General features: G+C 39.2%; 3 protein-coding genes across 23 annotated transcripts; 1 reads left to right on the top strand and 2 right to left on the bottom strand.

Moving 5' to 3' along the window:
• The first annotated feature begins 232 nt into the window (after window positions 1–232).
• phka1a (phosphorylase kinase, alpha 1a (muscle)) lies at window positions 233–32,475 on the top strand. 21 transcript variants are annotated; one of them, XM_013265703.3, is made up of 36 exons: window positions 233–544; window positions 5,063–5,221; window positions 5,365–5,412; window positions 5,902–6,070; window positions 7,872–7,954; window positions 8,041–8,121; window positions 9,586–9,684; window positions 9,765–9,911; window positions 10,514–10,567; window positions 11,530–11,652; window positions 11,751–11,846; window positions 12,655–12,762; window positions 12,946–13,024; window positions 13,265–13,399; window positions 14,088–14,197; window positions 15,205–15,349; window positions 15,506–15,584; window positions 15,861–15,928; window positions 19,667–19,828; window positions 19,917–20,011; window positions 20,120–20,265; window positions 21,223–21,376; window positions 21,874–22,032; window positions 22,113–22,242; window positions 23,096–23,197; window positions 24,331–24,446; window positions 24,669–24,704; window positions 24,925–24,960; window positions 26,219–26,254; window positions 26,385–26,420; window positions 26,960–26,989; window positions 27,619–27,657; window positions 27,888–28,049; window positions 28,281–28,334; window positions 30,208–30,408; window positions 30,490–32,475. In XM_013265703.3, exons 1-36 carry the CDS (start codon window positions 467–469, stop codon window positions 30,661–30,663), a joined length of 3,729 nt encoding a protein of 1,242 aa, XP_013121157.1. In that variant the 5' UTR covers window positions 233–466; the 3' UTR covers window positions 30,664–32,475. The 21 variants fall into 21 exon arrangements, with proteins under 21 accessions (XP_013121157.1, XP_013121146.1, XP_013121148.1 ...); XM_013265692.3 differs by having other exon boundaries at window positions 15,861–16,030; XM_013265694.3 differs by lacking the exon at window positions 24,669–24,704 and having other exon boundaries at window positions 15,861–16,030.
• A 4,584-nt stretch (window positions 32,476–37,059) lies between these two features.
• Window positions 37,060–40,207, bottom strand: leap2 (liver-expressed antimicrobial peptide 2). Its single transcript, XM_003457723.5, has 3 exons — window positions 39,791–40,207; window positions 38,838–39,025; window positions 37,060–38,507 (listed from the first exon to the last, which is right to left on the bottom strand). The coding sequence occupies exons 1-3, from the start codon at window positions 39,866–39,868 to the stop codon at window positions 38,453–38,455; spliced, it is 321 nt and encodes a 106-aa protein (XP_003457771.1). The 5' UTR covers window positions 39,869–40,207; the 3' UTR covers window positions 37,060–38,452.
• Window positions 40,208–53,596: 13,389 nt separating this feature from the next.
• On the bottom strand, window positions 53,597–57,784 carry bmp15 (bone morphogenetic protein 15). The gene is made up of 2 exons (XM_003457724.5): window positions 57,290–57,784; window positions 53,597–55,345 (listed from the first exon to the last, which is right to left on the bottom strand). Exons 1-2 carry the CDS (start codon window positions 57,645–57,647, stop codon window positions 54,354–54,356), a joined length of 1,350 nt encoding a protein of 449 aa, XP_003457772.1. The 5' UTR covers window positions 57,648–57,784; the 3' UTR covers window positions 53,597–54,353.
• Between the last annotated feature and the right edge of the window lie 3,164 nt (window positions 57,785–60,948).

Raw genomic sequence — 60,948 nt, 5'->3', positions numbered from 1 at the left:
CAGATTTCTTTAATTTACTACAGCAGCATTTATTTATCATGTAACGACTGATTTCGAAATTGCACTTCTTTTTTTTCTAATATTAAGATATCTCAAGAACTAAAAGTGTAGTTAAACTTTTTTACACTGACAGAGTTTGACATCTCTGCGCTATAGGATAACAGTGCAGAGCCCTTTCCCCCTTTCCACGCTTTTATTTTGAAGTCTCCACATTTCCGGTGTTTTCCTGGTACTGGTACTTCCGGGAACCAGCTTATCGCGGCCAGCTTTGGGTTCAAGTTACAGCTCCAGGCTGCCGCCGAGCTGTTTTTATGACAGCCGGGCAGAAGCTCCTCCGGTCACCGTGATAGCAGGCCTCTATTCCGGCTTGTTGGACCCCAGAGAGGGGCAGAGGAAATGACTTTTCTGCGGAGCTTTTAGAGAGTTTTCCTTCTGCCCTCCTGAAGTGAACCGTTGACTTGTCACCATGAGAAGTCGGAGCAACTCGGGCGTTAAATTGGACAACTATGCCCGGATAGTGCAGCAGACTATCCTGCGGCACCAAGTGAGTGTGAAGCGTTGTTGTTTCACAGCATTTTAGCGAACTTTAGCTTTAAAATACACACTTAGGCGGTGTCATGTGTGCAGGCAGTGTTAGCTGCTCCGCTGCGAGATAAACTCGGATGTTTTCATGCATGCAGGAGGTGAGGCAGGGCGATATTTCGCAAGGCTGCAGACCTCTTTGAATCACACACACACTTTCCCTGAAGTGTGTGTGTGGCAGTGAGTGTGCAGCTGTGAGTGCAATGGAGGTCTTTGATGCACTGGGGAAGTTTTTGCCATTTTATTTCAACGTCTTCTGAAGAGGCCAAAAGTATGCGGACATGTTAAGTTTTACATCCTCTTGCAGGTGCGGTTTCAGAGTGTTTTAAATGGGGTGGCCCACGGGACATTACAGTGTTTGATTAGAAATAAAGACAAACGTTTAAATTTGAATCAATATTACATAAAAACTCTGGGGGCGATAGTCTGGTCTTAAATGCAAAAGAAGCTTGAAGTATTTAATGTAAAAGTACCCATGTAAGTGCTTCATTCAGGCAAATGGGGGTAGAGGGGGTCGATTTCATAACTCCTCCAGTATGCATGTCCAAGTATCCTCCTGCAAGGTATTGAACCCCTAATCAGAGTGAGCGTGTGTATGAATATTAGACAAGGCCCTTTATTCAATGGGGGTTGTTAGAGTAACATTTCACATATGGTGGGTGGCCAGTCATATTTTACAGGGGGTAGTGGCACCCCAGGCATTCTGTGTGAACATCCCTGTAATATGGCTGTTTGAATAACTGCTGCAGTCTCTGATGTAATATTTTATAATTGGGCTGCAGGTGTCGCCCATACTTAGAACGAGTCCTGATTACTGACATTAAGAGACCCCTCTATCATCCTGCATAGAGCAAACTAGTATTGTTGGTATTGTTTTGTTGTTTTATTTATTTTTTTAAGGTTTTTGTAATCATAACTGCTTGAGTTTATTTTCTTGTCCCCTCTCTTCAGTCATTCATTTTTATTGACTTTACTTAATTTGATCAACTTATAAGCAGTACATTAAAAATGGGGGGGGGTCAGTGTGTTTTCCCTGTGTCGCATACACTGGGAGAGAGTCGACCTTCAACAGGAGTGTCATATTCACTTTCACTAAAGGCCACACCAGGCAAGTTCAGACTCGTTGTTTATTAACATGCTTTTAATTAAATTAATGAAGCATGTCTCATTAAGCTGTTTCATGTTCGGTTTGGTCAGTTTATTAGTTTCCTTCACTCATTCAAGCAGAACGATGTTCTCATCATATTTCTATTCAGAGGCTTTAAAACAAACAGCCACCTCAAATTGGCCTGTCTCACAAACCTGAATGTGAGAGCCGCTGGTAGTTTGGGCCATTTAAGGCAACCAAATTAATCTTGATGTTAACGGAAAGTAACAAGCCTTTAATTTTATTTGTGCACATATTTCTACAAGTCTTACCTCGACTGTTTCACATGCTTGAACATGACAAATTGGTCGCTGTGCACAGGAGTCATACAGCCCGATCTGCTCCCGTGAATCTGGCTGCACATAAACATGAAATGTGCCTTTGACTTTTGGCTCAGAGAGACATTTTCCTGTGGCCGGAGCCTGCATTCAGTTCAGAGACGCTCTGAAGCCCAAATATCTCTGCTGGTGTGTGGTGTTCATCAGCGTTCCTCTAAAACAGAAATTTGTGGCAAGTGAGTACATGGGCCTCATTTTAGACTCTAAAATATTAGACTCTGGGGTGATCAGACATCTCCCACACTTTGTTTCTTTGAGTTATCCAGCTTATTAATTGGCAACTACAGTGCTAGTTACCTGTCTATGTGCTTTGTGCTATGTGCTCAGATTTGTGTGTGCCATCCCTCCACTACAATGATAACTTAAAATCTATGGCCTGGCCACCTCTGATGTTGTACGATACCTCCCAGCCCACAGAAAGTGTTGAATTTAGTTCTTTGCACAGCCAAAAACAGCACAAATAATCTCGATACCCCTGACTTTGTGCACTGCAGTGTTGCTACGTCAGTACAGGCAACATGAGCTGCAGCAACAAAGCTCAAATCATATTATTGCTTAAAATATCCCAGCATGCTTCAGGATTAACATTTTCCTTCATCTGGGTAAAGAGTAAAGCAAAGAGCAGGAAGAATAACAGCAGATAAACCCTCACACCCACACACCCACACATCTACACTTGTATTGGCTGGTGTGTCTTCGTCCTGTCACAGTTTACATAGAAGCTACAGAGATTAGGGAGTCCTGTTTACTGCTGAAGAGCACGTTGATAAGATCGGTGACGCTTTAGAGACAAAAACAGAGCAAAGGAATTAAAAGATAGTAAAATAGAGGCTGAGTGTCAGGAGAAGGTTAAAGTAGTAAAGCAAACATAACCACTCCACCCAGAAAGGACAGAGGACAGTTCACCTTCTTAACGAGGAAAACACCTGGAAAAGCTTCTGGTAATAGCGCTGTTTTGGATTTTGGAGTTTATAGAGTTTATAAGTTGGAGGAAGAGGGTAAGAAGCCTGGGGAGGGGTGATCCTGGACTGTCTCACTGCTGAGTTTGAAGTCCTGTAGACAAATTCAGTGTGAGGTCACTTTTTGAACAAGTCCCAAGTGGCTGCTTAGCCAGCCCGCAGTTGTATACAGTTCACTGCTCAGATGGATCAGTGCACTAAGGACCACAGTTACTCAGTGAGAGCTGAGGCCCTTGCTGCAGCTGCAAGCTGAGAGACTCTGATATGCGAGTGAAAAAGATCTGCACCAGTTTGTCCTGTTATAAAAGCAACTAAACACAAGCTGTTCCACACACGAATCACTCGGAACCATTCTCACTTTTAGAGCTTGACAACACCTCGCTGTATTTCTGCAACACATTCACGAAACACTTTGAGTGTCATTTCTGTTGGTGATGAAACCTGTGTTGATGTTGAAATCTCTGACAGCCGTACTATGTCTTGTGCATGTGATAAAATGACATTCAGACATTCTTTAGGCAGCAGGTAGCAAGACAGACAGCAGCGATTCACATTTGCTGATCTGAAAAGTGCATTTTGCTGTCAAATAACCTCGCTATAACAGGAAGAAAAGGGGGTTTATGGGCTCTCTACTCGTAGAAAAGGACTTTGCAATGATCCGGTTTTATTAGCAAACACCGACCTTAGGGGAAATGAAGAGAAGCATGCACAGTTACAGCTGTGCTGCTCGTGCAGTAAGGGGAAATGCAGGCTCAGTCTTCAAGATGCTTCAAATACAAAATGCTTCAAATTCCCCTCGTGGGAATAAGAAGAGTTTACATTGACAAAAATGCCTCAACATTTTCTATAATGGTCTTTTTTTTTTCAGAATGGAGGGAGTGTGTAATTGGTTCAGTTTGTTTGTCTGTCAGTCTGTTTGTTATCAGTTTAGCATCCAGTTTTCAATCCATCTTTTACATTTTGTGTGACGGCAGATGTCGATAACAACTCGAGCTGCTTTAATTTTAGTCAAAATCAGATCAAGGCCACACCAAATGGCCTTGATCAAAAACTTTGTTACCCACAAGTTTTTATAGATGGTCTTCAGACTTCACAACAATATACTAGGCTCTGGGGGACATGAGTACCAAGGTTGGCTAAGCATTTGGACTTGACCTTCACTGTTAGTCCCTAAGGTCAAAGTTGACAGTGAGAAAGAAATGTGAAGAAACCATATCCAGTAATATGGATATGAAAGGGTATCGTGAGAGCTGTAGCACACACTTTTTATTTTTTCAGTACATTACCCTACGACAGGGGTCTCCAACTCCAGGCCTCGAGGGCCGGTGTCCTGCAGGTTTTAGATATAACCGTGGGTCAACACACCTGAGTCACATGAGTAGTTCATTACCAGGCCTCTGGAGAACTTCAAGACATGTTGAGGAGGTCATTTAGCCATTTGAATCAGCTGTGTTGGATCAAGGACACATCTAAAACCTGCAGGACACCGGCCCTCGAGGCCTGGAGTTGGAGACCCCTGCCCTACGACATCACAATGACACCATTAACCTCCTATAAGTTCTTCCTCTGTTCCTCAACAAGCTCCATCGTCAACATCCTTTGTCCAATATATCCTCCATCTCTCATCATGTCCAAACCATCTCAGCCTCACCTCTCCAACCTTGTCTCCAGACTGCTCAACCTGAGCTGTCCCTCTGATGTAACCCTGTCTATTTTTAGTCATTCCCAATGAAACGTACAATAAGTTGGTTGCATAAGTGTACACACTGGGGTAAAAGTTTATCAGCATAGCAATCTTGACTTTGCAATATTTGCCCCGTCTTTCTTGCCAAAGTGCTCCGAATCTGTCCGATTGTGTTGGCCTCTCTTCTGTGCAGCCCTTTGTAACCTGCAAAGGGCTGCACAGAAAACACGTTTTATCCACTGCATGTCCAATAATCCAATCTTGACTTCTCTCGCAAAATTTACCTCTACATTACAGTGCCTATCAAAGGTTACAGTGCCTGTGACCTTTGACCTCTGCCTGTGTCCCGCAGGATCCGGTCACAGGCCTTCTCCCGGGAAGCCCAGATCATCCTGACGCCTGGGTCCGTGACAATGTTTACAGCATCGTGTCCGTGTGGGCGCTCAGTCTGGCCTACAGGAAGAACGCCGACCGGGACGAAGACAAAGCGAAGGCCTACGAGCTGGAGCAGGTAGGTGTGCGCCTGTGGGTGGAGAGCGTTGAGGTCAAGAGGTCATGTTTTTATTCTCTGACTTGGCTTGTTGGGTTGTTTATTTAAAGATGTGCAGGCTGAGGTGTAAATGTTGACATTTAAACGTCTCTCTGTGTTTCTAGAGTGTGGTGAAGCTAATGAGAGGCGTCCTGCAGTGCATAATGAGGCAGGTAGGATATCTCCATTCTGTTTGTCTTTTAACTTCTCTGTTAGATACACGTCACTTCCCCTCTCTCTTTAAAAAAAAGACTTTCACCAACCCTGTCAGCTGTTTCCCTACCAGCTTCTCGTTGCTCTCATTGTGATGTTTATTACTTTTATTAAACTTGAACGTGCTGTCGCCAGATTGGATTATTATTATTTTACTTTAACTGCGCTCGCTGTGAGTCTGAGAGCGGGGACGGCTGACTCTAAGTGTGACTGTGAACAACAGCATTGTTTCATCTTCTCAGTCATTTCCACAGTTTATATATAAATGTGAACATTATTGTTTTAATTTTAAATAACATTGATTCCATATTTATAACCTGTGCAGTTCTGTGATTACATTTGTTGGATATTTTAATCAATATTAACATTTAGGAATCATTGCACATTTTTTGGACCTGCTCTTTTCACACACTTTAAAAGAAAAATCTCTCCACCCTTCTTGTTCTCAGCTGGATAAGGTGGAGAAGTTTAAATACAGCCGGAGTACCTCAGACTCGCTCCACGCAAAGTACAACACCAAGACCTGCGCGACGGTGGTCGGGGACGATCAGTGGGGTCACCTGCAGGTCGACGCCACCTCGCTCTTCCTGCTGTTCCTCGCTCAGATGACTGCGTCCGGTAGGAGGGAACCTTTAAAATCCCCTTTAAAACAGATGAAACTAGACTAAAAAGCATTATAGGAAAACCAGAACCAGTGTTAATAGATGTTGTTGTTACCTTGAGTCTGCCTGCATCAGACTCTCTGTTGCTGAAGAATCATTAATATTTTTTTTACCATTTTGTGTTGATTTAGCTGAAGGAGTTGTTAAGTGAATTTTAAACCATGTTGGTCAGACTAAGGCCTCAGTTGCACAGATCTAGAGAGACATTAGTGCCGTACAGGGAAAAATCCCTGACCGGCTGAGGGTTTCTGCCGGTCACTGGGTGAAATTGGTCACAGAGAGAGCCCTGCACCAAAAACTTTGTCAGGATTGCTTTGATCAAGTCGGGTAGCGTTTTATTGTCACCCCAACAATATGCACTCAAGTATACAGTGGGACGAGATATCAGATCAAAGGTGCAAACTGTAAAAATAAAAACGAAAAAATTCAAATATACATATATACAACTATACAGAAATAAGATAAAGTAGCAGATTGTCCTGGTTGCCAGCAGTTTGCACGGAAAGGCCTCTTGACAACCTGTACAAATTTTCTTAGCAACCAGTGGTTGCTGGGGCTGACTGAGGCTACGTCTACGCTAGCCCAGATAGATTTGAAAATGGCGTTTTCGTCTGAAAACGCTCCGCATCCACACTAGCGTTTTCAGTCGTTTTCACAGAGTTGTGCGTCCACATTGAAACGGCCGAAAATGCTTACGTTCCAGTCCTGCGCATCCGTGAAACGCAAGATGATTCGACCTGCCTCATTTCTGTCTGCCGTTTATTTACTTTCCAGCTGTTTGAAACATTGCCGCGAGTTTTTTAAATGGACTAACAATGAGGTGGAGTTGTTGCTGCGAGTAACACAAAAGTACAAAGTTGCAAAAGCGAGTGAGAGTTAAAGAATTTAAAGAAAAGCTATCTGGAGCATGTACAGACTGATGTTAATCTTTAATAGGGCTGTCGAAATTGAGAGCAAACAAAACAACTGCTCCGCTATCTTAGTTTAATTGGTCACATGACTGGATCACATGACTAAAATGTGTCATTGTTTTCAAAAAGTCTGTTTTCGCTGTCCACACTGCGACGCGAAAGCACCTTTTTCAAATGTATGCGTTTTTGAGAGTGTATTCAAAACACTGTGTTTTCCTTGAGCCAAAATGTGTGGACGTAGCCTGAGACCTTCAGAAGTTGGCCGAACATCAGACCTGGAGGAACTCTTATCACATCTAGATGTGAACTTGGGCAGATGTAGATTTGAGACGCGTTCTTTCTTTTGGGGGGGGGAGTGAAATCCAGGGGAGTTAAATTTAAAATGTCTTAAATCAACAGGGGGATGGATTCAGTGCGTTTGTTTCCTTTCTTTTTGGGTTGTATTTCTTTGAAAACATCAAAATGGGGGAAGAAAGGAAAGCACAACAGGTAACAAGTAACTAAACTCAGTGAAAATATTGACATTATACAATTTAAAGGGAAAAAGCAACTTTTTCATGCTCCCCTTTTCACAAGGGAAAGCCAAAACTAGAACAAAATCAATGCAGAAAATTCAACGTATATGCTGTCAGTGTTATTTTCTGTGTGGTATCATTTTGCCTGCCAGAATCTAGAAAAATAATTTCCCACAGACCAAAGAGACATCTTCAGCTGTGATGTTTTGTCAGAGAACCTCTGAAACTCCGAGTCTACAGTTGTGTGTGTGTGATTTGCATCCAAACAAAATGATTGTGATAATGTTTTAAATTAAGGTTCCTGTCTTCATTGTTTACGTCTGTGTCCCAGGTCTTCATATCATCTACACCCAGGACGAAGTGGACGTAGTTCAGAATCTCATGTTCTACATTGAGGCGGCTTACAAAGTGGCCGTAAGTCAACTTTATTCTTTTCCAGCTAAACAGAAAATGACTGCTTCTTGTTGTATTCATTCTGTCTTGTTTCTATTTTCCCTCAGGATTATGGGATGTGGGAAAGAGGAGACAAAACCAACCAGGGCATCACCGAGCTGAACGCCAGCTCTATCGGCATGGCCAAGGTTGGCACAGACACACAAACATGCAGTAAACGCAGACATCTACGACACTTTAACAAGCTCGGGGGGACAAAATAAGTGAGAGCAGAGCTTCCCAACGCACAGGAGGAACAGGTGCTCCAGTAAAAATGTCTGGCACTGTCAAAGGTGCACAGCGGCCTTTACGCTGACCTTTAGAAGACCCTGACTCCACAGAGCTAAGTGTGGATCACATTCAGTACTGAAAGTATCTTAGCAGCAGCAGCATGTCAGTAAATGTTCAGATAAACTCTATAAAGTCAAATTTGTTCCAGAACAAATTTGCTTTTTTTCTTCTTTAAAAAAAAAAATTCCAACATGTTTTAATTTCATTGAATTCTCTGCAGCACATTTGATCTCAGTCGGTAAAAATCTGCAGTGAGAGTGAAACTTTAAGGTCACTGGTAAACATTACTGTGTTGAGCTTTTTCATGCAGCAGCAGCAGCAGCCGGGCCTGTTCTCTGTGCGTCCGGCTCTGTCCTCATTTGGCATTAAAAGAGGGGTATCATGTTCTCTGTGGTCTTCCAAGAATGGCTTCTCACTCAGAAATAACATAATACTCAGCACACACACACACACACACACACACACACACACACACAGAGTTTAATTTAAGACTTTGAAAACAGGCACCACCGCAGGACCTCTGCTCTGTTAATTATGTAAAGTTAATCTTATTTATAACAGCAGACCCGAGCTGAGCAGCTTTAACATGATTTGCTCCTCAATGCATTGAACCACAAGGTTTAAATTGACCCATCATTTTAAAAATGTAAATAAGCGCCTCTTATTTCCGATGTCCATAAGCTGCTGTTTACCAAACCAGAGTGTATTTATCCACCAACTGTGTTTTAATTCTCTATTTTTCCCAGTGAATCTGCAGTAGCAAAGCCTCTGTAGCTTTTTATTTGCACTGTTCTCATGTCTTTGAGCTAAAATGTAATATTTGATGGCTTCACACAGCAGCACATCACAGACTAACCTCGTGTTGTGGGTCCCAAATGCTCTTTTGTCTGATGTTTAACCCTCATCCTCCATCATCCCTGTGCTAATTAGTTTATATTACCCTAACAGTAGCTCTGTAGCTACAGTCACCTGGTAGCAGATGGAGCCCGACTCCACTGAGCCTCCAGACGTTGCTGGTATTTAGTATTTAGTCTTTTTTTACAACCAAAGTTTTAGATCTTTTAGAAATACTCAAGTCACATCATGGTATAACTTATTTACATGTTATCTGGATTGATAACCAAACTCCATATCTGGTTTGTAGCGCCTGATAAACAGCAGAAATAACTGTAAGCCTCTAAACTGTCAGCGGTGCCTTGTTGTTTGTTTTTGGGAACTAAAAGAGTGTTTGAAATGGTGAATGAAGTCAGACTTGAGTAGTGGACAGTTGTCCTCTTTTCAGTGACTGTTATTAATGAGCGTGTTTGCTTTGTGTCCTTCAGGCAGCTCTGGAGGCGCTGGATGAACTCAACCTGTTTGGAGCAAAGGGAGGACCGGGCTCTTTGGTCCACGCTCTGGCTGATGACATACAGCACTGCCAGGTATGTGCACACAGTTAAATATCAGGATGGGAAGCTCATCGGCTTCCTTTGATTTTAATATATGTCTGTATTCCCATCAGTCCATCCTGACATCCATGTTACCCAGAGCGTCCATCTCTAAAGAAGTGGATGCCGGAGTGCTGGCCATCATCTCGTACCCCGCCTTTGCCGTTGAGGACATAAGTATAGTCAACGCGACCAAGGAGGAGATCATCTCCAAACTGCAGGTGCAGACAAGTTCACAGAGGCAGGGTCAACGTGGCAGACATTTAAGGCTCAAGTTATAGTTTTCATTATTTCTAGGACTACTTATTTTCTAAACTTTGGCTGATTTGTGCGCGAACATTGATTTAATGCAAGTTTCCCAACAGAGAAAACAGCAACTAAAAAGCAGGAAAACATTCATATGGCTGGACGTGTTGTTTGATTTTCTGTAAACTGATTCATTCAAACAATCTGCCACATATAAAGAAGACACTTTACAAAAAAATGTATCTATTGGACTTTCTTTGATTATGCGTGATTTCTCACAGCCGACCAACCATCTCAAAGACAGATCGAGACAGTCACTGAATCAGCTGGTTGTTGTAGCAGTAAACGTGCTCATGAAACGATGTTAAATGAAAGTTTGGATCATCAGCCAGGGCACAGAGGAAGGTTAGACAGGGCAAAAGGTAGTTTTTCCTGTGACAAATCAAATCCAACCAGCTTAAAAGAAACAACTTGTAGCTGAAATGTAGCTTGTTTTATGAGAATATGCCTCGTGCATTTATGCTCCTGAATGTTTGAGGTCACCTTTTTCTTGCTGATTTCCTCTGTCTCTGTTCAGGGTCGATACGGCTGCTGCAGGTTTCTCAGAGATGGACACAGAACCCCCAAAGAGGTAAACAACCTGTAAAGGTCAATGCTCCCTCTGTCTAATTTGTCCTGTCGGATAATCTATTTCTACCTATTTGTTTGGATTAGAAAAAGAAAAAACATTCCACTGCGTTTTGTCTCCTGAAGTCAGTAAATGCACAGCTGTCTGATCTGTTTGTTGCTTTTTATGTGGTAAAACTTTGTGGCTTAAACTCTGTTCACTGTTATGAAGCTCAGTGGCTCTCAGTAGCCCGAGGCCGCTGGGTGAATGCAAACACGTCTGAGGCGAACGTCAGGCTTGTGCTGCTTTGTTGTTACATATGGGATTGTGAAAACAGCATGTTTGGTTAAAGGAGTGTGTCAAATGTCTGCAGCTTTACAGTTTATCTTGTAGTACTGAATCATCTGTAAATGTTACTCATTAATATCTGTCAGGCTCATTTTTCCTCAGATTTGGTTGGGAATCTGAGGAAAAAATTCCAAACCAAAGATGTAAGTTATGGAAAAACTCAAACATTGTGACAGGACAAAGTGAAATTCCTTGCATGGGTGTAGATTTCAGGGGGATACAGGGGAACAGACATGGATTTGTCAGGGAAGTAGAGACAGGGAAGCATTTGAGATAAGAAAATAAAAAACCAGGAAATTGGCATCATACTTTTTTGGGGGGGGGGGCAAAAGTACAAAAGACCCAAGACACTCTTACTTTATACAATTTTCCATATTAATCTTCTTAATCTTACTTATATGTGTGTTTGTTGTGCATGATCATAAAAGTACACACACATGTTTACAGCCTGCAAACAGTTCCTGAGAGAAGTGGACATATTTAGGATCTCTGTTTAAGTATCTGGTTCATGTTGAGAGACGTTGATTTTTGAGACCGTTTGACTCTGACAGAGGAAAGAAGTCAGATCTGGATCTGATTTTTCAAGCACTGCAGTAATCTGAGTCCGGCAGCTGATGGTTTGTACTGTCTCCGTAAAGGATCCAAACAGACTGTATTACGAGTCCGCAGAGCTGAAGCTGTTTGAGAACATCGAGTGCGAGTGGCCTCTGTTCTGGACCTACCTCATACTGGATGGCATCTTTATCAACAGCCCTGAACAGGTAATTTAAATCTCCGAGACTCTGTCTGCGTGTGTGCATCAGTGTTTGACAGTATTTACCTCCTTTATTAACAAAGGAAGTGTTTTGATGTGATCCAGGTGCAGGAGTACCAGGAGGCTCTGGAGGGAATCCTGATCAAACAGAAGGACGGGATACGACTGCTGCCGGAGCTCTACAGCGTCCCCGCAGACAAGGTCAGACATCTTGATGATTTAGAGGCTGATTTTAACTCATTTTTAATGTGTGAGCTACAAGATTCTTAGTTTTTGCCAGTTTATTATTTCTGCAGGCTTAAAACAGTTTGCATTAAATGAAGTTTTCATCACTGACAACCTGAAGTCTGTTCATCTTTAAACGCTGGTTGTTATTTAAGCTAACAATAAACTGTGTCTAACTTTGTCAGCTCTTAGTAGCTTTGGAATTATGTGGTCGCACATACTTACTTATACCTGATGGGCTTGTAAATTATGTTGACAGGTAAATGTACTGGTTATACTGGCATCAGGCCCTTGGGAAGTCCTTCCAGTGTTTGCTCGTATATGTACCTTTTATTGTTACAGACCCTTTGTGATATTGATCATATGCTCATTACATGTACACAGCTGTCAGCACCGAGGCCATTGTGTCACACATCATTTTGCCACAATCACACATTTGACTCGGGGTCTTTAACACAAAAACAAAAAGTGGAAAATCCCAGTTTAAAAATGTAAGTGTGGAGGGTAGCATCAGTTTCAAGTCCACTTGTTTCAACCTGTTCTCTGTTCTCATCTTTAGGTGTTTTAGTTCCTCTGTAGAAAAAAACAGAAACAGTAATCTGCTTCTCTTTTACTCACAGCAGAAGTGATTGAAGTGTTTTCTTAAATGCAATACGCCCGTGCCCATTAAAACGACAGACGAGGAGAAACGACCTCATGACCTCTGGCTTTTAATGCCCCATATTTAAACTTGTTCAGTCTTTCAAACGTCTTTATCCTGTCTCGTGTTTGCTTATTCAAACAGGTGGAGGAGGAGTACATGAACCCTCACACCGTGGAGAGGATCCCGATGGGAAAATTACCCCTGAGGTGGGGACAGAGTCTGTACATCCTGGGAAACCTGTTAGCTGAGGTGAGCTGCTACATAAACGAATGATCAGCTGTGGCTCTGCAGCTCAGATAAGTGTTAATAACAAAGTTACACCGTAAGAGTCGAAGAAAACAAACACACACTTAAGATTTACTGCTAAACGTTAATTTACAAGCTGCAAGTTATTTTGAGATCATTTAGTTTGTCTTGGTGGGTTTTTTTCAGGGTTTTCTGGCGCCTGGAGAAATTGACCCTCTTAACCGGCGTTTCTCCACCATCCCCAAGCCTGACGTGGTCGTACAGGGTGAGTTAACCGCCCAGGTCCCAGTACGACGTTCCGAGCTCCAGATTAGTGTTAATTATTTTAAATGGAGTACTTCAGCTCTTTTAACCACCTCATCACGCACTCACATGCTGATGGTTGCATCAGGGTTAACTCAGGGCTCTGTATTTTGCCCAAGGATAATTCACTATGCAGGTTGGGCAGTAGATGTGAGTAATGTCAGTGATCTGTATGGTTTCATGTGCGTCTCTCCCCCTTCAGTGTCGATTCTGGCCGAGACGGAGGAGATCAAAGAGCTGCTGTTTAAGCAAGGGATAGAGGTGGAGACCGTGGCGGACATCCACCCCATCCATGTGCAGCCCTCCAGAGTCCTCAGCCATATCTACGCCAGACTCGGTACAAACTCCCTGCTGTGGCCTAATCTGTCCCGTCAAGATTTTATACATCAGGCACAAATGTTATGGACTGGAGCCTGCTACAGATTCATGACCCCAGTAAACAGTTTCCTGATGATGTTATGGTCCTAGTCACATGATTTTTTTTTTTTTTTTTTTTTTTTTTTAACAACATGTTAGTTGTGTACATAATGGTACTATTTACAGTCAAATAAACCATTTAAAAAAAAAAAAAGAGAGGGATACTTGAGGACAAGCATACCTTATGATTAAGCCATCGTTACCATGTGAATGTGAGGAATTGTCTGCTTATTGCTTATGATTTAAAAAAACAACAACAACAAACGATGATGGCGGCCAAAACGATGAGCTCAAGGCTTCAAAGTTAATCACAAACTATATAGACTGTCTGTGATCTGAACGCGGGATTTTCTTGACTATTTGACTCTTTTAAATCAAATTCATTATTTTATCTGGCATGGAAGTGTTTGCTGTTCAGGGTTGATGCTGTTTAGTCCATCAGCATTTGCAGTCAAAGTTATGACAGTACATCCTAAATTAGATGAGACTGACTAACTTCAGAAAACATCAGATCTGAAGGACACAAAAAAAGTCAAAGAGTAGAGTGTAGATTTTTATCAGGGGGGATTCATGAAATCAAGTTTAACTGCTTATTTTTTTTGTTTCAGGTCGTAACCCGAGGCTGGGTCTGACAGGACGCCCCTACAGGAGGATAGGAGTGCTGGGAACCTCCAAGTTCTACATCATCAGGAACACCATGTTCACATTCACACCTCAGGTTAGAAAAAAACTACAGAAAACATCAGAATAACACGCAGCTCACTTTTTATTTTAATGGTGGCACGCATGAAGGTCCTGGGTTTGAATCCACCATCTGGTCGGAGCCTTTCTCTGTGGTGCTTACATGTTCTTCCCGTGTCCCCCGTTCTCTCTCCAGGTACTCCGACTTCCTCCCACAGTCCGCAGACATGCAGTTAGTGGGGTTAGATTTATTAACAATGTCCACAGGTGTGAATGTCCTAAGACAGTCTGGCAGCCTGTCCTGGGTGCACCCGGCCGCCATAGGACACCATATTGGATAAGACTGTTTTTACTGTTTCATGAAAAATATTGGCTCATTCTGAATTGCAACATAGTGCAAAAAAGCTGTAATAGGAGCAACACAAGGCGGGAAAAGTGAAAAGAACCAGCTGGAGGAACATTTTGCAACTAATGAGGTTCAATGGCCACAAGTTAGTAACATGAGTGGGTTTAAAAAGAGCGTCTTAGAGAGGCAGTTTCTCTGAGGTAAAGATGTGCAGAAGTTCATCACTGTCTACTGAAGCTGTTCCACATTTGTAATGTTTCCCGACATAAAATTATGAAGGCTTTGAATGTCTCATCATCTTCAGTACTGAATATCCTAAAAGAATTCAGGTAATCTGGAGGAATCTCTGCGCAGCAGACAAGACCAACAGTCAATACTGGGGGTCTTTCATCTTCTGTTCACTGTTTCATCCACATGTGCAGGTTAAAGCTCCATCATGGAAAGACGAAACCATCTGCGCACATGTTCCAGAAACAGTGTCAAAATATGGGAACAGTATTCCTCTCCCAAAAGTCCAGCAGTTCCCAGACATTTACACACCATTGTTGTTCTTTGTGATCATATACTGTGAATAAAATCCAGGTTAAAATGAGAAATGAGATTAATGATAAAATGAGATTTTCAGATCACCCAAATTCCCTTCTGGTGAAGGGAATGACTTAAATAAACTTAAATAAACATAATTTCCTCTGTTTCAGTTCATTGACCATCAGCAGTTCTATTTGGCTCTGGATAATAAAATGATCGTGGAGATGCTGAGGACAGAAATCGCCTACCTCTCATGCAGATGGAGGATGACAGGAAGACCGACGGTCACTTTTCCCGTTTCACAGACGATGCTGAGTGAGTGAGAAGACCTTTTCTGCTAAATGTCCAAATGTACCTGCATTACTAATGGTAGAGAGTTTGAAATGAAATCTTCTTTAAATATTGAAAAAAAAAATGTATTTTTTTACATTTTCTGTGTTTGCATGTTTTCATCTTATGTTTGTGCTTCAGCTGAAGATCATTCAAACCTGGACCCTGCAGTTCTGGCAACACTCAAGAAATTACAGGATGGGTATTACGGAGGAGCAAGGTGAATTTCTTTTCCTTGTTTGCATTAAATTTGAATTATTACATCTTGCAACTTGTAATAAGTTCTGTTTTGTTTTATTTTGTCTTTCTTTGTGCTTCCAATTAAAGACTTTTAGTTTTTCCTGCACAGTAGAGACAATTTAAAATCCTCTTTTATTGATTAATTGCCAAGATTTGCTCTTTTGCTACAACATGAGTGTATAAAATACATCAAACTGCTTATTAATGTTTCCCAGTTCTCATAATCATCGCCTCCTCTTCTGTTCTTCGTCTTTAGGATCCAGACGGGGAAGCTGTCGGAGTTCCTGACCACTTCTTGCTGTGCTCACCTCAGCTTCCTGGACGGTAAGGCTTCTGGCAGCATGGGTCGCCACGACGAAGAGTATGATGGTGATGATGATGAGCGTTACGGCGATGGATACGTGCATGAGTTGCATTATGATGCTGGTAAGAAAAACACTGCGTGGATGGAGGGTGGAGAAGGAATGGTGACACCAGCTGTTTGGAGGGGGGAGGATTCACGTTTTTAAAGCCGGAGTTCACACTGACAGCTCATTTGATTTCCAGGCTTGGTTTGACCATTCCTGAAAATACTCACACAGTCACAGACCCCAGCAGATATTAGCAGACTGACAGTTTTTCTTTTAACATTTGCTGATTTTTGAGTTGCATCTGTGCATCTACATTTTATTTCTTTTTTACCTCATGCCATCTCATTGTCAAATCTAAAATCAAATACCCATGACTTCATTAATCAACACTTCCTCCTTCATCCTATCATCATCACCCATCATCCCTGTGTATCACACTTCTTCCACTCGGGGCTTTGGAGCGCCTTGTTGGGCAACTTGGAATATTTTTCTTCTTTTGCTCTAAATTATTACATAAAACAACTCAAAACTTGAATTGTAATGGACCTTAAAGTGGACCTCTTATGCTTTTCCTTATTTTTCTGTCATATACTTGATGTACATTCAGTTTGTTGATGCTCATATTTAACACAGGAAAGGTTGGTAATGAGGTTGGCGAATATACAAGTAATTATAATGGGGTTTTTTTTGTTTTTCTTTTACAGCACTTTTTAAACATTGCTGCGAAGTTCTTTAATGATCGTCTGACCAATCACAGACATGGATAAATGTACTGGTAGAAGAGCAGCTGGTGTTACAAAGGAAGGGCAAATATGAAAGTAGTGCTGAACAGTAGTCGAGTAGTAAAAGCACTGAATAAATGAATGTATGCATGTGGGGTAAAAGCTACTATATCAGTAAAGTTTAGTCTTTTTGAAGCCTGGAAAGAAAGCCTATCCTCCTGTGTCTATCATTGGGACAGAGGAGGATCTAATGGCTCAGTGCGAGTTGATAACTGGTGTTTATTGGTTTGAAAGAAGGAAAATAAAAACCAGATTTAACTGTACTCTATATTCAGATTTAGTATAAAGTCCTCAAGTAAAATCATTTGCTCTGTTTTAGAATCGGATATTATTGCTTGTAATACAATAAAATTGTAAAATCATTTGCAGTCAACAAGAAAAAAATAAGGTATAAAGTTGCAAGTTGGGGAACTGATTGATCAGTAACCGGTGATTTCATACCTGTGGAGCTTCTAATAAAAGACACTCAGATTGAATGATCCCTTCAAGCCAGAAAGTCAGAGTTCAATCTGAACACTCAATTTAAAACTTTTAAAATATTTAGTTTTTTATTTTTCTGCTCTGCATTAAGAAAGGAAATTAAAAAAAAAATATCCTTATATGGACATTACAGCACAGAAGCTCCGCCCACTGGCAGATTAGATCTTTTGTTTAAGTCCGGGGTGGGGGAACTCCAGGCCTCAAGGGCCGGTGTCCTACAGGTTTTAGTTGTCCTTGATCCAACACAGCTGATTTAAATGGCTAAATTACTTCCTCAACATGTCTTGAAGTTTTCCAGAGGCCTGGTAATGAACTAATCATTTGATTCAGGTGTGTTGATCCAGGGTGAGATCTAAAACCTGCAGGACACCGGCCCTCAAGGCCTGGAGTTCAACACCCCTGGTTTAAGCTTTGCAGCCAATCAGACGAAAGTTAGCAAGGAGCTAAAATGTCTTGCTTCAGAACTGTTGCTGTAGGAGAGTCCATGATTGAAAAATGACAATATGGAAATAAAGTTAATGGGTCCTCTTTAAAAAAATAAAAAGTATATTTTTGACTGTGGTGCATTTAAACGCCTCAAAATCTTAACACGAGTGGAAGAATGAAAACATTAACAGTTTCTGATTGTGTTGTTTGTGTTCACGCACGGCTGGTTAGATTTGCCATAAACGCATGTTTACAGCCTGTTGGTCCCCAAATGCATCACAATTTGCTAGCATGGCTGTGACCAATAAAGTCTTCAGTTTAAAGGGTCAGTTCACCCCAAAGCCTCACCCACAAAAGCCATTATAATTATTACACACAATTGTCACATTTAATGGTTTTTTATGAATATTTGCAATTTGTTTCTCCGAAAAACAGAAATTCCTGTAAAACAATATTAATTTTGTTGTAAACCACCTGAAATGAACGAAGATCTTTTTTGCTCAGATCAAGGTTATTATCGTTAACGAAATAAGGAAAACAAGAAGTGAAAAAACATTTTCGTTAACGGAAATAAAAATAAAAACGAGACTTTGCGAAAAAAGGAAAACTAACTAAAACTGTAATGAGTGTTAACAAAACTAACTAAAATTAACTGAATTTATAGCAAAAATGTGTTTAGTTTTCGTTGATGTGTGTGTGTCACACAATAGTCAAGGGTGAAAATGAAGTTTAGTTTCCAGGTTTTTTTCTTGCTGTGTCTCATTATGCCAGCAGGTGGCAGTACGTTAGTCGAGTCGTCTGTGTCGCTGCTCATGTCAGGAAAAGTCGGGAGAAAGCGCCAGAGTCCAATTTAGGATTACTTTGAATATGACTGTGTTTTGGATAAAGCAAGTGTCTTGTAGTGGAAAGAGACAAATTATGAGGGACATTTCTAAAGGGAAAAAAATCCCACAAACCTTAAAGTGCACTTGAAAAGCTCACACAAGAAGGCTGAGCTAGCTTACCTTGAGAAGGTAAGGGAGCACGCCCAAACCTCATCCCCAGAAACAGAAGCTAACCCCAGGCAAGGCAGCGTGATGCATCCCGAGACAACAGGACTGGGATATCTACACAACTGTGTGAGTCAATTGCCTTCAAAAAGTTTATCAATTCACTTGAACCAAAATTACAAACACCCGGTGCTGCAAGAGTTAATAGTCTCATTGGGGCCAAGATATACCTTTTATAGTTGTCTGGTATCAATGGTTGTTCATCTGCCCTAATTTATTTATTTATTTATTTATTTAAAGAACCCATAGGTGGGAATGTGAGTTGTCTGTCTCTGTGTGTTATCCCTGCGACAGACAGGCGACCTGTCCAGGGTGCAGGGTATGGTAGCTGGAATAGCAACATACCCAAGGATAAGCAGAAGAGAATGACTGATATGATGAAACTGGGATTTTGTTACACTTAATTATTGCAAACACAACTAAAACTATAACTGAAACTAATCAAAACTAAACTGAAACTAATGATTTTCAAAAAAAATAAAAACTAAACTAAACTAGCAAACAAATGGTAAAAACTAATTAAAACTGATATAAAGTTGAAAATCTTCAGTCAAAACTAAATAAAAATAAAAACTAATGAAAATTGCAAAACTATTAAAACCCTGGCTCAGATACTCAACAATAAATATGCTTTGTTCTTTTGAGGTTTGGTGAGCAAACCCTTTAAAAGCTGCGAGTTTAAAAATTAGCATAAAATGCAAAATAGTTTTCAGATGCTTTATTTCTTTTTAGTACTTTATAAAGTTTAAAAAGAAGGACTAATTTAAACTATTTAAACTCAGTTTTAACACTTGTCTGCACAAAAAAAGAGCGGTGAGTTAGCTCTATGTGAGTAAATTATCTCTTTCTGCTTATTCATTTTTCAAAATCTAAATCAAAAATCTTTTTTCTCCTTTCCCTCTCCACATTTCTGTTCTTCTCCTCATCCCACCCTACTTCATTACTTTGTTTTGTTCTCTTGGTCCCTCCCTACAGAGGATGACGACCTCGCGCAGTACCTTGACCACCTGTTGGCCCACTCTGCCCCCAAGAAGCCCAAGCGTCCAATGGGAGGTCTCAGCAGGTTCAAGGCTGCGGCCACCAAAACCAAAGAGATGGTGACTCTGATGAACAAAGCTCAGGACCTCAACATACAAAGTGAGTCGGCGCTTCGTCTCCGACTGACAAACTCGACTAAATCACAAAATTAATAATAAAACTTTGTTTTCTATTTTTTCCCCCTCAGATGTCAACATGTACCTGCCGAGCAAATTGTTTCGTTCTCCTCAGCCAATGCTCAACCTGAATCTTCCAGACTCCCCTGCATCACCAGACGCCCAGGTTCTTCCTCCTTTCTTTCTTTTCTCTCCTCTCATGTCAGCTTTTTGCTCACTTACAGACTCCTCAATGCTCCGTCTTTTCCTTCGTCTCTCCATGTTTTCACTCAAGGGTCCTGAGGCGGGGGTCACAACGCAGAGCGGCATTCCCAGAGACGCCAGCGGAGCCATCGACTACAACGCTTTGGCCCAGCTGCTGAAAGACACGCAGTCTCTGCAGGACCAGGCCGATATACTTTACATCCTCTACAAAGACAAGTAAGAAACACAAGGCTGGGTGTGTTCGACAACACCATGGAACACCAGGAACTGCAGCGAAGTTAATTTTGGTATTAAAATATTAAAGCCTCAGTCACAAAGGCCTAGAGACTGGTCAGCTACCCTCGGCAACCACTGGTTGCTAGGGAAGCGTGTATTTCCAGTCACCGGCAGCCTAGTAGTTGATGGATATTTGCATTTGGGGGTCGCATCAACAGAAGACAATGATTAAAATAGTACTGTCTAATTCAATATCTCTCCTCGTAAATTATATAGGAATGAATCAGGCAGCCTGTGAAAAATCAGATTAAATTACAACGTTTACATTTTTTCCATTTATGTTTCCTATAGATTCAAAACTTATTAACAAGCATCTCTCTCTGTTCGCTTTCTATGTAACTCAAAGGTGTCGAACTATGTCCGGTCTTTGAATGATTGTGATTTAGTAATGGTGACACGCTCACTTGTAGCTCATTTGAAAACTCCTTTGTGTTTACAAGAAACAATGACCTAAAGATAGAAAAGTCTTTACAGGTCATCGGCTGACTGGCCAACTTGTAGAGCTTGGCATGTTTGGCTCGACTGAGCGGAGGTCGCCATCTTGGAGTGGAAGCAAAATAGTGCAGTTTGTTTCCCTTTTTTGTTTTGGTTTGTTTTTTTGTTTATGCATCAGAAACTGTTTATTAAATATTTTTTTAGTCATAGTTTTGAGAGATATTTACAGACAGTGAAGTCTTGTTGTTGCTTGGCTGTTTCTGTGTACGGCTGCGTCTTTGGCTGGCTTAGTTTGTCCTGCGTCAGTCAACCAATCAAGCTAGCTCATCAGTGTGAGTCTCAGGATCAGAAAGAAGTCACCACCCTTGAATCATTAAGCGCTCCTGATTCAGACTGTGCTGCTGTAACATATCAAAACGGCGGTGAAAAGAATGAAAAGTCCTTGCTGTCTTTCCTTTTCAGGGGTATGGACTGGGACACGGGCGTGCACGGTAAAGGCTCCACTGTGAGGTCTCTGCTGACCGATCTTTATGAGAAGGCAGGTGAACTGAAACACTGGGGTCTCATCAGGATGATCTCCGGCATGCTGAGGAAGAAGGTGGAGGAGCTCGACTCGGTACGGTGCAGCTATAGATAACGCAGCAGCGTACAGAAGCTCGATACTTTTGCCAGAGTGGTCAGGTGTGATGTTACTAGTGAATCTTCTGTTTTAGACATGCATATGAAAAAAGTCCTGACGCTACAGTTTTAAGTAAAGTAAAAAAATAATGTAAAGCTAAAATCTATACGAACAACTGGTAGGTCAGTTGTTCATTATTAGTACAGATTTGAACTCTACGAGTGCCTTTAACTCTTCAGTCATTCATCTCTTATCTTCACATATATCGAGTCACAGAGTCCGAAAAGCTTGAAATGAGTTGATCCCAGTTTGTGGTCAAATTACAAACTTCTAAGAAGGTTTAAAGAAAAGCTCCTGAAGTTAGAGTGAAATACCTCTGAAATGCCAACCCTCTGCTATCAGTTGACTCCATTCTGCGTTAGATCTCCCACCAGCAAACCTGGTGACCTTAACTTTTCCTGCTCTTTCCTGATTGGCTGTGGGTCTCTCGGTAGGCCTGCTCTGATTTGCTGGCCCACCAGAAGCACCTGACGATCGGACTCCCTCCTGAGCCGAGAGAGAAAACCATCACGGCTCCGATACCGCCGGACCAGCTGGCGAATCTCATCGACGAGGCCAGCGAAAACAACATCAGCGTTGCCATTCTCACACAGGTGAGTTACCTCCACCACAATCATGTGCTTAAAACCTTCTCCTCTATCTGTCCTTCATCCTTTAAATGTCTTTCCACCAGGAAATCGTGGTGTACCTGGCTATGAGCATCAGGACTCAGCCCAGTCTGTTCAGCGAGATGTTCAGGCTGAGAATCGGTCTCATCATCCAGGTGATGGCCACCGAGCTGGCTCAGTCACTCGGCTGCTCAGGTAAGGCGGGAAGGTGGTTTAAAGCTGGGCTTTAAGAAGTAAATTAATCAATTTTGTTTCTAAAAATCCACGTCCCAAGACTCGTTATCAAGACTCAGTTTATGCCCATAGTGGAGTAACAAACCAAAGATCATATTCAGCCTAAATGTTACAAAACATGCATTTGTTTATTGAACAAGGATGAAGTACATGTTACACTTTAATTTACAGCTGTAGCCCCTGGACACAAAATCACAGCTCTACAACAAAACACCCCAAATGTATGCAAGCAGTGCATCATCAAACTTCTGTAAACGCAATCACAGATCTTGTTCAGCTGCTAAATTTATTGACGTGCGTTAAATGTGAAATATTGCCTCCAATCGTAAAATGTTTTCCTTGGATTTCCCTCCAAATAGTTTCTTTGGCCTCTTTTCTTGATGTAAGGTTAAGAAAAGAAATGTGTGGAAAATGAAGTCTTAATGAAGTCTTCTTTCACTAAACTTTTTCTACAAGGGTTTCTGTTGTAACTTCACTGCAGTTTATTTGATTTAATAACAGCATTTTAAGTTATTTTGTAACTGATTTATTGTCAGCAAAAGATTCATGAGAAGTTGTTAGTTATAGATTTAATTTTTGACCAAGAGACAATATTTAATTTATTTAACTAGATTTTAAACTCAAACACAGCCTGCTCCTAATCAGGTTATATATTAACCAAGTTATACGTTCAGCATAAGTTACCATGGTGATTTAGCCAGATAAAAAGAGTCGGTTTCATGGGAAGGGAAACTCTGACTTAAAGCTCGACAGTAATCTTTCTTCATAGTACGGGCCTCAGGTGTCATGTTTGTCTTTGTGTTTGTGAAAACAGGAGAGGAGGCCACAGAGACCCTGATGAGTCTGAGTCCGTCTGAACTGAAGAACCTGCTCCATCACATACTCAGCGGGAAGGAGTTCGGAGTGGAGCGCAGTGGTCAGTAAAATGGCCTGTATTTGTATAGCGCTTTACTAAGATAAGATAAGATGACCTTTATTAGTCCCACACGTGGGAAATTTGTTTTGTCACAGCAGGAAGTGGACAGTGCAAAAGTTATGAAGCAAAAATTAGAATAAAATAAAATAAGAATAAATACAGTACACAACTGTACAGAATAGAATAAAATAGAATAAAATATACAATGAGATAAAAATAGAATACAAATGCTATATACAACTGAGTAAAAATACAACGATGCCAGAAAAGATTATTGCACATTAGTGTTATTGCACATGTGTGGATGTGTGTGTTTGATCAGTTAAAGTCTTTGTTGTGGAGTCTGACAGCAGTGGGGAGGAAAGACCTGCGAAATCTCTCCGTCCCACACCGTGGGTACTAGTCCCTAAGGACCCCAAAGCGCTTTACACATCCAGTCATCCACCCATTCACACACTGATGATGGCAGCTACATTGTAGCCACAGCTGTCCTGGGGCGCACTGACAGAGGCGAGGCTGCCGGACACTGGCACCACCAGGCCCTCTGACCACCACCAGTAGGCAACGGGTGAAGTGTCTTGCCCAAGGACACAATGACCAAGACTGTCCGAGCCGGGGCTCGAACCGGCAACCTTCCGATTGATTACAAGGCAAACTCCCAACTCTTGAGCCACGATCGCCCTGTCAGTCGCCTTACCTCATGTAACACGAGAACCAGTCATATGCTGCAACTCTGACGCAGTCTCTGCTGCTTCATCTGCACTGACGGTGAAGCTTTCTGATTGGATGGGGCAGTCGTTGCATCAACAGAGAAACGTTTGACAAGACTGTAGCCAAAGTAATCTGTTTCATTATGCTGTGGAAGAAGGGTGGGCAACAGTTTTTAATAAGTAAGCCACTGACAGGCCTCATATTTCCACAGATAAACTGTAACATCGTACACATGATGTTAAACTAAGTGAGACTGGTAAACAATCTAGCAAGGACCTCTCTAGATTATTTATTGTTGTTATTAATATTATTGTTCCAGACTTCATTTTAAACAAAAATCAACACGTCCACCGTTTGACTCCTGTTTATTTTCCTCTCTGTGTCTGTCCTGTTTGTTTCTTCTTCCTCAATCCTCCACACAGTTCGGGAGATGGATGCTGGCATCAGTCCTGCCATCTCCATCCATCATCTCGGGAATGTGGGAGCCACTAAAAGCGAGAGAGCCGGCATCAGCAAACTGAAGAGCGACATGAAAATGGTAGGATGCCATGACCGTGAGGTTATAGTTACCTTGCTCCACATAGGAATCTCATCTCAAAGTGCTTCTTCAGACACACACACAGGGTCAACTTTAACATTTGACTGTCATCAAACGAGTAAACTCAGCATCCCATTAAACAGAGATGGAGATGGAGGCAGGAGAGGCTCTTATTTTGAAATTGTTGAGCTTTTTTGGCAAATGACTTTTGTGTTTTTGCAGCTGGAGCAAAGGTTGTCTTTGACGGATCCGAGCAAGGTGATGTTAATGATTTAAATGAGGTGCTAATTCACCTGGAGGAGGGTGCTGGTGGGACATAAAGTAATTCATAGAGAGCTGAAAGCATGCGCTGAAGGAGAGCGGTGGCTCGTTGATGGAAAATTGTCGGCTTTAAGATCGAAACTTTCGATCGATTTGAATCATTTTGTCTTTTAAAACAGCTCAGTCGTTCATTCACAACCTGGTCCTTGTGTTGCAGGTGGATCGCAGGTTATCCATGATGGACACACTTAAGGTGATGATCACATGAAAGAATATTACCTATTACAGTAATGACATCTGTTCATTAGTTGTTGTTGTTTTATTTTTATTTTTTAACCTGTAGCTGTTAATTCACCTTCTGTGTAAACCTCACCGATCAGATCGGTCGGTCCACTAGGGAGGTTGTTCATTTGTAAAACTCAAGGCCTGCTTATTTGCTCCAGAGCTTCCAGCTGCGTTCCTCAGTGTTCATCATGATGATGATCCAAGGTGTTATATGAGTTTTGTCAACATTTTGGAGAGTAGCTAACAAAACGTCCTTAAGTCAAAAGAAACTTACGGCTATTTTGTTTTGTTTTTTTGGGTTAAACAAAAATTCTACGTGATTTTCCGCCATGATTCTTAAATTGTAATGTGCACATAATGACAGCAGTCTTGATTAATGTAATTTTATTTTTTGAATATGCATTATTTTCCTTAAGATTACCTAAAATACATCAGTCATTTAACTGTAAACTTTTATAGACTATTACTAAAGTTGGGTCTAGTTTACCTGATAAAATACACTTCCCATCAAAATATATTAAAGTACAACAATACAAATAATGTAAATTAAAGTACCATAGATGTGTATATATATTTTTTAATCTCCCACTATACAGCATCTCATAAAACAAAAAAAGGAATCACGGGGACCCCATTTAAAAAAAACACTACAAATAAACTTTAAATAGACTTTGAAAAGAAGTAGTTTCAGTGGTTGGGCTGCAGTTAACCCATGAGGGGAGATGAGTTTGATATCACTATTCTTTAATGTAGATGCTTTAAAACTGAGGGTGTGTACTGGAAACGTGTTACACCAGAACTTTTTGGTAATAAAATGATCCAAACTATTGATGTGTGGATCGTGTCCCCTGAGTCACCAGCTATAATTGTGTCCATTTTGGGTGACTTCTTCCTGCCGTTTGGTGTATCTGTTAAACCACCAGCAGGTGTTAACCTCACAGAATGACCCTTATCACAAACTTTTATTAAGACCAATTTAATTCTCATCCTTAATCTGTAGATGAGATTTGCAATGTCGCTTTGTTATGTTAGCCTAAATTATATCACTCAACTACCCTAAAATCACTCACCCTCCATATATTTGTATTTAAAGTTGATTTAAAGACTGTGTAAACGCTCCCGGAGGATAAAGACTGTGAGAGACAGTTGAAAGCTCTGGAACAACAAGCTGTGATGGTTCAGGCAGCCGCTGTAATTCTGCTCGTATGTTTTTATCTTTAACCCAGGAACCCGGGCTGTCTTTGACAGACCCAGTTGAGGAGGTGATGATGATGAGTTCATCACTATTGAGGAGGAAGATTTGAATGTGCTTTTGGCTTTGCTGTGGAGGAGGAAGCTGGGTTTGCAGATTTAAAAACTGGCCTTTGTTTAATGTGTTTTTGTCTATTACAGACAGACCGCAGGGTGTCTTTGACCGACTCAGTTAAGGTGACGATGATAAAGAAAGAGTGAGGAAGATTTAGATGCTGAAATTTCAATTCAAAATTGTAATTTTCAGTTCACACTTCATTCAAATGAAGTGGAGCTGAAGGTAGTTTCTGATCAAACTGAATCAAAGTAGAACCCATGGCTGGTTATTATTATTGTCGTCATGTTGACTACAAACCTGAACTTCCGTGGCTGTATCGCTCACAGCTGTGAGTCTGTTATATTGAATCCTTTACTCTGATCAGGCCACGCCCATCTTAAAACTCAACCTTTACTTTGAGCTCAACTACACCTGGAATTATACTATGATGCAAAGTTAGCAGCCTCTGTCCCCATGTGATCATGTAGATTCCTGCCGTAATGCTTAAAAACCCAATCAGACTCACAGGGTGAAAACGATACCAGCCACACTCTCGTGGGGGGTAATGATGGTGGTGGTGTCAGTGATTCGACCCGTTTCTCATGGAATCTGAATGGAAAACGTTTCGGCAGAAGTTAAATTAAAGCCTCCATCTTTGATCTTCTTCTCTTCCTTTCAGCTCGACCACTCTGTGACGTCCACCCTGAAGGTGACGGTGATAACGACATTAAAGTCCGATAACTGAGCATTCAGGGCCGTTTGAGTGATTAACACTCTAACGTGTGGCTGCTCAACAAGTAAACTGCATTGCAATTGTAATCATCTAAGCAGCTAACCACAGCTTCACATACTGATTTGCCAATAATTGTTAATCAGTAATAATTATTGTTGATTAATCAATAATTATAATTATTATCATTAACCAATGCTTCTCTGACCAGAGTTGACTGTAAATTTAATTTTACTCCCATTTAAAGCAAGAAAAAGAAAAGTTATGTTAGTTAAGGTGAATTATTTATAGTAAGCTTTGTAGGAAAATGTCACAGTGGTCGATTCCATAAAACCTCAAATATTTGGAGCCCACAGGTCCGTCTCGTGTGTAAGATCTCACCGATCTTTAACCAGCTGTTACAGTATGATGCAGATTGGGTGGAGCTGTGCTGTGATTCATGGTTTTCTAACAGAATTTCTCCCACTTGACGCCCTGTTTTTGATTCATGCATGCTGGCTTTTACCGATCCTTAAGTCTTCAGAATTATTTTCATATCAGTTTTTTTTTGTTTGTTTGTTTTTCTTTTTTTCTTTCTCCTCTTTTATGTTTTATTCTCTGCCTCTCAGGGCATGCAGTCACCGGACGTAGAAAGCATCGAGTCTGGGGTAAAGTTTTGCGTTATTCTCCTGCTTTTTGTTTTTACTTGGTGGTTTTTTTTTTTGTTTGTTTGTTTTTTTGTTTTCCTGTAGTGGCCCTCTAACATGAGCCACTCCATCAGATGTGGATTAGCAGTCTGCTGGTGTCATTGTGCCTCAAAACAGGAAGAGGGCGCTGTTCTTCCAGAATAAACGCAGTTACAGCGAGTGACTCCGCTTTTCTCTTCCCATCTGTTCAGAGGTTCCGGCTGCCGTCCATGGAATCCTTCGACATCCCGGACAAGATTCCGGTTGTTAAGGATACCAGACACGGTCAGTGGCTGCGTAGGAGGCGTCTGGACGGGGCGCTGAACCGAGTGCCCGTCGGCTTTTACCAGAAAGTCTGGAAGATCCTGCAGAAGGTGAGTTATGACCCAGATGTATATTTACTCATGAAAGTGTGTTTTTTAATGTTATTCACTTCTTGGATTAATTAGTAAACATTTGCATTCTACATTTTAAAACTGTAGTATAATTATTGTTTCCTTTAATGTAAATCTTTAATGTAAAGTGACAAGACGAGATGAACCACAGGTTTCTGTCACACTTGGACTTGTGTGGTAGTTGTGGTGATACTGATGTGCTTCTTGCAGTGCCACGGTCTGTCCATAGAGGGCTTTGTTCTTCCATCTTCAACCACCAGAGAGGTGATGTCTGATTACACACTTCACGTGAAACTGAGAGAGAAATTTTTATTTTTTTTTTAAACCTGTTTCTTTGTTTGTTTTCTCATCATTTAAATGCTACGTTGGGTATTTATTTGTATTTACTTCTTAAATGTAAAGCTCTTTGGAGCCCCTTGTAGTTTCGGATTAGGCATGTTAGTATTTTTAGGTAAGACACTTTTGAGAATTTAATTGTAAGAGCCAAGAATTACTATTATTATCATTATTATTGTTATTATTATTATTATTATTATTATTATTAGTATTATTATTATTATTATTATTATTATTAGTATGTTTTTGCTAATTTATTGGGTGATATTCAGTTTGTTGAGTTTCAGTTGAGATGATCTGGTGTCTCCCATCATTTTAATGTCTTTAAAAATAGTAACATAGTTATTTATTAATGACTTTTTTTCTATTGCAAAAAGGGTGAAAATGACACTGACAAAAAACGTCCTTAAAAAGGTTGTTTTAAACATTGATGTTAGCTCAGGATTTCATAACAGGTCCATACTTAGTTAGAATAAATGAACTGGAGGTATTTGTGTTATTTTACATTGATGTTTGCTTGTATAAAAAAGCAGAAAATGTTTAGAAGCGGGGGGGAAATCCGGGATATTTGTCAAATTACATCAAATTCCTAAAAATTCTTCAATTTTTTTACTGCTACTACACTTTGCATGAAAAACCTTGACTCTAGTTTTTACCGATACTGAGTAATATATTGTGTCGTTTTGTTAAGACACTAATGCTTTGATCAGCAAACATTTGAATGATATTGCACAATGAATTCTCTTGAAATCTGGAAATGAATGTTTTTTCACACCTAGTTTTAGTTTTGATTTTAGTTTTAATGAATTTTAATGACTGTTAAAATATTAGTCACCTTCACAATTCAGAGTTTATTTAAACTTTACAGTTAAAAAATGGTTTTTTTTTTGTTTGTTTGTTTGTTTTTTTGCATTTACGCTTTAGTTTAAAACCTTCATAAAGCTGTCAATAGAACAAAACTAACAAAAACAAAAACTATAACTTTAAATGATAGACTTAAAACAACATAAAAAAATAGTATTAATGATAAAAATAAGTGAGGAGACGCTGCATTTAGCACTTTGTATTTTTGCATCAGGGTTATCACTTCTTTTTTATTGTGACCACTTACGAAAACCAAAAATATATGCCATGTTGAAATATTTTTTCACTTGTTTAAGTTTGAATATATTTAGTTTGAGCTTATTTTTGGTTCATTTTACTTGTACATGTGAGTCTCATTGTAGTTAGCCTATTTACCTCTTCTTCTGCTTACTTCCCCTCAAAATGTAAGTAAAACTTTCATCAGTCTGCAGCGTTGTCAGTCAGGTCAGCCACAGTCAAACAGCCAAAAGCAAAAAACCTCTGTTCTGTTATTTGCTATTAATTAAGATTGTTTCTACAATTTTATCATTTAAAGTCATAATTTTTGTTTTTTTTGTTTGTTTTGTTCCATTGATAGCTATTTAGAGGTTTTACGCTTTGCATAAATGCAAAACAATCACCTTTTTTTATCTGTAAAGTTTAAATAAACTCTTTTTACAGACATATTTATTGTTCATCTACACACCAAGGTCGTTAAAATTAAAACTAAATTCAAAACTAAAACTGGGAGTGAAAAAACCTCCTGGTTAACCAGGAATAAAAACGAAACGTTTGATCAAATATTTTACAGTAATAAAAACTAAAATAAAAAACAAAAAGAACTGAAATTATCCAACTAACTGAAACCAAACTTAAAAACAAAACAGAAAAACCTTAAAACTAAATAATTTTACAAACTACTCATGAAATAAAAACTATAACCTTCCACCTTCTCCAGATGACCCCAGGGGAGATAAAGTTCTCCGTCCATGTGGAGACCGTTCTGAACAGAGTCCCTCAGCCTGAGTACCGACAGCTGCTGGTGGAGGCCATCTTGGTCCTCACCATGCTGGCCGACGTGGACATCCAGAGCATCGGCTCTATAATCCACGTGGAGAAGATCGTCCACCTGGCCAACGACATGTTCGACAAGGACCAGGTCAGCAGTCGCTCTAAACTCCCAGCGTCCATATCCCTGTCGTCAGCTAAAGCAGGTTGTTCTCCTTCCATTGTTCTGCAGAGGGACCTTGGAGCAGAGGAGCACATCCTGGAGAGGGAACCGTCCACAGGAATATGCAGGCTGCTGTATGACAGCGCCCCCAGCGGCCGCTTCGGGAGCATGACCTACCTCACAAAGGCTGTGGCGGTGTACGTGCAGGACTTCCTGCCCAGCGGCTCGTGTGCCGTACAGTGAGAAGACGAGATGGTGCAACAGTTAGTTGGTTTTTTTTTTGTTGTTGTTGTTGTTTTTTTACTACATAAACTAACATAACAGCCTCGCTTCATGTTGTCACCACGTCTGTGTTAATGCAGATGATAGATCAGCTGGTGCATTTTTAAGTTTTACGTGAAGAGTCGTCCTCTTCAACCATTGCTCGTACCGAAGCAACAGAATGCCGCACAAACTGTAGCAGCCACATTAGCTAGCCTCGTCTGCTTCTCTTTTCAGGGTGGTGACTTCCTGTGTTTCTTTTACTCTCAATAATCACCAGCAGTTTCCTACTTTCTGCCAGTCTGGCAGTGCGTTCAAATGCCACGTGTTACTCACCTGAAAAAAGCTGTGATGGAAATCCACAGATGTTCACTGCTAATGGCAAACGTTAGGAGGAGGAAGAGTAAAAGTGAAATTTGGAATCAGCAATTTTGATTAACCCCTTGCCAGAGCTGAAGTATTTTAACTAGTATGAGTTCGCATCATCCACTGGTTCAAAATTGGATTGCTTTGTCTTGTTTCATAAACCGTACTTAAACTTTCAGTGTTAATGCAAAATAAAAATTGGTCAGATATTTAAATAAATTTCCTAAAACATCATAGGACAGTAGTTATTTACAAATGTTACTAAAACTGTGGTAAATAATGCATCTTGTTGTTGGGAGCTATTTTCAGCTGCGGATTAATGCACATTTGGTTTTCCAGGGGTAGCCCTAGTAAGCTACCCACTGCCTTCTGATGCACACCCAGTCATTTTGTTCTGAAGACAGGCCTGAAATATGACAAACAGTTCAGACAAGAGAAACGAGGGTTATCCATAGTAGTTCTCAAAGGGGGAACGAGTTAAAGCAGTTAATTTGCAGTTATTTCCATCCCCTGCTCATTTTTTTTCATGTATTTATGGGAAAAATGAGCCAAATATGCTAATTCACTCTGGGGAAATGAATGTAAATGTATCCCAGCTATAATCAACATGGCCAGAAAATACAGTTTTCCCTTTTTTTTTTTTCTTTTCTTTTCTTGCGCTCATCACTACCTTAAACATTTTCACCTCCAACCACTGTTACCTGTGTGACTTAAACATGAAGTTCGTAAAATTCAAATTAATCTTCTAACACTTCCTAATTTATTACCTCACCTGGTCGCTCAACCACTAAGACTCACCCGACTTCGTATACCTCCAGTCCTGTGTGCTTGTACGGTGTATTACAAATGGAAAGCAAACAAAAAAACTAGTATTTATTTTTTTAGGTCTAAACTGTTAATTAAAGTCAGCTCCTGTAGGCAGGTGTCTTAAACAGGCCATGATGCCTTAACATGGTTGTACTTTGAGTCTAGAAGTTTGCGTAACTTAAACTTCAGGAGTGCTGTTTTATTTAAAGCTATAAATGAATTGAATTAATTTTTCAGAATGTTTTCTTCAGCATGTAGTGTATTAATGCTTTTCTTTACCTTAATCTTCTCCTCTGATTGCTGAAACTGTAATTTTGTTTCTGTTTTTAGATTAATTGCAGATAAACTTGAACACATTTTGTCTGTTGGCTCTTCGATAGTTCACTGTTTATGATATTGATGGCAAATCTGGAATAAATTATTAAGGTTATTCAAGAACATACCTGATTGTGCCTCCTGTTTAAATGTCCAGTAATCAGCTGACGTCAGTTATTTTGTGGCGTTCCAGCACACTCCACGTGAACTACAGCTGATCGCATCAGAACGAGTGTCGATGAGCAAGCCAGTGGTTGACTGTTTTTAGTTTTTGAAACTAATTCTGTAATAAAATAATCAAAATCAGTTATGAGTGTTTTTAATCAGTCATGTTACTGAGTAGGTCTTTTTAAACTGCACTCTCCATCTTACAGTTGCCTGAACTTTCAGGCCTGTTACATGTGCTTTGTTGGTTTAACTTCATATATATGAATATGCTGCTCAAACCAAAAGATAAAGGAACAGGGAAGAAGTAAGGAAGTGTTGAGATTGAAAGGATGCCAAAGAGTTTAATAGCAATTAAATAACCAAACTGTGAGGGCTGAATTCAAAGACACCTCAAAAATCAAAGTGAAAAATAATGAGGCAGGCTTAGTCCATTCTTATTAAATTTACTTAGGGGTACTCAGTAGCTTGTATGGTCAACATTCCTGTATACACGCCTGACCTTGTCAGGGAATGCTCCTGAGATGACAGCTGGTGTCCTGGGGGATTCTCCCAGATCTGGACCAGGACATCACCAAGCTCCTGGACAGTCTGAGGTGCAACCTGGCACCGTCGGATGGACTGAAACGTAATGTACTCAGTGGCAGATCAGACTCCACGTTGACCAGCAGTGAGGTCAGGGCCCGCAAGAGGACACCGAGCCCTCAGGCCACCCTCATGAACTCTGTTTCTGACCAAACAATCGAAAACATTCACACCCGTGTCCTGCTGGAGGTCATTTTGCACCTCTGGCAGTACTTACCCCATTCCTCCTTGCACAATGGAGCAGATACCGGTCCTGCTGATGGGTTAAGTACTTTCTTTGGCATTGTCCAGCTCTCCTGGAGTATCTGTCTGTCTCCTGGAATCTCCTCCATGCTCCTCAGACTTTGCTGGGAGACACTGGCAAAGGCATGTGTTGATTTGCTATCGTCAAGGAGACAGACTATCTGTGCACCCGCTGTTGGGTCCATATATCGCCTCATGCTACCAGTAGTGACACTGACCCTAGCCAAATACAGAACTGCTTGTGGTGGTGTGGAAGATATTTCCTTGGCACATTTATGGCTCCTTAGCATCTTTTCAACACCATAGCCCGAGTATTGTTGCTGACCATGTCCATGACCTCCTCCTGATAGATGCTTCCAGCAGGATAACACACCGTGTCACAAAACTCAGATCATCTCAAACTAGTTTCAAGTTCTCTACTCAAATGGCCTCCACAGTCACCGGACACATTTGGGATGTGGTGAGACAAAAGATTCACATCGTGGATGTACAGCCAACAAATCTGCAGCAACTCTGTGTGTTTCGGTCCTTTCAATATGGACCAAAATCTCTGAGGAGTGTTTCCAGCACCTTAATGAATCGGTGTCACCAAGAATTAAAGCAAAAAGGGGCATCCAACCAAATACTAACAAGGTATACCAAAAAAAACTATCGGGTGAGTGAATGTAGTGAGTTAGAAACCACAGACATAACCATAATATTATTGATGTAATTTCTTCAAATTCTGCTGAAAGGTTTAGCTAATTTGAGAAGAGTTATAAATGGTTTAAGCACAGGATCTTTTTTTTTTTTTTTTTTTTTTTTTTTTTACCTGAAATAAAACAGCCTCAAAAGAGAAAATACTTAATTTATCTGATTGAATATGTTAAGTGCTGCTGAGCTTTGAACTCTAAACACCATGGTTTTTTTTAAAGTGTGGCTTGTTACATGGGCAGAATACATGACCTGGGTTACATGTATGTGGAAAGCAAACAGACAAGGATAAACAGGGACTGCACTCGGCAGGCCTGAACATTTTCTCTAGACACGTGCAAACCGATCACTTGTCCGATGCCAGGCACGAATCTGTCTCTGTGGTTAATCAAATGATGGTCAGTGAAAGCTTCGATTTCATGTAAACCTCTTTTTTTTTCCTCTATCTTAGTCATCTGTTCAGCTTGCTCGCTGAATTATGTGATTAATTAAACACAGCAAAACCAGATGTGGTCTGAAAAAACTTGATGCCAACACTCAGTGATAAATTCTCTTGTTCTTCATTGTTTGCCAAAAACATGAACACATTTCAGCTGTAAGCGCTACGCTCATGTGCCAGCAATCTGTTTGATGGAGTCTGTTTCTAAAACAACTCAGATGTCGTACTCTGGCAGTATGGCTTCCTATCAGCAAACGTACCCAATTATAGGATTTAATCACACAAATTTACCCCAATGAGCACAATTTTATGGCTCATACTGCACTCCATGTGGCCAACACTCCAACACTGCACCAATGAACATCAGTCATGGACAAAGTCAATGCTGGTTTTCCACTCTCCACACTTTTTTGAAATGTAAGTGTCTTGGGTGCCGACCTCAGTAGACCTCTGCCTGGTTGATTTATTCACTTATTTCACGACGTTCTGAAAAGCATGAAGTCCATTTTGTAAATTTTGGTTGTTTTTAGAGTCTAATAGGAGGATTATCCAGGGTGGAAACTTGTGATTTTTCTTCAGTTTCAGACTTCCCAAACCAGTGGATGTTGTCACGGTATCTACATCCATCTTTTATACAGTCCTGTGAAAAAAGCTGAATCTGCCACTTTATTCAGTAGCTTGTAGAACCACTTTTTAGCATTGCCATCGTTTTCTGCACGACTTCTTCAGTCCCTCACCTTTGGAGAAGTTTTGTCTCAGTCTTTTTTACAGCATTGCTTCTGCACATTGAGGTGTGTGGACATTTGTTAATGCACAGGTTGACGTCTGGACTTAAACTGGGACATTGCACCACTTTCTTTTTTTTTTCAGCCAGCCATCCTGTTGTAGATTTGCTTGGGACGTTGAGAGACAGATGGCCTCACATTTGACTCTAGAATACTTTGGTTCATGGTTCTTATATAGTTCTTTTCTACTCTGAGCAATCAAGGCGGTTTACACAGCTTTCACCCATTTATATTCCAATGGATGAATCTGAGAGTGACTTGGGGTTAGTATCTTGCCCAAAGATATTTGGCTTGCAGACGGGAGCAGACAAGGATCAAACCACCAACCTTCCGATTAGTAGGTGACCTGCTCTACCACCTGAGCTACAGCCATCATCATTCAAATGACATTGCTTCAGAAGTCTTCTGATTTGTTCAGATGCGGTTTTGTAAACTTGAACCTTGCTGCCTCATTCTGTTTAGAGAGAAGAGGCTTTCTCCTCGCAACCCTTCTACACAAATCATACTTGTTCAATCTTTTTCTAACAGTACTGTCATGAACTTTAACTTTTAACTGAGGCCTGTAGAGTCCGAGAATGTTGCACAGTTTGTGAAATTGCATCATGGTGTTAACACACTTGAATTCTCCAGGCGAGGAAACTTCCAAAAGTTCTGATTTCTATAGAGGTGCTCCGACTTTCTGACAAATGCTCAATAAAGTGTACTTAATTATCAGCACTTAGTTGCTCCTTCCCTTCTTAACTCCTATTAAAACAGTAAAGGTCAAACAAAATGTCTGAAAAGGTAAGGCAATCCTTGTTAAAGGATTTGGATCCAGTACATGTACTTGCACTTTTTAAAAAGACAAGAGTTTGGATTACCATCTATCAATAAAAGGAGTGTTTTCTTGTTCATTTTTTATTCTTATTATTTACATTAACTTTTTAAAAATATATTTTTTAAAATGTTGAAAATTAAATGTAAAAAAAAACTACATCTGCATGAATTTGGACCCATTTGTGTCTTCTGTCCTCTTGGCTCCTCTTCTGTTACAAACTTAAACTGAAAGCTGGAATATTCACATTTAAAGCTATTCATCATCTCTCTCCTCCATATCTCTCTGATCTGGTTAACATCACCGCCCCATCTCGTTGTCTCAGATCTTCTTCTTCCCTTTCACTCTCCGTCCCCTCCCCCGTCTTGTCACCATGGGGAGCAGGGCTTTCAGCTGCTCTGCTCCACGACTCTGGAATTCCCTAAATCCTGATTTAAGAAATATCTCTACTTTCTCTCCCAACTCAAAACCCACTTGTTCAAAAATAGCTTATCCCACATAACCTCTCCATTCGGCTATTTTAAATTTGTTTATGTCTTATGCTTTTATGATTGTGTAAACTCCTTGCTTTTATCTTGCTTTTTACTCTACTGTGTACAGCGACCTTGAGTGTTTTGAAAGGCGCTTTCAAATAAAATGTATTATTATTAATATTGGAAAAATTCTGTTTTCTTGTAAGTGAACTCAGCAGGAATGTGCAGACAAACATGCAAACAGACATTTCTGATGACTCTGCAGATTTTCTTAAAATGTGGAAAACTCCTTCAGGAGGCGTCATTCCTCTTAAATGAACATGACTTATCTCCTACACCCACTCACACGCTTGGCTGGCTTCTCTCGTTGTGAAAGACTGAATATCTGTGCACCAGCAGCTGTTTGACTTTTGAACGCTGGCAGCAGATTCATTTATTTACCTTGGATTCAAATGTCAGCTCTGTCCACATTATGTCCCAGGTGAAAGGTATATGAGAAGACACGAAGCAACGGCGTACAAAAGTACATGTTTGAGTCATTGATTCTTTTGTCCGATGCTTTTATTTCACTTCATCTTTGGCCCTTCAGATGCAAGTAAAACAGTACAGTAAGCAATACACAGTACAAAGATAATTTGGGTTTAAAAGTGCAACCTGAGTGTACAAAATATCAGCAAGCACCTGCTGTGTGCATGAAGTAAACTGCAGGTGAGTTGAAGCTAAAGCTACAACCGCCTCTTAAATTTCAGGATTTCATAGATGTGCAAATAAAAAAACAAGGCTGTGCAGCTCATAGTGAGGAATCTCTTCCCAGTATTTGTACACTCAGCCCATCAGGTAGCTCAACGTTGAGACTTTGCAGATTTAAGATTGTTTGAGCATGTAGACGTCATAACGTTCCTGCTTTAAATCTTTTTTTTTTAAAAAGCAAAACAAAAAAAACCCCAAACAGTTATGGGACAAAACAAAAAAGTGAAATATCCTAAACTGAGTTTAAAATACTAAATGAAAATGGGCACATTTTGACATTTAAAAAAAAGATAAAATAAATAAAATACCAGAATCAGCATTACAGAAACTGTTAGTTAATCCAACTGTGTTTAAAACTTTTGTCAAGAACCTGAGTGTACTTTAAATAACTTTTATCTTGAATCCATAAAGACATTGCTCCACCTCTTCTCAGTTTTTATACCATCCCCTTTTATGCCATTTCCGCTACTTTGTTTTGCATTCCTGTTTGGCTCTGTGGCCAATGCTTGAGTTATGTTCATTCATATTTTTAAGATTTCTAAAACAAACATTGCTTTATGTAAAACGCCCAACAGTAAGTAGTGTTCAAAGGCCAAAGGTCAGCTCCACGTCATTTGTTCTCTATTGGTTTATCCTTCATTTACATTTAACCTTTTAATTTAACCTTGGACTAAACTAGGCTGGTCCAGTTATTAAGGGGACAGAAATTATGACTACGAGTATTAAAAAAAAGTAAGGGTGAGGAGTTTCTAGAAGGCATTGCTGCACAGCTCCTTGTTTAATTTACTTCTGATAAAGTTGTATCATTAAAAATCTGAGTTTATCACACGCTAGAAAACACGACCAGTTACATCTCAGTCATAAAAATGTGGAAACTACGCATCTGCTCAGAGTTACAGAATTACAAATTTCCTTTAAAAATGTTTTGCTGTTTTATGATATTTGTGAAGGAATGGGTTGTAAATGAAACGCTGTTATCGAGCGTCGTTATATCAGCTGTGGGATCAGTTCAAGGCCAGGGTAACTAGTAGGACAAAGAGATAATAATAAAAAAAAGCTCAGTAGTTGCAGAAATACAACTTTCTGTGTGGTTAAACTGTCATCAAATGCTTAAGGTTTGAAAGGCCTGACAATTCCCAATTTGAAATGCATCAGGTGGAGCAGTAGCTGCCTGACAGGTGCATTTAAAAAATTTAGATATCATTTTACTGGAAAATAAATACAAATTCTGATTTAAAATAAAGAAGTAAAAGAAGGAGAAGAAGAAGCCTGGGTAAGCTGATCTCCCAGTTATCAGAACCCGTCAGTTGAACATGCTGGTTGTGTCCTCGGACGTCTAATAGTTCACCGGCTGCGATGCCGAACGGTTCATCGTGGAGCAGTGTCCTGCCCTAAAACAAAACACAAGCAGATGTTAACAAAGTATGAAAGCTTATTTTTGCCAGAATTTCCAATCAGGTGTATTTAAGTGTTCACGTTATTAAAAATAACATTTTGAAATTTTGAGACTTATGGAAAAAAAATATAAATATACTGAGTGGCAGATACAAGCTGCCATAGAAAAGATCTGTTTCATTTTGCAGGATTTATCATCCCAGTGGATTTTTTGAAGTTAGCTTCTTAACAAAAATCTCCACATTTCCTTTTTTCTTTCCACATTAAATTTCGAGCTTCTTCTGTTACACAGCCTGGTTATTTTGCACTTTTGTCAGCACAGTTACCTGCAGAGCCCTGTGGAGCATTCATAGTTGTTTTGGCAGTATGCTCCGAAGGGTTTACTGTTCATGATCCGCCACAGCGGGGTCATCCGGGCTATCCTCCTTGGAGCATGGACGACATCTGACCCCCTTAGATCTGCACTCTGGAGGAAGCTGGACAGGTCCTGTGAAACCAAAGGACCTGCACACACCTGGAATACAGATGGGATAGAAAGGTATACAAATCTTCATTAAAAGGAACCCCACTGATGACTGATGCTGATGTAGTCCAGTGTACTCTGACTCAAAGCAGTGGGAAGACATAAGCTTCATCAACTATTAAGTGACTCAGTGACTTAATTTGAACACTGAAGACATTGGTGTTGGTGACCGTGGGGAGGAAGAACTCCTTTTTTCTGACAGGAAGTCAAATAAGGGAGAAGCAAAGGAAAGAGAGGATCAAACACAACCAGCAGGAGAGAAAACCCTTTCAGTTACACTTTAGTTCTTAACTATGGACGCTCCACAGAGGAAAATATGAGTTTGGAGGAGACATGGTGAAATGTCAGTGATATCCAGTATCTTGTATCATTGACAGGTGAAATCATGCCTGATATGAAAAGTGGGCAAATTCAAAGCAGGCTTTCACAAAAAGGCTTTAAATCCAAAACTAATGGAAGTGAAAGATGCTGCTGATAGACTTATAAGAGATGAATACATTAGAGGCTTCTTAATGTAACCATAGTCTAACAAACTTATCACTCTATACTTTAAAGAAAGGGAAACTGGACTTTAAGCTGATTTGTTTTTCCTCACTTGGAGAAACAACTGAATAAAATCAAAAGTTACATGTTCTGATTGCCCAGATTACAATTATAGTCATAATCAGGTTATGGATGTTTCCTGATGACAGCATAGAATGAAGAGGGTAAATTTAACACCACATCTGTGGTTATTACTAAATTTACTCCACTCACCTGTTGAGCCACCATTAACAGGACAATGCACAGTGCTGCTGCTGCTTTCTTTTGGGTGAAGAAGCCTGTCTTCTGCATCTTTCCAGTGGACCGGGATGTTTGCTGGTAAGTCTACGGAGATTCTTTGCTTTTATCGTCCTTTCTTTCTTTCTTTCTTTCTTTCTCTTTAGCTATGTTGCTGAGCCTCAACCTGGTGGTTTCCCTGATTTCCAAGACTTTGTGGAGGACTCAAGCTCCCCTACCAACTTCCAGAAGTGAGAAGAAGTGAATCTGGAACCTATAAGTCTTTGCAAGTGAGCCTGACTTAGCGAACTTCAGGAGGGCTCGGCTCTCTGTTATATAGTCAGGGCCTGATCCCTGGAGAGGGAGAGCAGTGAGGGCGGGAGAGGGAGTCACAGTCCATGCAGTGTCCACCCCATTTGCCTCATCTCATCTCTTTGCCTCTCTTATCCAGTCTAAACGTCACATGATGCGTCCAGTATGTTCAGAGAAAGTCCTTTCTTATTACAAAGACAAACACATTTTTTTTTCCTTCTGTGTCTAATGTGAGCACAGAGGCACCATACATGGCCCACGTGACGGTAACACAAGGACAGCTGGGTCAAACTCATTTGATAGAGGTTGCTAAATTTATGTGTGTTTCTATTTCAATGCATGTGAATGAACTTTGAGGATGATAAGGTTTTATCAATCTGTGTTCTGCAATACATATTTGAATACCAGGGACACTGACATCATGCACTCGTACAGAGGGCCTTATATAATGTAGCTGGTGCAAACTTATGAGGGTGGGGTTTACATAAGCAGGGACGCGCCACATGTGATATGTGTGACAGATGTATGCAGATGTTCTCAGTCACTCCACACCGGCCAAGATTAAAATAACACCAAAATTAAAATTTCATTTTCTTAAAACGACAAAAAGAGAACATTTTATTCATCATTATAAGACAAAAGATCAGACTTAAAGAGAATATGTAAACGGTCTCGCTCTTTATCTTTTACACATTTAAGCTCAGAATAAAGAACAGCTATCTAAAAAAAAACTTGTAATTGACAAGTCATTAGCCAAAAGCCATCCCCTGGTTTATCTATCTTTCTGGCTGTAAAAATGATAGAAGCTTACAAAATAATAGATTCATTTATTCAATTCAATTCATTTCAATTTTATTTATATAGCCCCAAATCACAACAACAGTCACCTCAAGGCACTTTATATTGTAAGGTAGACCCTACAATAATACATACAGAGAAAAAAACCCAACAATCAAATGACATCCTATGAGCAAGCACTTCGGTGACAGTGGGAAGGAAAAACTCCCTTTTAACAGGAAGAAACCTCCGGCAGAACCAGGCTCAGGGAGGGGTGGGGCCATCTGCTACAACCGGTTGGGGTGCGAGAAAGAAGACAGGATTAAGGACATGCTGTGGAAGAGAGACAGAGATTAATAACAAGCATGACTCAGCAGAGAGGTCTATTAACACATTTTCAGCCTTGGAAGATGTGCCTGTCTTTTATCCCCTCTATGAGTCTAATCAAGTGGATGTGCATGATTCTCACACAGTTCTTCTGTCTAAAACAAGATGTTTTAGCGACTCTCCTCTCTCTAAACAAACCTTCCCCTGATTGGCTGAAGACAGAAGGTTTATCCACCAGGTGGGTGGGCTTCTGTGCTCTGAGCCAGAGCTATACACCTAAGCTAACTGTATTAAGAACGTACGCTCTCGCTGACATCATAAAATCCAATTTTAAAAAAATAAAAAGACTAAAACTGAGCATTTAGAGGAGTCTAAATTCTGAGCTTCTGGCTCACAGAGATAATAAGTAAATAAATGCCTGATAAATAAATGTGGGGAAGTTCAGCAGTGCCAAGGCTTATCACTTATCAGTCTCATAAAAATAATCAGAAGAAGGTTTAAATGGAGTTAAAATAAATTTTATCAGAAGTGTTTTAAACTTAATTGTTTAATGATAAATATCTGAAATTTAAATTGAAAGTGTAAATGTGACGTTCTGTTCCTCTTACTTTCATTTTTGTCTCTTTGCGTACTGTGTAGACAGCTTTACAGCATGTGCTTATGCTTTTATAACCATGTGTGACATGGCATGTGGAGGCGTTCCAGATGAACTCCATTGTACTGAACTAGATGTTGAAAATGACACTACAGTTTGATCTAGTGTGTTACAATGTGGAGTCCAAACCAAGTGTCAGTATATGATCACTTGGATATAAAACAGGTTTTGAGCTTTTGTTTAAAAATAAATAAATAAATAAAAAAGTAAGTTTAATGTTTGTGATCTCCACCTTCTAAAGTGCAGTCAGTGAAGCTAATCTTAGTCTGTAGTTTGTATTTTCACTGAATTAGTGTTAACACAGGTACAAAGTAGCAGGCGCGTCTCTACCTGTGTGTCGAAAGCAACCCTTGGACTACTTATCTTATGGGATATACTGCAACAAAACAGAAGTAAGAGACGTATTTCTGCCAAGGCTGAAAATCCCTGCATAAACAATGAGAAAATATCACACAGTGGTAAAGAGTCCTAATTAACATCTAATTCCTTGATCTTCATCTGGATGTGGATTCAAATAATCACTGGTAAACTGCACTAAGCCTGACCTTTGGAAACATTTAATGTAAATCCATCCAGAGTATGTTTCACAGCAGAAACAGGATTAAAAATACTTTGAAACGAAACAAAAAAGAGAACAAGTGGAGGTGGATTTCATAAAGAGGATCTGAGGTTAGATGTAGTGGAAAGTTACTGTGCAGATTCCTGTAATGCTGTTCACCATTAAGCCCACAAGACTGACAGGAATCAGTGCGGCATAAACTCACAACATCTGCGTCGTGATTTATCGCCAAGCGTGACTCATCGTGTTGACAGCAGAGAAACTTCAGGGACAGATGACGCTCTTGAGGGCTTTGGAGGAGAACAGTAAAGACTGTTATTCCACGCCTGCTCTGTGTCGGCTGTGCTGCGCTGATGCAGGACCAGTGCCAAGAGTTGGTTATCAGCAACTGGTTTAAATATTTAAAGGAACAAGTTAAAGCGGCGTGTAAATTTCTCCTCCTAAGCATGGCAGATAAAAACTGTATTTAAAGTAGTGTCCTTTGTCTTCTGATTATATTACAGCTATTAATAATACATCACTAAACTGTTTCCAGCTGCATTACACTTTGCAAATATGTATACATGCTACCAGGGGGATTTTTACAACTTGACAAAAATTTCCCCTACATGTATATACTGTAGTGCAAAGCAGTATTTTTCAGACTTTTTGTGGCAAAGACACAAAATAGCAAGCCAAAATTTCAACCTACAGCCTGGGCCACAATTTGCTCGCCGTAGGTACAATTTAGTTCACTGACTGGAGTCACAAAATGTGCAAATATTAATAAAGTAATCACTTACTCAACATGTTAGGATACAATGCATTGGAATATGTGGATGTGGTTACTGCATGTTTCAGCATCAGGCCTTCTTGCTGTGTTTGTGTTGCAGGAGCTCTTATGTGGAGATTGCAGGTCAGCCTCCTTGGTTTTTTTCATTTGCATTCTTGGTTTAGTACCATTTTGCACTGCAACGTTTGTACAGATTTACACACACTGAAGGTATTACATAGATCGTACACACACACATAGATATTACATTCCTGAGCCTTATCCAGTTGGTAGTGTAACTCTGTTCTTTGTTGTGGGCTACAAGGCAATCATAACTCTACAAGGGAGTGAGGATGTGCAGAAAGTTAAAGGTATTTTTCAGTCTAGACAAATTATTTGAATTGTAAAGACAAGAAAAAAGAGAATACAAACAGTCTGGCCACCCGTCGAGAGTTTACCCCACCTCTCTCCGCAAAACAGCCGGGCGCTAGTCCCCCTACAACTCTGGATTGGATAAGTAGTTAACAAAATGCATGGATTGAATGGGTTAAAACACTGTTACTTGCTTACAAACAGCTTACATGAGAAGATTTCTGTGCCTTTTTATGAACTGGTTTTTCTTTAATGAAATGTCACCAGCTGTACTTTGACATTCCTGCTCTATGGCATGATCAGTTCATCTGATTCAATCGTTAGGACCCACCTGCAATTTTGAATGATGCAACTCAACCTCAATGTACCTTGCCTCCACCATGCAATCAGACACTTTCACACAACCCAACAAACACTGTCGCTGCATCTGCTTCAGGGGCGTTTTGTTGCAACTTCACCTGTGGTTTCCTCAAGTGTTGAAGGTAGTGATACAGCAAATTTCTATTGACTATATTTTAAATGTATTGAATATTACAAATAAAATATACTTGTGCATCCAATTCTCATTTTTTTAAAGTAATTAAAGATGTTTGCTGTACAATAATCTCACCCTCAAAAACTCATTAAAAGCTCAAAATTACCATGACATCCATGTCTATGAATGTAAACTAAATGTAAGCTGAACATCGATTTCTTTTCTGACTGTGATAATTTCAATTTTCATTGTGTCCTGTGTTCATGTGAAACAGTGTCCAGCTTTTGCTGTCACTGAAAAACCCTGAAACACTCTCTTTAAGCTACACAAGAAGAGAAACTATAATCGGCTTTTGTTAGCAGGTCAGGTCCTTCCTGATCAGCAGTGTCAACAATACAATGAGTGCTGTAATTGATGTGTTTGTTTGGCTTTTTTGGCTCATGTTCATTGCCAAAAAACACAGTTTCCACATAACTTACTGTTCTTACAAAGGGAAAGTAAATCCAGTGAACTTTAATCATCATGTCAGGGTCTCTCTGTGGGAGGCTGCAGCGTGGCCTGTGCTGCAGACTGAAACCGCATCGGCTGGCTTCAGCCTTCATGGTGTGACTGTGCCAGTTTTTCTTCCAGCACAGGCAGGCCACTGTCATCAGCTCTGGAAAAAAAAAAAGCCTGACTAGGCAATGATACTTGAACTTTCAACTTGGATTGAATTCCACTGGACAGCCTGATCGAAGGGTTGCAGACATGACCTCATCTGACCAGCATTCAGTCCTCATGTGGACTGTGGAGGCTGGTGTTCACAGAAATGGGTTACCCAGAAGGCAATATAAATGTGGGAAGGCCTTGAGTGGAAGTCAATAAATGCTTGATAAGTAAATATGGTGAAGGTTCAGCAGTGGCAGCGCTTATCACTTATCTCTCTCTTAAAAAGTAATCAGAAGTAGAATGAGCCAGAGTTAGGATAATTTAAAAAAAAAAATCAGGCTCTTTCTTAAACCTACCTGTCACATCGACAACTCATCTATATACATATTTAAATATAGTTTGTTTTTAATTCTGGCCCAAATGGAGTCTTAAACCTTTAGTTAATTTAAAATTTAAAGCATTTAAAGGACAAAAAACACCTGTTTCCTGAATTGATAAGTTTATATTACAAAAATATAAAGTAGTTTAAGAACTGCTCATCAGTAAAAATCACAGTTGCGACACAAAAGCTCCTCACGGGGGAACTGTTAGTATCATTCCCAGCTCCATACTTTCATTCTAGACTGTAATAGAGGATCTTTGCATGATTCACAGTTTCAACTCGTTAGGTTCTCAATGGCTTTGATGGAGCCTCTTAGTTTGAGTTTACCTCCCTTTAACACCACTCTCTGTTCAAGCCAACTGTCTTCTGATTGGCTCCCCGGATTTGTCCTCTGCATGACTTTATACTGATGCAATCAGCAACTAGAAAAAGAGACTAATCTAAGTTGCTAACAGAACAATAATTGTTATTAACTTTCACTTAATATTTTATTTTAAAAAAACCTTTTTCATCCATTGAGTTTGACTTAGTCCAGATTAATGTTTCTACCTGCCAAATAGACAAACATCTTTATCCGTAAGTTTGACATTTTTAAAGGTGAACCAAAATACTAAACACTGAATGCAGATTTATTGAATTATTTGTTTTTAATTCAGTGCAGTCCCACATTGTTACATTCAACGATATCAGAACAAGATCTGAGATCAGAAGGTGGACAGTACTCTTATAAACACACACACAATCGCAACTGTAACTAGTCCTAATTTCACTAAACTGCAACATTATATGTGTATATGTCATATACATGACATTGTAACATGTCTCAAAACAAACATAAATACGATGCTTTTTGCTAAAGTGACTAAGACTTTGTATAAGATTGTGGTTACTTTGTTACCAAATGAAATATTTTTAATAACATAAATGTAACATGTTCATAATATTCTTTGTAACTTTGCTGTGACAGGGCCCCGGTCATATGTTTTTGTGTTGGTATTAGCATAAGAATGAGACCATTATGTTCAAACAAACTCAAACAAAGTTTATTTATTCATTGAGTTATGCAACAAAAGCTAAATGTCACGCTTTTGTAAAAACTATAAATTTTGAATTTAAGTTCATCACTACCAGCTGTAACCTAGTTTTGCTTTATGCACCAGTTACAGAGAAATTATAATCACATGTCGCTGACTTGGATATCTGTGAGAAAGTCTCACATTAAAGCAGATACAATATTTCTCTGATGTTTCTACAGCACATATAAATCAGCTTTTGCAGCAGTTTAATTTTGAGGCTGGAGGTTCTGATGAAAAATCTTGTCTGGCTCTTCCAGCTGTGCTCTCTTTTTTCCTACTTCAGCAATGGCTTTTATAAAACCCAGTCCTTGGTTTCTTTTTCTCCCTGCATCTTTAAACACGTTTATTTTTAGCTTATCAGTAATGTGCTGCAGGAACACTGTTGACTCTCGTGTTTTGTTTGTCTGACGTGGCACACCGTCTACAATTGGTGTATTGATTAGAGATTCGGTGGCACAAATCCAGACAGATAGTTCTTGTTTGTATTTAGACTATCTGTAAATTTCATTTCTAAATGTGTTTCTATGTTCAGATTCATTCAATGAGCCTCGCTGATTTGACCAGAGTGCAAAAACTGCACAGACAGAGAGAAACACGTTTTAAGTTATTGAGGGATATTCGTGACATTTGGCACTAGCATTTAAAACATCAAAATGACAAATCCTGCTGACTGCAGTGATGCCCTGACATTTAATTTCACAACAAACAAACAACATCAAAGTTTTAGTTCAAGAGCAACAAGCCCTAACTTAAAAGAAAGACTGATGAGCATTTAGTTTAAGCAAAAAAAAATTAGTCAGTGAAGTCAGAAACTATAACGATTATAGTTGTAACTAAAAAAAAGAAGCTTTATTTGTTCATAGAAAGCTAAAAATAAAATATGGCGCTGAGCTAAAGTTCTCTCAGACACTTTGTGTCCACTTCACATCTTTGACCTTAACCAAGCGGAGAACTTAAAAGTGAAGCCGAAGCATGTCAGATCTTCCCTGAGCGAGTCAGTCCTGTTAAAATTTCCAGCTTCAGCAATAAAATAAACATATTTACAGCCAAGTTTTTAGACTTTGTAGCTAATTTACTCCTTGAAAATAACTGTATGGAGGCTATTATAAAAGAATGAAGAACCCCCCCCTCGATTTGCAGTTATTATGCTGCCGGTGCCTATTGGAGCATTTTAAGTGTGCACTTGGGATTTTTTGAGTGAAATTTTAGTATTTTATTTGATACCTTTAGATTTGCCTCTACAGTTTATTAGCACACCTTGATAAGCAGGTCTGTTATGATTAGCTGTAATTTGGTTCTCCGCCCTGTAGAAGTCTGATAGGAGGTGAAAGAGCTAACAAGTACAGACCGTTCTCTCATGTTGTTGCTGTGAGTGTGTGGTGTGTCACCAATTTTATGTACAATGTAAGAACACAGGACACACAGTAAACACACAATATGACTACCTTGCTGACACACTTCATCCCTACCGCACTCACAAACACACATACAACAACTCATTAACTTTACCTCAAAGCCTTTTTGGGCTTTACAGGTTTATTTGTTCTCTGTATGTGTGTGTGCGCAGTGTTTATGGGAATCACGGTGAATGTCTTCGTGCGTGTGTTTCAAAAGTGTGCAACATCTGTCAAAGGAGGTTAAGATGAGAAGGACAAAACTGCACACACACACTAAATCCCCCAAAGTAGTTCACAGGGAGGCCCTGTAAAAATGAATATTTCCCGTCAGTGAGTCATAAAATATTTCAGTAACAGACCAACGCTGCAGGTCCTCGGGCAAAATAACAACTATAGACATGAGTGTAAATAAATTACACATGCCCTACATTTTACAATTCTCCCTGTATTTTATTTTATGTAACCATGATGGTTTGTATTAAATAACACTATATTCACAAATGAGATTCAAAATGTATAATATATGTACTGTTACTATGTACAAGATACATAGTAAAAGTACATTAATGGAAAAAAAAGCAGTACTGTGGGTTGGTGGGTGAACATGCGTGATCATGTGTGTTTGTGTTTGTGTAAGTAAATGATAATGAAATCAATAAAGACTGACATTATCATCAATAAATAAAGAAATAATAATAAAAATACAGGGCCCCATTCATTACATTTACTGAGTCATTAGCTAAACAAGTCAATAAATTATTTGCGAGAGACGAGCGCATCTAGACATACACTGGACATATAAAGGAAAAGAGGAGCAATTTTCATTCTACCAGGGTGGATTTGTTGGATTATATACAAGAATTAGATTGCATGAGGAGAAAGGACAGTACAAAAAAGGGAGAAGAAGAAGAAAAGAAAAAGAAAGAACAAAACAAAGACAGTAAACATGATACATAAACTGAACATACTAATTATAATATAAATGAAGATCCTCCAGAATGTATAAAAGTTGTTTTCCAGTGGACTATGCTCTAGTAAGTTTTTCCAGTGTCAGAATGATGGTGGTCTTTATTTTCAAGTTCACAGGGATTATCTTCTTGGCAACAGTTAATGCTGTGAGTAACTGTTTGGGATTTTGGACATCATTAATAATTGTTGTGGTGTCTCCTATCAGATAGAGACATGGTGATAATGGGATGAGACAGCCAGTCATGGTGGAAAGGGATCTAGTTACCAGGGTTTTAATAGTTTTGCAATTTTCATTAGTTTTTATTTTTATTTCGTTTTGACTTCAGATTTTCAATTTTATATTAGTTTTAATTAGTTTTTACCAATTGTTTGCTAGTTTAGTTTAGTTTTTATTTTTTTGAAAATCCTTAGTTTCAGTTTAGTTTTGATTAGTTTCAGTTATAGTTTTAGTTGTGTTTGCAATAAAGTGTAACAAAATCCCAGTTTCATCATATCAGTCATTCTCTTCTGCTTATCCTTGGGTATGTTGCTATTCCAGCTACCATACCCTGCACCCTGGACAGGTCGCCTGTCTGTCGCAGGGCTAACACGCAGAGACAGACAACTCACATTCCCACCTATGGGTTCTTTAAATAAATAAATAAAGGCAGATGAACAACCACTGATACCAGGCAACTATAAAATGTATATCTTGGCCGCAATGAGACTATTAACTCTTGCAGCACCGGGTGTTAAGGCAATTGACTCACACAGTTATGTAGATATCCCAGTCCTGTTGTCTCGGGATGCATCACGCTGCCTTGCCTGGGGTTAGCTTCTGTTTCTGGGGATGAGGGTTGGGCGTGCTCCCTTACCTTCTCAAGGTAAGCTAGGTTAGCCTTCTTGTGTGAGCTTTTCAAGTGCACTTTAAGGTTTGTGGGATTTTTTTCCTTTTAGAAATGTCCCTCATAATTTGTCTCGTTCCACTACAAGACACTTGCTTTATCCAAAACACAGTCATATTCAGAGTAATCCCAAATTGGACTCTGGCGCTTTCTCCAGACTTTTCCTGACGTGATTCTGCGCGTGGACGGAGCAGCAACACAGACGACTGGACTAACGTACTGCCACCTGCTGGCATAATGAGACACAGCAAGAAAAAAACCTGGAAACTAAACTTCTTTTTCACCCTTGACTATTGTATGACACGCACACATCAACGAAAACTAAACGCATTTTTGCTATAAATTCAGTTAATTTTAGTTAGTTTTGTGAACACTCATTACAGTTTTAGTTAGTTTTCCTTTTTTTGTTTTTATTTTTATTTCCGTTAACGAAAATGTTTTTTCACTTTCGTTAACGATAATAACCTTGCTAGTTACTTGTGTCCAGAACTGCTGAACAGTGCAGAGCCATAGAGTGTGGAAATATGTTTCTATTTTTCTAAAATATTTAAAATATATAATGATGATAATACTACTACTACTACTACTACTAATAATAATAATAATTACTATTATTATATCTATTTTTATTAGTGAATTATTATTGTTGTTGTTGTATTTGTTTGCATTTTAATATAATGTTTTAAAATCTTCTTAAATATTTATAATTTTTGTTTGCTAATGTGTCACATAATGTTTTACAGAGTTTTTTCTTTTTCAATCCCACCAGCACTAATCTTTCTTTACACACACACAGGGTCTGTGTGTGTGTGTGTGTGTGTATTTTTAATAAATCCATGCAAATAAATAAATAACATATAAATAAGTTAAATTATTCTATATTTTATAAGTGAATTTTGATTGATTGTTAGTGATTGAAAGACAGTGTGTACACGTGTCTAAATTACAACAATGCAATAATGAAGAAATCTGATCATTACTACTGCCTGAATATTTTGATTAAATTACATTTAAATTTAATTACATTTGGTGATTGAAGTATCACTGCTTACTGCTACAGATTAAATAATTTTCTGCCTTTTAAGTGACAAGTTTTAACCCAGCAGTCACACTTTTGTTTTGTTTTCTTTTTTAAAATAAAAAAACTATTTTTTTACATTTCTATTTTCTTATTTATGGCTTTAAAACACTCATGAGGGTGTAAATTAAATTATTTAACTACTTAAATGATTTCTCTGTCAACAAATATTTTGTTTAATAAAAAAATATATGAAAACATAGCTGACCTTAATTTTCTGTACATTCACCCACCCGTTAGAGGAATTCATAGTTATCAAGTTAGATGTGAGGAAGTGAATAATTTTACTGTCAATAATACTCATTACATACAATAACACGGTTATAATAACAAGGTTCAGAGATGCATTGTTTTCTTCTAAAACTCCTGGAAGTGACACTAAGTTTAAAAAGATGGAAAATTCTGAATGTGACAAAGAGTCAGTGGCACATGAAGATATTATTATTAAAGTGATACTGAACCTCCTTAGGGATTAATAAAGTATTCTGATTCTGAAAGAAGTAAAAATTTCAGTTGTTCAAAAAGAAACACCCTCTGCACGAGAGTCCGTGTGTAATACACGGGGTAAAGGTGCAGCGCTCGTCAGCCTAAAGGACTGCAGGAAGAGCTAAATCTACTTGATCTAAATGTATGTGCGTGTTTGGAAACTGTACAGTGAAACTGCTGCACAGTTTAGGAAAGTTTATTTTATGTCTTATCTTCCAAAACAAATTATAAGAAACAAAATAACAGGCATGAGAACAACATAAAATACAATAAAATGAGAGTTTTTTTCTAAAAGGGGTCACATTGTACCAGATTTGTGTGTGTGGTGTGTGCGTCACTCAACCTACATAAATATCCACGTTGAGGTGGGTGTGTGAGTGTCGGTAAACAGTGATGAAGGCTTTTCTGTGACCCACTTACAAAACATTTGCTCAAACAGACACGGACGAACAGAAATGTTTGTGTGCACTTAACAGGATGTTTAAAATAAAATTATTGCTCCTTCTTAAAATCCATCACCTCACCGATGGCCTGTTTAGGATTAGATTTATACATATATACATAATATTATATTATTATATACAGTACATGGCTTTTGTATGGAAATATGTCATGGAAATCTTATTATAGAAGAATTGTAAAGTCTAGATACATGTAATAGTCGTAGTAATAATGATGATAATAATCATATTTCACATTTGAATTTGACTTCATTCTACAGTTATAAAAGCTTGTAGTCCATAAACCTAAATTTAAAAATAAAGTTTTAATCTTAACACTACCTGTCACCTCATCCTCTCTTGTGACCGGTGTGGATGAATTTACCTCTAAAAAGCTCAAGAATCACCTTATAAACTCCATATCTGTAAACAGTAAAGTCACAGGGGGAAACAGTGAATTTAAAGAGGGGATAGATTTATTTTACTGCCAAAGCTCCAGTGACTTCCGCCAAAACTAAATTGAAACTTTTTTACTGTTAATATTTTTAAAGCTATAAGGCTGCTAAAAGATTTATTACCAAAGAAGGCTCCTTTTAATTTGATTCAATAGCAAAAACACGGATCACAGCCAATGAAGGAGGCCTTTATTGACATTTTTCTCCTCTAATCCCAGTTGTTCTGCTTTACTGGTAACAAAAGTAATATGAAACAATTATATATAACAATTTTCAATATACAGGGGCTAATCAGGCTGAACTCCTTTCTGGGAAGAGGACTTGAAACAAGGTCATGATCCGAGGCATTAAAATATCAAATAAGATTTATATCAGGTACCAAGACTTCGAATTTATAGCAGTTTTATTGTGTTATCTGGCACTCTCGAAAGGCCTTCAACGTTAATAAATATCTAGAAAAAAAGGTTGATTATTTAACTTTTCATGAGCATGTTTTTTCTCCTCACACTAAATGAACAAATGGTGCAAATTAAAACATATTAAAATATTTAAAACTGAGCATCATTATCCTGGATATATTTTTAATTCATTAAAGCAGGCTAATGGGCTACATGTGTTTTCCTCTTGATGTGATCTTCCGATTGTGACTCTTAGTAAAACTGAGTTTGAGCCCTTGTCTAGTGTGCTTGCTATGAATGTGACCTCTGCTGATCTTTAAACCCACATTAAAGGTCATTTACATCCATGAGTGGATGCTTTCAGGCCAAGACGGTGTTTAAAGAACTGGTCATTGATGTGGAAATATAAAGTGAACTTTTGGGTGTTATTTGGACAACTATGATAAGGTCTAAATTTTGGTTTCACACTTTTTGTTGGCATTAATAGAGAGTTTATTAATACAATTGTAGTCTTTGTAGTTCAGTCATAGACATTACAAGTAACAAAGAAAAATAAGTCGAATATAAATGATGTGAGAATGAGCACTAAATGCCAACAATGAAGAAAATAGATCTCAAATGTCCTCAATTCTGTGTCATGAGGTGATCTGTATGTGCAGTACAGGGCATGCTGTGATTGGCTGACCTTCTTGTCTCGATGTAAATTTCAAAACCTTCCTCAGAGGAATTCCCTTGGAGTGAAGTCAAGGAAAACTTAACCTGAAGGCCCCAAAGATCGCTGCACGCAAAGCCAATAGAATTAAACCTGCTTACACCCCTGCTTATGTGTTGTGTGCATATTTATAGAGATATGTTTGTTAACTTTACTGTGGGCAATACAAGCATAAAGAATCATGTCAGAATTTCTGCCCGTTCCTGTAAACTTCATGCATTTGGGAGAAAAAAGAAAACCGCTCCATCTGTTGGACTCAGTGGGTTAATGCACTTCAACAGCTAAAAGCACATTTTTAAAAATAGGAGCAGCAGCAGTTTAAGGTTTTAAGCAGTTTTGTAAGGAAGCATTAATACTAACAGTTAGCTTTCAGCTCCAGGGGTCTGTTTTCAGAGCTTTTGGAAAGAACAACACTAGGTTTTTATTTTTTTACGTTTTATATTTTATTTTATTTTTTAAAGCTTCTAATGCTGAAATAACCTAATCATCTGCTAGCAGTATTTACTGTAAAGAACAAAATGATCAAATCCACTTGTCTTTGCAGGTTTGTAGGTCTTTTGAACTTTTTAAAAGTTTAAGTTGTTAAGTAACAACTTCGAAGAAATTGATTTTTTTTAAAAACACCAAAACCAGCAATAAATAACACTTTACAAAATATGCATTTTACTTTATTATTCATTTTCGCTTATATAAAATGACACTTTTCCAATACAACACTTGGTTTTCTTTCACACTCAACATCAAGAACGTAACATCACAACGCCTCTACAGTTATATCCAACATGGTCAACCCCCTTGTCCATTAAAATTTTTTTTATTTACCTTTTTTTTTTTGTGCCGTCACATTATCCAGATTTTTTTTTTTTTTAATGCTGTGAAACAGATCAGATTTACACAAAGAACAACACACAGACAGACACACAGAGGAAGAAAAAGTCATGTGGATTAAGGTTGAATACTGAGATTTTAAATTTGTTCTGTTTAAATCTTATATGTAGACCAGTGTTTACCCAAAGTTAGTTTATGTATTTGTACATTTGTTATATTTTTGGGAAGTTTGGGATAATAATCATTCAGGGTGACCCAACCTGCTTTTTAGTGATCTATAATTTCATCAGCAGTATATTCACCTACAAAGTGCTTTTAGCCGCAGAGGGTTTACAGTACAGTTATTCCACACTGGAAAGTAAGGGCTTTCTTCTGTCTGCAGATCCTGCATTCACATTCAGCATCCACCTTTTAAAGTGCTTCAACAGGGACCATGAAACCACACGGAAACCACAACAGTGGTTAGCTGCCAAGCTGAAGCTCAAAACAGTGTCCCATCAGAAATTCCGTTTTAGTCTCTTTTTCTTCCCCCTCAGAGATAAGCATATTCAAATCTCTCAGGTGTGCTCCTCCAAGTCTTTAGCGACACGTGCAGGACTCTGCCACCATGTCGTCCAGCTCCCTGTACTCCACCTTCTTCTTGTGCACGACCAGCACGCTCATGGGCATGTATTTGTAGGGCACGCAGGACGGAGGAGGGACGTCCCCGACGCCAAGGTCATTGATGAGCGTCTGGATTATGGCATGGTTGGGGGAATGGTAGCCATAGTGGAGCACCCTCGGGCAGTCGCCCTGGCAGAACCGAGGGTTGTAGACGGGCGGGGCGATAAAGTAGTGGCCCCAGCCGAGTTCGTCAAAAGACAGGCGGAAAGAGTGGAGCTTGCAGCGGTTTTTGGGTGTGCTGGTTTTGTGTTTGTAGCTGGGGATATCAGAGACTATCAAGGATGAGGTGGGGGTGGAGAAGGATGAAGAGGAAGTGGGGGCATTCTTTAGTGCGTCCAGCGAAGGATCCTGAGGCTCTGAAGAGTCTTTGGAGCGACGGCGGCGGTGAAGTGAAGGATGCCACTGCCCAATTTGCCTCATGATGCCTTCCCCTTCTGTGCCAAGCAGTTCTCCCATCCAGTCCTTCACCTCCCTCTCCTCCTCCAGGTACAGAAGAAGAGAGGGAACTTCGAGGTGAGGTTCACCGCTCCAGCGTGTCCTCCCTTGAGAAAGAATCCTCCACCACCGCAAGAGGCCGCTGCTCTCTTCAGCCAGCTCAGGTTCTGTGCACCAGTACTGGGCAGTGAGGGTCAAGTGCCTCCCCCGGCCTCGATCTTTCCCACGCAGGACGTGTGCGGTGATGTCTGTCTCCGTCCACTGCTCGTGGGGCTCCAAGGTGACCAGACTCTCTGCACCCAGCGCGGTGATCTGAGCCCTGCAGCGGGGCGGCTGGACGGCCTGGGCAGTGCTCAAGTTTGTGGAGGAAGAAGAAGGCGGAGAAGAGCGAAGGTGAACAAAAGAAGCTCTCACCAGTTGCTCTGAGGGGAGAGTGTCAAGGTTGTACTGCACCGTGAAGGTGTAGCAGTGGTCTGAAGAAAAGGAGGAGGAGAGAAAGTCAATAAATCAGCATCAATCGTATCTGTCCCTCACTGACTCCTCCAAGTCCTTTGAGCAAAGCAGAGCCAACATTAATATATGTAAAAGCTGTTGTGCAGTACAAAACAATGTGAACTTGAAACTCAAACTTAAATGCTACAAGTTCTTAAAGAGATTTTTACAAAATGTACTTAAATGTGTCCTGAAGATGTTCCAGCTGGTGAAACAGCTTAAATATCCCTCCCCCCACACCCTCTAGCAGATCATTACATGAAGGAACCTTTTAAATACAAGCGCGCTCATTCTCACAGGTGTACACACGGGTGCTCACACACACACACACACACACACACACACACACAAAACACCACACCACACCCTTTTTGGCTCCTACCTCAAAGCACACTGTGCGCTGTCAATCTTACGTGCTGCACAATAATGTTTAATATTTAGTTTTTACTGTTATATTCCCATAGATCATCGTGATGATGTTGTTTATTGCTCCTTTTTCTGCTTGTTTTCTCTTCTTTCTCAACAGGTGATCCAGGTGATTGATATGTAATTTTTTGTCTACTTATTTTGTTGTTTTTTGTCCTTTATCACCGTTCCTCTTCCCTGCTGTTTTTCTTTCCCTCTTTCTTTCTCCCCTTTCTTTTCCCCAGTCAAGTCTGTCCCGTATTTAGCAAGTGAAAATAAAATAAAATAAACAATAAAAGGTGAATCAAATAGACCATTACAGCAAGGCTGGGATGGTCCATTTGGTAAAGTAAATCCGTTGGGCATCTTTCTTCGCCTTTAGACAATAATTCTGATGGCAAAAGAGCCAAACGGGACAGGCCAAAAAAAATAAAAAAATAAAATCACTGAAATCTCTTTATATTTGTCTGTTCTAGTCATGTGATCACATCCAGAAAAATGTGTGACCCCCCCAAAATCATTGGACCCAATTAACTCTACTTTATAATAAACATGGATGTAGTGACAATTCTGTTCAGTCAAACTTCTTTTTTGCAGCCCCCGCTGGCTACTAGGAAGATTTAAGGCTCTTTTGTAGCAGCTTCACTTTTCAGGCCCTACACTCACTGGTGACCTAACACCTATTTAACAATTTACACAAAAATCTAATCAATGTTTTCCTTTTAAATTTCTGGTTGGTATAAGTCCATATTGTTGTTTACCTGTCATAGGTTGAGAAGCAGGGTTCACCCTGGACTGATCACCAAGCTTTCATAGCCTAACACATAGACAACTGCTCATATTTAGATTCAACAGTTAACCTGACACTATGCCTGTGTTTGGACTGTGGGAGAAAGCTGGAGTAAGTGGGGAGAACCCACACAGACACATGGGACTCACAACAGATGCACTGCATGAAAAGTGGGCAGTCTTATTTACTTACTGCTGCATCTGTGGATACTACACTTTGTATGGCATTTGGCTGTTTTGTATTAATGGTATATTTTTTTTTATTAATATTTCCCCAACAAACCTCTTCAGTTATCCGAGTAAGTTATCTGACTAGTTTTAGTTTTACATGGTCGATGTCTGCCAAAGGTAGCTTTGCTGTGCTTTAACTGCTTCCTGTGAGGTCACTGGACAGTCGGACATGATTACCACAATACTGAAGAATATATCAAAATGTTTCTTCAGTCACACAGAAACACGAACTACACTTTAACAAATATCATGGGGAGGCTGGTGCTAAAATAAGTACATGAGGACTACACATCATCTGAGCTCCGATTGGCCAGAGACAGAGGTAAAAATCAACAGGCCAATTAACTGAAGGGCAGTTTATTTGCCATCATTTCTTTTCTTTATTTAAATTTAGTCACTGTATGAAACTAATCATTGAATTTTTTAAATCTGCGGCCACATAAAAACCTCTCCAGCCATTAGTTTGATACTTTTAACAAGATTAATCCGCTATTCTTCACCTCCAGACGCGGGCAGGTAGTGCACCGATGACGCCGTGGGCCTCAGCAGGCGCACCGTGTTGGAGCCGAACTTCCGGGGATGTTTGGGCCTGCCGTCCGGTTCGGCTGCGCTGTGGTACAAACTGAGCATGAACTGCAGGTTCTGGTCCGCTTTCTGCTCGTCGGTCAGCGGCCTGTGGTGATGGCGGTGCGCTCCCCTGTGCTTCGCGCTTTGGTGATTCCGACGACTGCGCCTCAGCGCGGGCTGATGAGAGGCCATGTTCTGCCCACCGCAGGTGGAACAGAGCAGGAAGATAAAGCAGGACAGGGCGCAGACACGCAGGAAGCCTAAGCTGCGTTTGGCACGGGTCGCCCTCATGTTGGATATAAAACCTCTGGCGCTAGCGAGCTCCACCAACGAGGCTAGAGTTGGCAAACATCGTCCGCGCGGCCTAAAGGCGTCATTTACAGGCTCACCTGCTCGCTCGCCATTTTGGGCATTACAATCAACTTCCTGAAATTGGCGGTGACCCCAATTAAACCTTCGGACGTACGTGAAAGGAAGCCACGTGAGTGTGCGTGAAAATGATGCGACGAGATCCTTTTATGATTTTTATAGCACAATTTAAAAATATTCACATTCAGAGTCAGCCAAATGTGTTAAAGGACTCCAATCAGAATTTGATTTGGGACCCACAGCTACCTCACATTAGTCTCCATCCCATCATTCATCATTAACTTTATGCTGATCATGTTTAATCGTTGGCATCGATGGCACTGTCAGGGCTGACCGGTGTGGTGGGAAGCAATTAAATAAACAAGCAAAAACAAAATTAAGTGTTTTAATTGCTTTTCAAATGTGCAACAGGAGAGAGCAATCCTAAATGGTTTAACCTGAATCTAAATATTATTTTCTTACATAAATCGCAAATACAAAAACAGACATTATGCATTGAAAGGAATTTAAATAAACCCAGCACAATCACTAAAATACAAAATATTTAAATAGACATGTGTTTTTGATTATTTTAATCTAGAGTCTCCTAATGTTATTGTTCAATAGTATTTTTGTACTGTTACCACAACAATTTCCTTTGAAAATAACCACCTCACTTGCAGCCTCCTCCTGTCACTCAGTTTTCACTTTTAATTCACATAAATAAGTTTGACTATATTTATTTCAGAAGCATTAAGGCTGCAGGCCAATGTGACTAGTTGCCAACTAGGATCTAGTTCCTTCAACCTTTCAATCTTTTAAGCCAAGATGTGACAGAAAGTTTGTTTTTGTTTTTATTGTGGATGGGACATAAAAATAATTAGAAGTACAAAAGTACTGCTTCTATATGTATACTGTGAAATGACCCACTTAGCAAAATTGTGTCTAGAAGGTGCATGAAAATAAAAAATCCTCCTTAATGGGTGAAAGAAGCAAATAACTAGTATGTGAAGTTAGATGTTTTCATTTTATAATGTAATCAAAAGCAAACCAGTAAAACCACTAGACTGTTTATGATCTGTTGTGATACAGATTGCTATATTTGATATCAGTATTCCTGCTCTACTCAGCAGTCATTTGTGTATGTGATTTTCTTTTCAATGTATTTTAAAATGACACATTTCAAGTTATTAGAAATTTTTTTTTATCAGTTTTTACAAGATGCCAGACCTATAGGTGTGTCTATATTTTCAAAAATATTTTTTTAAGTTCTTTTCCAGATGTACAATTACAGTGCCCATTGTAAAAGTTCATGAAGACATTTTTTTTTTTTTTTTTTTTTTTTACAACAGAACACAGAAAATATAGCAAATGTTTAAACTGAGAAAATGTACCTTTTCTCAAGAGGAGGTCCCTCTCCTCTTGTCCAGAGGATGTGGCATCCATGTTTTCCGAAAGAATTTCACATTTTGATTTCTGGAAGTGTTCCCGTGCCCATGCACATACAGATTTATCCACATTCTCTGAACTTCATGTTACTGATTTTTTTTTTCCACTGTTTGGTTCAGTTTTTCACTAGCTGTTTAGTATAATTTTTCTGTATAAAAAGCTTTTTACTTTCACATTTCTGGTAAATTACTACAGTCTACTCAGCAATTCTGGAAGCTAAATGAAATAATTACCAGCAAGATAGTATGTCTAACCTGAATTTTGACACATGAAAAATGCTTTTTTTCATTTTGCAGTTTTCAGACAGTTATTCACAGAAACATGGTAAGTATCCAAGAAAAAGTTCTTCAAGTTTTAAGTTTAAGCCTGTTTGTTTCGTCCTCTTAGCTATACAGTAAATACACATAACAGACAGTACTGCCCTCATTTGTTTCAACAACAGACAAGTCCTCTTAGTGTTTCACTTTTGCTTTAGAACAATTGTCTGGACCATTACATGTACCTATTGTTGTCTGAGTTGGACATCTGCCAAGGTCATCTGTTGAAATAATCACAGTGCCTAAAAAGAAAACACTACAAAGAAATAATACAGAATACAAATTTTAGGATTGTCAAAAATATTGTTTTTTTTTTATGTTACCAGTAGATTAACAGAGCGATCAACTATACTGGCTAAGTCATGCCTCATTAGCTTCATTTACTTTATACTAAATCTATAGAGTTTCTTTTTTTTATACAATTAACTAGAATGCATTTGCAATAAAAATGTCATTAAAATACATTTAAAGACAGTGTACTCTAAAGTTTTAGGAGGTAAAGTAAAATTGTAATTGGAAGGTGAAACACTTTTGTTTTATAATTAGAAAGTTTGGTTTTGAGTTGAATCTTGTGGATGAGGTATTCACAAAAACATGTCAGCTTCACAACATCAGCAGTAATTCAAAAGATAGACACAAGTCCATAGAAAGCATTCAACATAATTTATAGGGCATGGACCTGCTGGCATGCAATTTAATTTACATCTTTATTTTACTTTCAATAAAAATATTTTTGAAGTGCAATGTCTAAAGTCTAGCTCTCTTTTGATTAAAAATCTATCTTGTTTGATTAAATAATGAAGACATAAGAGTGATTTTATACATTACGGAATTAATGGCCCAATTACGTCAGTCAGATTGATTTTAGACAGACAGAAAAACTTTTTCAGTTTTTCTGTCAACAATAAATCAACAACAATAAAAAAAATCTTAAATGATTTTTCACCCTCAATAAGATTGAAAAAATAATTTTGAGTAAAATTCGAATCAACTTCATCAATTCAATCATATGTTTATTTATATAAATAATCAATTATTAATGAAAATGTGCTGGTATAAATGTGTATACACTTGTACTTGATATATTATTACATTTTATACATTTACATTTAAATACATTTTATTTGAACAGATTCCATTAAATTTACCATTTTAAATTGCAATTGTGTAACAAAATTACATGGAAAAATGTACATGGAATTAAATTAGCATAAATATTTTATTTTGAATGTAGAAAACTAGAAATATGTTATATGAGAACCTTAAAAAATAAATCTACTTTGGCCAAACTTATTTGTAAATTCTTCCTTGAGGATCAACGATTTTCATTTTGTGCAATACAAAAAGTTTAATTCAGTTATATTTATATTGCCTAAAGTGACAAAAAGTGAGCTTTTTACACTCTCAGAAAAATTATGGTTCTTAAATGGTTCTTGAGTTGTCTTTATGGTTCTCTAAAGAACCATCATATGTTAAAC

The sequence above is a fragment of the Oreochromis niloticus genome, linkage group LG3 (genome assembly GCF_001858045.2).
Source record: "Oreochromis niloticus isolate F11D_XX linkage group LG3, O_niloticus_UMD_NMBU, whole genome shotgun sequence".
In the NCBI taxonomy this organism is placed as follows: Eukaryota; Metazoa; Chordata; class Actinopteri; order Cichliformes; family Cichlidae; genus Oreochromis; species Oreochromis niloticus.
Note: the sequence above shows the minus strand (reverse complement) of the source record. Positions and strands in the feature narration are given on the sequence as shown.

What these genes read in the sequence shown, in the direction of transcription:
- phka1a (XM_013265692.3), top strand. Translation starts at nt 467, where the DNA reads ATGAGAAGTCGGAGCAACTCGGGCGTTAAATTGGACAACTATGCCCGG. An exon ending in TTATCAACAGCCCTGAACAG is followed by an intron (nt 11,653 to 11,750) that starts GTAATTTAAATC and finishes GATGTGATCCAG; the next exon opens with GTGCAGGAGTACCAGGAGGC. An exon ending in ACATGTTCGACAAGGACCAG is followed by an intron (nt 30,409 to 30,489) that starts GTCAGCAGTCGC and finishes ATTGTTCTGCAG; the next exon opens with AGGGACCTTGGAGCAGAGGA.
- leap2 (XM_003457723.5), bottom strand. Translation starts at nt 39,868, where the DNA reads ATGCAGAAGACAGGCTTCTTCACCCAAAAGAAAGCAGCAGCAGCACTG. An exon ending in TGTTAATGGTGGCTCAACAG is followed by an intron (nt 39,026 to 39,790) that starts GTGAGTGGAGTA and finishes TCTGTATTCCAG; the next exon opens with GTGTGTGCAGGTCCTTTGGT. An exon ending in TGCTCCACAGGGCTCTGCAG is followed by an intron (nt 38,508 to 38,837) that starts GTAACTGTGCTG and finishes GTTTTGTTTTAG; the next exon opens with GGCAGGACACTGCTCCACGA.
- bmp15 (XM_003457724.5), bottom strand. Translation starts at nt 57,647, where the DNA reads ATGAGGGCGACCCGTGCCAAACGCAGCTTAGGCTTCCTGCGTGTCTGC. An exon ending in CTACCTGCCCGCGTCTGGAG is followed by an intron (nt 55,346 to 57,289) that starts GTGAAGAATAGC and finishes CCTTTTCTTCAG; the next exon opens with ACCACTGCTACACCTTCACG.